The following is a 72,072-nucleotide window of genomic DNA, read 5'->3' as shown; positions in this document are numbered from 1 at the left end:
CATGGTCTCACCCGGACCCAGGGACGCTTGGCCTCTCCCAGACCCAGGGCCACTTGGACTCACCCGGGCCTAGGTGCACGAGGCCTCACCCGGATCCAGGGACACATGGTCTCACCCGGACCCAGGGACGCTTGGCCTCTCCCCGACCCAGGGCCACTTGTGCTCACCCGGGCCTAGGTGCACGAGGCCTCACCCGGATCCAGGGACACATGGTCTCACCCGGACCCAGGGACGCTTGGCCTCTCCCCGACCCAGGGCCACTTGGGCTCACCCGGGCCTAGGTGCACGAGGCCTCACCCGGATCCAGGGACACATGGTCTCACCCGGACCCAGGGACGCTTGGCCTCTCCCAGACCCAGGGCCACTTGGGCTCACCCGGGCCTAGGTGCACGAGGCCTCACCCGGATCCAGGGACACATGGTCTCACCCGGACCCAGGGACGCTTGGCCTCTCCCCGACCCAGGGCCACTTGGGCTCACCCGGGCCTAGGTGCACGAGGCCTCACCCGGATCCAGGGACACATGGTCTCACCCGGACCCAGGGACGCTTGGCCTCTCCCAGACCCAGGGCCACTTGGGCTCACCCGGGCCTAGGTGCACGAGGCCTCATCCGGATCCAGGGACGCATGGTCTCGCCCGGACCCAGGGACGCTTGGCCTCTCCCAGACCCAGGGGCACGTGGCCTCACCCGGGCCTAGGTGCCCGAGGCCTCACCCGGATCCAGGGACACATGGTCTCACCCGGACCCAGGGACGCTTGGCCTCTCCCAGACCCAGGGCCACTTGGGCTCACCCGGGCCTAGGTGCACGCGGCCTCACCCGGATCCAGGGACACATGGTCTCGCCTGGACCCAGGGTTGTGTGGGCTCTCCCTGACCCAGGGGCGCTTGGCCTCGTCCGGGCACGGGATCCAGCGTCATCCGGGTCCAGGGGCACTTGGCCTCACCCGGACCCGGAGTCCGGCCTCACCTGGACCCAGGGGCATGTGGCCTCACCTAGACCCAGGGACGTGAGGCCTCACTTATACCCAGAGGCGTGTGACCACACCCGAGCCCAGAGGCGCGCAACCCCACCCGCACCCGGGTCTCAGCGGGGCCCCGTCTTCCCGATCCCAATTCCTGCCGGTCAATCCCCCCTCAGCAATTCCCCTGGCCATCCTTCCGGAGCTCCAGTATGGCTGCTGCAGAACTAGTATTATGATTTTGGGTCAAATAATTCTTTGCTATGGGGTCTGTCCTGTGCATTGTAGTATATTTCATAGCACCTCTGTCTTCTACCCATTGAATATGGATAGCACCCCTATCCCACCCAGATTGTAATGGAAAAATGTCCCCAGATAACTGCCAAAATTACTCTCTGTTGAGAACCACTCATCTATACCCTCACCATACCAAAGGCAAGGGGAGGTGCTATCAGTTTTCTGACTCTTGTGGCCCATATTCCTTGGGCCCATCCTTAGAATGGTATCATTTCATGTAAAGCCCCCTGACTGAGTTCATGATGAGCAGGAGCTATCTAATCGACCTCTGAACTGCAGAGAGCCCCATCCAGAATAGGTGCCCTGTAAACATTGGAATTTAAAAAAAATTTCTTTATTGATTAAGGGATTACATATGTGTTCTTATCCCCCCATTAACCCCCCCAACTCCCCCACTCATGCCCTCACCCCCCTGTTGTCTGTGTCCATTGGTTAGGCTTATATGCATGCATACAAGTCCTTTGGTTGATCTCTCCCCCTAACCCCCACCCTCCCCCACCTTCCCGCTAAGCCTTAGAGTCTAAGGTTTGATGGTCTGATCAATGTTTCTCTGTCTCTGGATCTGTTTTTGTTAATGAGTTTATGTTGTTCATTATATTCCATAAATGAGTGAGATCATGTGATATTTATCTTTCTCTGACTGGCTTATTTCACTTAGCATAATGTTCTCCAGTTCCATCCATACTGTTGCAAATGGTAAGAATTCCTTCTTTTTTTTTTTACCACAGCATAGTATTCCATTGTGTAGATGTACCATAGTTTTTAAATCCACTCATCTGCTGATGGGCACTGAGGCTGTTTCCAAATCTTAGCTATGGTGAATTGTGCTGCTGTGAACATGGGGGTGCATATATCCTTTCTGACTGGTGTTTCTAGTTTCTTGGGATATATTCCTAGAAGTGGGATCACTGGGTCAAATGGGAGTTCCATTTTTAGTTTTTTTGAGGAAACTCCATACTGTTCTCCACAGTGGCTGCACCAGTCTGCATTCCCACCAGCAGTGCACGAGGGTTATTTTCCCACATTTCTTATTGATTTCTGAAGTTGTGTTGTGTTTGGGTGTGGTCCCTAGGCCTGGCCAGTGATTGAAGCACGAGTGTCTGGCATGGAAGGGCAGGTCCCAGCTGACCTCTGGGCCCTGGGTAGCACCTGGGCCCCCAGGCCCCCATGAGCCCCCCTCTGCCTGAGTCATTGGGCTCATCGGGCCCCTGCCCGGCTCCCTCAGCACCTGGGAGCCTGGCAGCAGCCCCACCCCCTGCCACTGCTGCTGGTTGCTGTCTGCGGGGCAATTGCTGGGGCGACCAATCAGGCCCCACTTGCACCTGGTGCTGCCCGCTCACCTGTTCCACCATCCTGCCGCAGTCCCACCCACTGCCAGCGCTGCATTGCCGACGCCCGCCATGTTCCCTGCTACCCCTTGGTGGTCAGTGCAAATCATAGCCAGTGATCGAACTCCTGGTTGAGGGGACAATTTGCATATTAGGCTTTTATTATATAGGATTCTCTATTACATTTTTATTTTCATTCATTGTAGTACTCAGCTGTAGAGTTTCTGTCTGATTAGTTTGGCTGTGGTAATCATTTTACAATGTAGACAATGTGAAGTATCCTTGGAATATATACTACTTTTTATTTGTCAACCATACTTCAATAAAGCTGGAAAAATTTAAAAGAAATCCAGTATTAGTTATTTTTTATTGCCTTTTTAAGAAAATGATGTTGTGTATGGGCATGTGTGTGTGTGTGGGTGTGTGTGTGTGTGTGGGTGTATGCACATGCATGCGTGTGTGTGGGTGTGAGGCAGGGAGGTGTGATGTAAGGCAGAGTGGAAGTGCACTCAGGTGAGCAGAACTGCATGCATTGTGTTTCCTCATTCTATTCCTCCAGCCTTCGTTACTCCTAGAAGTCCTTCCCAGGTTCTTGCTGTAAGCTGTCTGTTAATGATATTGTGAATATTTAAGGTTTTCTTTTTTCCCTTCTCCATGAGCGATTTTAGTGAAAAATTGAGAAAGGCTGTGCTTGTAACAGTAGCCAATGCCATTTAGTTAGAAACATACATTTAGGAGTTATTGATGTATAAATAGTAGGATATAACACAGGTTTCTTTATGTAGTGAGAATTCCTAGAGCTTGAAAAATAGAGTTTGAGTTCTTGTGGTGTTTCAGATGGATTATGGTTGGGAGGTAGAGACCACACTTGTACCATCATTTATAATTGATTTGGCCCCAAAGAGCAGGACTTTGATGAAGCAGCATACTACAAAGAGCAGAAGAAAGACCTCCATTCTGAGAAAGGGAAGCAGAACCAAGCCTTCTTCTAAAGTTCAAGTTCAAAACGTTGGGGCAAGAACTTCTTCAATGGGAGTAAAGACATGCCTCAGAAAACGTGGCTCGTCCAATCAGGGTGAACTCCCTTGAACATACAATGTTGACTCAGCCTGGCCTAAAATTTATCACCTCTTGGATGATGCGTCTTTCTATTATGATTGCAGAATGTGCCAAGAGACTTGTAGTATTCAGAGTCTTTATCACTTTAAAGAAATGTGTGGCCAGTATAGAACTGGAAGTTCTGTGCTTTAATCATTTATGTGCATAGTTAATGTCAAGAGAATTGGGTGAAAGTTATATTATTCCTAAATTATTCTGCGAATTCTAGGTGTTAAGGCTTTGTACCATCTGAGAAGTGATGTCCAGAGACTCCTTCATGGTTCCCTCTCTTATATTTGCTCAGCATCCAAACTCAGTGGCATTTCTGGGAAGCAGAGACATCAGATAGAGATATGGCTTCTCTTGGACAGGTGTGTGGTTATCATGGTGTATCTCTGGAAAAGGTGGCTTTCTTGTGGCTGAACACCTACCCTGGAGAATCATACACAGTGTTAGAGATGGCATAGTCCTGGCTATCATAGATATGGCATTATGTCATATGGGCATTGGGGAGTTGTTATGACTACTATTTTATATGGATTCAGTTAATACTCAGATAATTTTGGCTACAATCACAGAGTAGATCGGTAGAGTGAGGATTTTATCTCACAATTGTTTAATTCTGGAAGTCAGGCACTTTTTCTCACCCAACACTTGCACCATCAGGGAATCTAAGTCACATCTTCCTTTAGTGTAGAAAACTCTTTAAATATCTTTAGTGCTCCTGAAAGTCACTTAATATTCCATCTTTTATTCAATATAAATATGACCAAGGGGTGTCCCCTGAGTGGCAGCCACAAAGTGAGTGAAATGGGCACTGGAAATGTATAAATCTCCACTCGCCCCCTCCTGGTGGTGTGGAGTGGGGCAGAGGGAGAGTGTGAGAATGGCCCCACCTGCCTCTGTACCTGGAGGGAATCCCAGCAGGCCCTGCCCCTGGGAAGATGTGTTAAGATTAGTAAATGAATCCCTTTCAGGTCAGGTCTGTTAGCTTCTGCACTTGGCCATGTGTGTGTGTGTGTGGGGGGGGGGAGTGGGGGGCATGGGAGGGTGAGTCGGCATGCGAGTTCTGTGGGAGCTGATCCTTAGTTTGTTGCAGCCTTTGAGTCTCATGGACACGAGTCCCATTGGTCTTCAAAGCAACTGTGTTGGGGTCTTGTTTCTTGGTGCTGTTCTTCAAAGTTGGGGTGCCCCATGTGGGGTACAAACCCTCTCCCCCTCAGAGAATCTTTGGGTTTGTGAGTTCCCTCCCAATTGTGGGCCCCCACACTGGAGTGGGGTTTATGTCTCCTTCCTGCGCTTCGATGTGCCCTTCTTCTCGTTTGCCTGATGTGAAGAAGTTGCTCAGTTGGTTTCAGGTCTTTTTCAGAGAAAATTGTTCCATATGTAGCTGTAGCTTCAGTGTGTCCATGAGAGGAAGCGAGTTCAGGATGGTTCTGCATCTGCTATCTTGAATTACCTCTCTGATTTTTTATTTATTGATTGATGAGAGAGAGAGAGAGAGAGAGAGAGAGAGAGAGAGAGAGAGAGAGAGAGAGAGGTATTGATTTGTTGTTCCACTATTTATGCATTCATTGGTTGATTCTCTATGTGTCCTGAACGGGGATTGAACCTGCAACCTTGGCATATCTAGATGACACTCTAACCAACTGAGCTACCCAGCCAGGGATCACCCCTCTGATCTTTAATGTTAAAATAACCTTGCATTGCTGGGATAAACCCATTTGGTCATGATATATTATCCTTTGTATACATTACTGCATTTTATTTAACTATATTTTATTAAGGATTTTTGCATCTGTGTTCATGAGTGATGCTTGTTTGTGATTTTATTTTTTAAAAATGTATTTTTATCAAGGTTTTGTGGCAATTTTGCTGGTCTTATATATAACTGGGGAAGTTTTGTCTTCTCTTCTATTTTTGAAAACGTTTGTATAATTTTGGTGTTATTTCTTCTTTAAGTGTTTGATGAAACCAATGAAATCATCTCAGCTTGAGGGTGTTGGTGTGGGTAATATTTGTAAAGTGTAAATTCAATTTATTTAACAAATATAGGGCTATTCAGATTTTCTGTTTCATTTTTTAAAATTTCTTTATTGATTAAGGTATCACATATTTGTCCTCATCCCCCATTCCCATCCCAAACCCCTCCCCACGCATGTCCCCACCCCCCTGTTGTCCTGACCACTGGTTAGGCTTATATGAATGCATACAAGTCCTTTGGTTGATCTCTCTCCCTTACCCCAACCCTCCCCTACCTTCCCTCTGAGGTTTGACAGTCTGATCGATGCTTCCCTGTCTCCGGGTCATTTGACCCAGTGATCCCACTTCTAGGAATATATCCCAGGAAACTAGAAACACGAATCAGAAAGGATATATGCACCCCTATGTTCATAGCAGCATAATTCACCATAGCTAAGATTTGGAAATAGCCTAAATGCCCATCAGCAGATGAGTGGATTAAAAAACCGTGGTACATCTACACAATGGAATAATACGCTGTGGTAAAAAAGAAGGAGTTCTGTTTCATTTTGAGTTATTATGTAAGTTGCATTTTCAGAGGGATTTACACTTTTCACCTAAGTTGATAATTTTAGGTCAACAACTGACATTGATATTAAAATTTAAGGTTGTCTCATAAAAGTCTGGCCTTATTCCAAAGTTTTTCTCTGTTTTCTATGGGGTTGATTAATTTCTGTTATCTCTCTGATGTCCTTCCTTCTACTTTGATTCTTTTTAAATTTGCTATTCTTTTGTCCTCTCTCAAGGTAAAAAGTTAGTTCATAGATTTTAGAATTTTCTTGATTTCCAATATAATAATTTAAAACTGTAAAGTTTCCTTAAGCAATGCTTAAGCAGCATCTCATAAAATTTCATGTGTATTTTTATTATTATTTGGTTCATATGTATTCTGAATTTTTAAAATGATTTTTTTCTTTGACCAATTTACAAGCTTGTTGTTTATTTTTAAAATAGCTGGGGATTTCCTTGATATCTTATTGACACTATGAATGATGTCATTATTACATTTATTGCAACTTCTTTCATGGCCCGACATAAGGTCTATCTTGGTGAATGTACCGTATCTGCTTGAAAGAATATGTTCTTTAGTTGTAAAGCGTAGTGCTCTATAAATATCAGTTAGGTTAAAGTGGTTCAGATGTTGTTCAGATCTGTTTTTACGGATTTTAAAAATCCCACTTGTTGGGGGGTGTTGTTGTTAATATCTCCAACTGTTATTGCAGAATTGTATATTGACTTCTTTAAACCCGAGAAAGAAAACATTGCAGGTGAGAAAATGGTATCCCAAGTTATTAAGCCACTTGTTAAAGGTTCTGTATCTACCAGGTGGCAAAGTCAGCCTCTGTCCAGTCAGTTTGACCTCTTCACCCATGTTCTTAAGCCTCTTGTCTGTCTTACCTTCCACACTGTGGAGTGCTATGTTAACATAGGGGGGTAGGCAAAATGTAGCTTAGCTCAAACTTGTCTCTGCTACTTAAAAACAACAACAATCATATTTGACACCAGCTTATTTCCCCAAATAGATAGCCCTTTATGTAGTAGCTGCTACTTACTAACTATTGTTGAATGAGTGAGATTGGGGGGTGACTCAACGTAGAAATCCAAAGTCAGGATAAACACAGAGGCTCCCTTGTTCTCTAAAATTTGTCTGAAACACTAAGTTAGTGTGACAAGAGGGTATGGCTGTCTCCATGGCCCACTCCTTTAATTGGGATGTAATGCCCTGGGGTCTAATTAGCAAACCTCAAGGAACTTTTGCTAACCATGAATGCGCTATAGCTTCCAAAGCTGAGGTGTTCACGTTTGGCCCTGGCTTTGGCTGGGGTGATTCCACACGAGCTTCCCCAAACCCTCTGTGCTTAAAAGTTGATGGCAACCCTTCTGTTCTCCGGCCAGACTCCCTGACTTGCGCTGCTCAGCTGTGGAGGCTGCAGCTCACGAAGGTGAGTGCCCTTATAGTTTTGCTCTTTTGAGGACTCTGGCTAGAATAAACCTGCACCGAACAAGGACCCTTACAGAAAACAGGTGTTCTTACTTGCTTGCTTTCTCTCTGTTTTGTGCTCAGTGCCCAGATGAAAGTCTTGACGAACAGTGTCTGAATATTCTCTGGTTCCTGTCTTCAAATGCATCAAGTGTGAGTTGGTGCACGCATGCACGCACACACACAGATATATGGTGGGGCAAAAGTAGGTCTACAGTTGTGAGTACATGAAACATAGTGGATTCTTGTATTATTATGTATTAATTATTGCTTGGTTTTTCATATGAACACCTGTAATCTTACTTTTGCCTACCCCATATATATAATTTTTTTCCCCTTTAGATTCCCATGGCATCATTAGACTCCTCCTTCGGTCATTTTTTTGCTCATAACTTAGCTGCTGAGAACACGTCCTCTTGGATGGTCAGATGCTCACACTGCCCCGGTCAGGAGTGCGCTCTGTAGTGCCTGAGAAGACAGCTTTGAAGACAGGGGCACTGGCTTGCATTTCTGCTTCTAACCCTTACTGGTGTGAGAACTTGGCCAAGCCACTCATGTTGCTCTAATCCTCATTTTCTTCAACTGAAAAACAGGAACAGTCATACCAGCTTACGCTAAATGATGCTCAGTGGATTAAGTGAGAAGATGCATTTTAAGTGCCCTGGCATACAGCATTGCTCAACAAATGCAAGAAAATGATGCACTACTGTGGTTACCGTGCCCTCTACCTGTGGAGCTGCTCAGGCTCAGAGAGGGATTTCACACACATAGTTTATTATTCAGAGGCTTGTCCTATGAATGCCCAGATCAAGGCTGCAGGCTGCTGAGTTCCCCAGCCTTCCCCCTGGGCTGCCCATTGTGTGGGCTTCGATACCACATTAACTTTTTGGAAATTAGAGCAATTCCAGAGTGTGTTTCACTAAGGTATGGTCATGGTGCCCTTTCCCCATAACCCAGGTCCACCTGGCAAGGCATTGTTTCATATAAATGAATCCCCTGATACCTGGAGCTTGAAAAACTCTTGAAAGACTTATTTACAGTTTAACTTTTAAGGTAGAAATGTTCCTAAATTGCATTGCAAATTTCCTTTCACATTTAAGACAGAGAATGTGTATGAAAACTGGTGAGAGATCAAATTCAGTGTAAGGCATGACAAATGTAATGTAAACCTCAGTCCCCAGGATCCTCAGGCAAGGTGGTGAGAGGGATATGATGCAAAACTACTTACCTGCTTTCTTGTTATTTTAAAATTCATCGAGTATTGATTATCATTATCAGTGAAATTAGTTTTTTTTTGTAGTTCTAATTTTCCAGCCTAGAATCTATGGATGGGATAAATAGAGCACCACACAGAGGGAGGGTGTTGTTTGTGGTCACTTAGTTACCAGTGACAAAGTTGGACTAAAACCCGAGTGTTTTGGTTACCAGACCAATGCCCCCTTCATGGTGTCATCCTGCCTCCTTTGGGCATTTTCAAGTCCAATGTTAATCTCTCTGAAGTTTTCAGTAGTGGGAGACTTAAGAGCAGGTAGGAGGGTGAAGCAAAGAAGCATTGCAAGGCGAGGGGTAGGAATAGACTATCGCAACAGGGAAAAGGGACTATTGCAATGGGGGAACAATGAGACATGCCAGTGTCTCCCAGCTTTGGTTGTAACTCCTGTTGTGGCGTTTGCCATCTGTGACCTTGAGCAAGCCACTCAAACTCCAAATGTTTTTTTTTTTTTTAAATATATTTTATTGATTTTTTTACAGAGAGGAAGAGAGAGGGATAGAGAGTTAGAAACATCGATGAGAAAGAAACATCAATCAGCTGCCTCCTGCACACCCCCCACTGGGGACGTGCCCGCAACCAAGGCACATGCCCTTGACCGGAATCGAACCTGGGACCCTTGAGTCCGCAGGCCGACGCTCTATCCACTGAGCCAAACCGGTTTCGGCAAACTCCAAATGTTTTGAGCTTCCTTTTTCTCATCTATAAAGTGAGAATGTTAATAATTAAAAGATTGTGATGAGTGTGGACTAACATAAGGAGGGAAGCTCATGAACTTGCCTGACCCACAGCATCTCCACCTGGTGGCAGCAGCATGAACTGCAGGAAGTGGGAAGTCCTGTTGGTATTCTGTTATTCTTGTTCAGGTGCTCACAGACTGTGAGGTTTGAGGGTGTTCACGGCTTAAGGATGGTGTGAGGAATTTGTACAGTACAAAAGAGGGTCAAACAAGGACAGAAATGAGTCCATGGAGGAGAGGTTGCAGGTGTTTGAAGATGTTTAGGTTGGAGAAGAGTAGTCTGGGTTGAGGGTTAGTGATTGACCTTATTTAATCAGTGTCTTTCCTAATTACTGAAAGAGCGAATGACTGTTTTCATACTCATGAGCTTCTATCTGGGCCCTAAAAATATTCATGCCCTTCACCTCAGCCTTCCCATTTTGAGGAACTGATCTAAGGAAAATTGTCCAGAAATTTATAGAGGAAGGTCATGTACTATAATATAAAACAGGGAGAAACATAAAAGCTCATAAATAGAGAAATGGTCAAATAAATTATGGTATTTTTTTTTAAATAATGCACCATTTAAAATATCTTTGGAAGATGATCACCTTGGGGGAAATAAAGTGTTAAGAGAAAAAGCAGAATATAAAACTATGTATACATCTTATTCAGATTTGTAAGAAATGTTTGCTTAATTGACAGAAATTCACCATAATGTTACCGTATTTCACGGTGACCATCCTAGGAGATATGTACTACTAGTTCCATCTGACTAGGAGGAAGCTGTGTTTCCCAGAGGTTGAATAGTTGCCAAATGTCATTCAGCTGGGGAGTGGCAGAGCTGGGATTCAGCCAATGGGATCGGGCTCCAGCGCCTGGGGTCTTGAGGTGATGCTACCCCCTACCTGGACACCCGCTGTGCAGTCCCGTGCAGGCACTGGGTCTTATGGCAGAATGTCCTATTGGTTCTTTTTGGAGTGTTACAGAGGATCCTATAGAAACAATGAGCATGTTTTATACTTACTGTGAGACTGAATACAAACAAAATATGCTAAAATTTATTTATCATACAATAGGTTACCTACCTGTTCAAATTTGTTTTTGGGGTATACACATGATTATGTTATTTTCGGTTATAGCATTCTCTTTCAGGAGCAGGCATAGGGCTATCTCTCCTGTCTATCTTGTGGGTAAATGTAATCATTTGATCAAACCATTTTCAGAATTTTAGAAAAGAATAGAAGAAGAAATTTGCTGTAAAATACATATATTTCCAATGGGAAATTTCTGGGAGAGGGAGATGCTTAATAAGCCTGGGCAGAGTACTGTGGGAGATGACAATTATTTCCTTGTTCCTGCCTTGGGCTGTGTCATTGCTATTGCACTCCTCCTTTCCAGCTGCATCTAATTTCAGCTCTGAGTCAAAACCTTTGTGCCAACCTCAGTGACGCTGTGCCTCAGGCACTCTGGTTGCTCCTCTCAGACTTCTGTGAACCCTCCCCCAGGATCCTGCCTCCTAAGATGCAGAGACTGGAGCCTATCGAAGTCCCTATAATGGTGGAGGATCCTCTACTTTTCCGCTATTAACAAGGGTAATTTGACTTGATATTTTTGCAGCCACAGTAACAAGATGTGATAAGAGCAGTGCTCATAGGCAGTTCTGTGGGATTTCACTTCCTTTGTTCCCACTTTCTACCCGCCCCCCTGCTCTTGACCCTAAATATATTCATGCCATTCACCTTAGCCTTCCCATTTTAAAGAATGGATCATAAGAAAAGTTGTCCAGAAATTTATAGAGGGAGACCATGTACTATAGTATAAAGTTGTACTCATGGTAGAAGTTCTGCATTTTTCCAAGTTTATTGATTGATGTACCCAGAAGAGAAGGCCTGAAGCCCGACTTCCTAATGTCAACACATCTCTCCCCCTGACTTAAAAAAAAATCTTATTTTATCCTTAAAACAGCTGTTGAGAAAAGCATTTGATACGGTCCTAGGCATATAAGGGTCAGTGACGATCTTTGTTGGCATTTAGTGGACTCAGAATTCTCTGTTGAATTGAAACAGTTTTTAATCTTATAATCATTTATCGGCACAAATTACTTAGAATAGGAAACATTTATTTATGTATTTACTTATTCATTCATTTATTTGGTTAACATGCTTTCATCATTTTCCCAGGTCTGTCTCTGGTCTGTGTTCTGACACTATCCATGTTCCAGGCTAGACGTTAGCATGGGACCTCATAGTTTCCAGATAACAAAGTATGTTCCACATATAGTGTTTTAACTGTGGCATAAAGGAGTTGTGGGTGTTTGTTATGACAATGTATGACCTTGAGAAAATAACTACGATATTTTGATGCTGCCTATGTAAGAGGAGGGAACCAATCAAATACATTTCCAAATGTGTTTGTGTTGATTGGAGCTAATGTGTGCAAGGAGCTAATCCTGTGTCTGGCACAGGTTAGTGCCAGTAAATATTAGCTCAATATGCACAATTGTAAAGTCTTATGTATGTGTAGGTTGGTATCGTTATTTTTGACCTCTATAACTATCATTTACTTTTTCTTTAATCAAGAAATATTAATTGTGCACCTACAATATACCAGGCAGTGTTCTAAGCACTTGGAATGCATTAGAGAACCAAACAGACAATGAACCCTGCCTCATGGAGCTCATATTCTAGTGGTGGGAGCAGACAATAAAGTATAAATATAATAAATAAATTAATTATGTAATATATTTGAAAGCAATATGTGTGATGGAAAGAAGAAAAAGCAGAACAGGGTAAGGGCGATTGGGAGTGCTGAGAGGTTGCAATTTTATTTATATTTATATATTTTAAAATTTAAATTATTTATTGTTGAAAGTATTACATATGTCTCCCCCGCCCTTACCCCCCCCCCCCGGACCTCTCGCTGCCCACTCCCATCCCCAGCACATGCCCTCACCCTCCTACTGTCTTTGTCCATGCATACAAGTCCTTTGGTTGATCTCTTACCATCCCCGCCTTCCCTCTGGAGAGGTTGCAGTTTTAAATAGAGTGATCAAATGTCCTCTTGAGAAAGTGTTATTTGCACAAAGATTTCAGGAAGGCGAGGGAATTAGCCAGTAGACATCTAGGGGAAGCATGTTCTGGGTAGAAGTTACAACCAGTGCAGAGTTCCTAAGGTGGCAGCATGCCTGAGGTGTTTTGAATATCATGGAGGCCAGTGTACTTGGAAAGGAGGGAAAGGGGAGAGTAGGAGGAGACAGGTTAGAGAGGCAATGGGGATCAGATTATGAAAGGCCCCTGTGTCATGGCAGAGGTGCTGGATTTTACTCAGAATGGGATGTACATTCATTGTAGGCTTTGAGGAAGCCCTCTGATTATTGTGATGAGATTAGACTCATGGTAGGGTATGTGTTAGGAGGAGAATTAGGGACATCAGTTAGCAAGCCAGGGAGAGGTGATTGTGGCTCAGAACAGGATGGAAGCTATGGAGGTGGTGAGGGCATATTCTCATGGAGGTAAAGACAGCAGTAGTTCTTAATTGATTAGATGTGAGATGTGAGGAAAGAGGAATCAGGATAACTAAGATTTTTAGGCTGAGCATTCAGAAAGTTGGACTTGCCAACAACTGAGCTAGAAGCCTTTCAGAAAAAATATATGTTTTAGGGGAAAGATCAGGAGTTTATTTTTAGACACAGTTGGTGGACCGGGCAGGTATTTATTAATTCCTTATTTCACAAACATTTATTGAATGCATACTATGTGCTAGATAGTGAACATTATCTAGAGTCAAGTGGTCGGGAGCCTTGTGATCAAGCAACTCATAGCCTAGTGCGGAGAGTAGGCATGTAAATGAACAATTACAGAACAATGCCACTGACACCATGAAGATGGTATATACCAGGGACAATAGAACACAGAGGAAGTGACAGATATCCTTACCTTTTTACACTTTGAAAACAAGGTTCTGAAAAGTTAATTTATTTGCCAAAGTTCACAGTTAGTATAAAGCACAGCTGGAGACTTGTGATATTGTGATTTTTTAATAAGAAGTATATATTTGGTCTTTGTCCACATATGTAGCACAGAGCTTCTAAAACCCTTGGAATTTCCTGACCAGTGATTAATATAAAGGGTCAGTTGTCATGCTAATGAGGTGACCTTTGGAATGCCCGTAGATCATCTAAGGATAGGGGCCAAGGTTGACTTGATCACCAATGACCTATGTTTTAATCAATCATGACTAAGTAATGAAGCCTCTATAAACATCCAAAGGCTGGGGTTTGGAGAGCTTTCAGTGGTGAACAGGTGGAGAGTTGGAGAATGATGTGCTCAGAGAGCATTGAAGCTCTTACCACATACCTTGCTCCATGTATCTCTTCCACTTGGCCATTCCTGAATTCTACATACTTTTATAATCAACTGGCAGTCTTGTAAGCCAAATCTTTCTCTGATTTCCACACTAGCAAATTAGTGGAGGGAGGCCAAGGAGGGAGTCATTGGAGCCTCCAATCTATGGCAGTTAGGTCAGAAGCATACAGGTGTGTGTGTGTGTGTGTGTTGTGTGTGTGTGTGTGTGTGTGTGTGTGTGTGTGTGTGTGTGTTATGGGACCTGATGCTATATCTCCAGGTAATGTAAAAAATCGAGTTGAATTGTAGGACTCCCAGCTGGTGTCTGAGAATTGCTTGTATATGTGGGGAACCCCTCTCCCCAATTGAAATTGGGTGTTAGAATCATTATTAGACCGAGTACAGTTTCCTGACTCCCTGGATTTGGGAAATTTTCTTATATCACATAATTTGTGTCATTGCAGAGCTAACCACTTTGTTGATGTTCAGGGCAGAGAATCCATGGGCACCAAGAACAACGTGACTGAGTTTGTGTTGTTCGGCCTTTTCCAGAGCAGGGAATTACAGCATGTGTGCTTCGTGGTCTTCTCCCTCTTCCACGTGCTCACTATCCTGGGGAACCTCATGGTCATCATCACCGTCAATGCCAGCAAGACCCTGCATGCTCCCATGTACTTCTTCCTCAGCCACTTGTCTTTCGCCGACATGTGCTATCCGTCTGCTACTACGCCCAAGATGATCGCTGACACTTTCGTGGAGCGCAAGACCATCTCCTTCAATGGCTGCATGACCCAGCTCTTTTCTGCCCACTTCTTTGGTGGCACTGAGATCTTCCTCCTCACAGCCATGGCCTATGATCGCTATGTGGCCATCTGTAAGCCCCTGCACTACATAACCATTATGGATCGACGGAAATGTGGTTTGCTGGCAGGGGCCTCCTGGGTGGCTGGCTTCTTCCATTCCATCCTGCAGACCCTCCTCACGGTGCAGCTGCCCTTTTGTGGGCCCAATGAGATTGACAACTTTTTCTGTGATGTTCATCCCCTGCTGAAGCTGGCCTGTGCAGACACCTATGTAGTGGGACTCATTGTGATGGCCAACAGTGGCATTCTGTCTTTAGTGTGCTTCATCATCCTTATTGTGTCCTATGTGGTCATCTTACTAAACCTGAGAAGCCGGTCATCTGAGGGCCGCCGCAAAGCTCTGTCCACATGTGGCTCACACATCATCACTGTTATTTTGGTCCTTGTGCCCCCCATGTTCATGTACATTCGTCCCTCTACCACCCTGGCTGCTGACAAACTTGTCATCCTCTTTAACATTGTCATGCCACCTTTGCTGAATCCTCTGATCTACACCCTGAGGAACAATGAGGTAAAAAATGCCATGAGGAAAGTGTTTAGGGTCAAGGGGAATTCGGGAGAGAAGTGAGTGACACTCCAGGAAATCTTATCCAGCCTGGAACTTGGGAGACTTCCCATTTTGTAGCATCCAACACAGGCTTTGCATCTCCAGTTTGATGCTTGTAATGACAACTGTCCTTCTAGCTCTTTTAAAAAAATAAATATATTGGGGTGACATGAGTTAATAAGATTATATATGTTTTGAATGTATGTACATTTCTATGATACACCATCTGTATATTGCATTGTGTGCCCACTACCCAAAGTCACATCCTCTTCTGTCACTATGTATTTGACCCTCTTTAACCTTAACTACCTCCACCCACTTCCCTCTGATGACTACCATACTGCTTTCTGTGTCTATGAGTTTTTGTTTGTCTCATAAGCTCTTTTCTAATAATAATCCCATAGGTTTCTTCAATCCTCCATTCATGAAATATCTATTGAGTGTTTGCAGTGAGTGAGGTAGTGGGATACAAATAAAAGTAAGATGGCCCAGCTGGTATGGTTTAGTGGTTGAACATCGACCTATGAACCAGAAGGTTATGGTTTGATACCTGGTCAGGACACATGCCTGGGTTGTGGGCTTGATCCCCAGTGTGGGGTGTGCAGGAGGCAGCTGATCAATGATTCTCTCTCAATTGATGTTTCTATCTCTCTCTCCATCTCCATTCCTCTCTGAAATCAATAAAAATATATTTAAAAAAATTAAGATGTAATTTCTGCCCTCAAGGGGCTTACAGTGAAGTGGGCCCTTAGTGTGATAATTAATGCCTCATTCAGGAAACATACAAGAGCCTGTGAATGACAGAGCCTCTTGGAAGTTCAAGTATCTCACCTATCTATACTAATAAAAGAGTAATATGCTAATTAGACTGGGTGATCTTTCAGAGATCTTCTGACATCCTTCCGGACAAAGCCATGGTGGTGGGGCCAAGGCAGAGGCGGTTAGGGGTGATCAGGCCAGCAGGGGAGGGCAGTTGGGGGCAAGCAGGTTGGCGGGGGTGGGGGGCAGTTGGGGATGATCAGGCCAGCACGGTGGGGGGCAGTTGGGGGCAATCAAACTGGCAAGGGGGGGGGGAAGTTAGGGGTGATCAGGCCAGAAGGGAGGGGCAGTTGGGGTTGATTAGGCCACCAGGCAGAATGGTTAGGGGTGATCAGGCAGGCAGGCAGGTGAACGGTTAGGAGCCAGTAGTCCTGGCAGTTGGACATCCCCCGAGGGGTCCCAGATTGGAGAGGGTGCAGGCCAGGTTGAGGGACTGTACCCCCCCCATGCATGAATTTTGTGCACCGGGCCACTAGTACAATATATAATAGCACTAGGTAATTGCTTTACGTGGCTAACATGTGCCTAATGAAATTAATTTGGTCTCTTATGATATTAGAGGCACTTTACTCTTATTCCTTCATTTCATGCTCTCTCAGCAGGCAGATGAATCAACAAATGTAGAGAGGTTAAAGGATTTACTTAAAGTCGCACAGTAAATCCAGAGCAAGATAGCGACCAAAATCCAGGTTCCTTAAATCTGCTTTCAGGACTTTTCCCACCTCAGGATTTCTTGACAAAGGCTGAATGAATGGACATTAAGCAGTACAGACAAGGATATTTTGAAGGACCATGGATTGATGGTGGCCTGGGATGATGGTGAACAGAGCCAGGAGAACAAGCTTCAGCACCTCACCCAGCAGTACCGATTCCTCTCCAGCTGAGCAAGGACTGCCGCCCACACTCATCCCCTTTGCTTTATTTTGTTTCCATGTAGAGGGAGCCAATTTGTGCAAAATGGATTTAGAAGAGCAGGATTAGAATCCTTCTTAATTAATCATTTGTGGTTCATTTCATCTAGTTGGGTCTCAATTTTCACATTTACAAAAGGACACAGTGACAATGCCAGTTTCAGAAGGTTGCAGGAGGACACATAGGACCTTGCAAAATCCTATATCAAAGTCTGTTTTTCAGAGGTAGCTACTACCTCTGTTGATAATGTCTTCTGTTCTCTTCGACCCTGCCCTTTCTCCTAAAGCCCTTGTAACTCCAGATTGATTATTCATTCCTCAGATGTTTACCGATCACCTCGCATTAACTTCTTTAATCGTTACAACAGCCTCATAAAATAGGCATAATCCTCAGGGGAAGTGTGATCAGGATTGGGTGAGGATGGTAGTGTAGAAAAAACTTTTTGTTTCATCAGATGCCTAACACAAATGCAAATGTTGATCTTGACTATGAGAATAACGGCAATAAAATAGCCACTGGTATCTTGAAAGCAATATTCTCAGAAGTATTTGTACATCAGCTTAATTAATCTGTGTTGAATAAATCACCTCTTTTAAAAGTCCTTGGAAAAACGTGGGATCATGGCCCTGGCCAATGTGGCTAAGTTGGTTGGAGTGTCATCCGGTACACCAAAAGGTGGTGGGTTCAATTCCCAGTTGGGGCACATACCTAGGTTGTGCGGTAACCGATGTATGTTTCTCACATCGTTGTTTCTCCCCCCTCCTCTGTCCCCCTTTTCTCTTTTTCTAAAATCAATAAAATAATTTCATTGGGTGAGGTTAAAAAAAAGACTGCTGTTGTACTTTATATGAGCCATGGTGTCAATCATAGCCCTTTCAAAGCTCTCTGTACTTAGGAGAATGTTGAAAATTGAGCTCATTTCCTTCTTTTCTTTAGTGGTTCAGTGAAAAGTGCATAGACTTCAGGGAGGGAATCATCTGGACTGGAACTCACCCTGTCATCTTCTAGCTGTAGAACTTTGTGTTCATTAATTTTACCTCTTGGTGCTGGCATGCTGGGTATGTGGAAAGATGGTGGCACTCAGCGACAGAAGTTTGTTTATGCTTTTCCCCTACCAATGTGATCTTGTGGGGGTCCCAGGAAAGCTTTCCTACTTCATTTACTATTTGAACATCTCTGGTAGAAATGAAGGCAATAGCTCCATTTCAGCCTGAGGGTATTAGCCTACCCAGCAACCTCAATTTTATTTATTTATTATGTATGTATGTATGTATGTATGTATTTATTTATTTTTATTGTATAAAGTTTTACATAAGTCTCCTTTTTAAAAAATTTTTAAAATTTCTTTATTGATTAAGTTATCACATATTTGTCCTCATCCCCCCATTCCCATCCCACCCCCCTCCCCACACATGCCCCCACCCCCCTGTTGTCCTTAACCGCTGGTTAGGCTCATATGCTTGCACACAAGTCCTTTGGTTGATCTCTCCCCTTTACCCCCACCCTCCTCTACCCTCCCTCTGAGGCCCGACAGTCTGATCCATGCCTCTTTGTTTCTGGGTCTGTTCTTGTTCATCAGTCTATGTTGTTCTTTATTTCCCCTAGATGAGTGAGATCATATGCTATTAGAAATACACTTATAAGAACCGAAAATGAGACAAGCAATAATGGTTATGCTGACAGGCAAATGAATCAGTCTGTAGTGAGTTTCTTTCTGCGCCAACAGTTCTTTTGAGACCCAATTTCAATGTCCAACAGTTCCTTATGTGTACATGTCAGCACTGACATTACAGTTCTGGATGGTGGACAAATGGTGGTAATGCAGGTCCGACTCTCTCTGGTTTGGTCCTGGGCAACCTGCAGTGATGCACAGCTGCTAACTGCTAGTATGGGAAGGCCACGTCAGCGTCTTCCGTCTCTGGACTGCTTCTCTTCTGTCTTCATGGCTGGAGTAGTCCTTTCGATTCCTCTCTGTTGCTGGAATCCACATGGTCTCAGAGTTGTTTTCTGAAAATATAGAAACATATTCTCGACCAAAAGTTAATAAAGGAATTTTTTCTATAAATTTGACTTGGGATCCTATTTCATTTTTTGCCCAAATGATTTTCCTCTGGCTTGTTTTGTTACCTTGTGTGTTTTTCATGGGTGTCTTGCTTTTAGCCTTACAATTAATTTTCTAAAGTATTAATTTTCTAGGTGTAATTTACTTACAGGATATTTTTCCTTACATGATATTCCTCTACTATCCCCTCCTTTTTTGATTTAAATGTTAGGAGGCTTTTGAAAATTTTATAATGTAGTCTTGATGGCTTTTAAATTTTAATTTTTTGCACTATAATATTACTGTTTTAGGTTCATTACATGGTGCACAATTTTATCATGAGATGAAGTACCAATAAAAATTTTAGTTAACACTTTAGGAACACCTTTTTGTCCAGTACAGTTAATTTTTCTAGAATATTCGCTTGTTTCAACTAGCCAATTTAAATTTGCCTGAAAACTTGACTACTATTTTACTGTCAAATTTATTACTCTAACAACAATCTTATTTTACCCTGTAAATATTGGTGGAAGGGATTATTTGCCTTCTTGAGTAGGTCCTGAGCATTCCTGGTGGTAGGCTGGATTTAGATATCGTAAACCCACTTCCCCACACCATGGGTACAAGACAACTCAAACAATTCTTGTTGGAGTGAGAGGGCAGCTACTGTCGGCCAAGTCTCTGTCGGTCACCTGGGTCCTGATCTGAGCTGGGCATGGGAAGCACGAAGCAGCCATGGGGGCAGGAGACCTCCCTCAGAAGGGGCTAGGGTTCAGGCCCCTGCAATGTTGGGGGGGTGAGGGTCTGTGCCCCACCTCTGTTGATCCCCAAATTCTCTCCTGATGGCCCCTCTGCGACTGTGCCTGTCTTAGGGTGTTCCTTCCTTGAGGAATCTTACCTGTCTCTGGCTAACCAGCCATCCTCCGGGGCCAAGCAGGGTGACGTGAGGTTCAAAAAAAAATCACAGCAACCTCAATTTTGCTGAGGAACAGTTTGAACCAAGATTTGCACATTTAGAAGAGTAAACATAGTCTTTATATCCTTTGATTACTTTACATTTAGACTTCGTTAATGAAACGAAACTCCATTTGACTGTGGTGACTTGTGCAAGTGAGTCAGTTTTCTGACTGCAAAATATTTAGAAAATAGCGTTAAGAATTGAGGCAACCAGGTAGGTCATTCTTGATTTCTACGGGGGCATGCTTTGGAGTTATTTGGAAATACCAATCAGAAAGAATATACGTACTCCTATGTTCATAGCAGCATTATTTACAACTAGAGGCCTGGTTCATGAGATTCGTGGGGGTGAGGTGGGGGAGGGGCGGTCCCTCAGCCGGGCCTGCACCCTCTCACAGTCTGGGAGCCCTCAGGGGATGTCTGACTGACAGCTTAGGCGGGGAGCAGGCCTAAGCTGTCAGTTGGACATCCTTAGCACTGCTGCCACTGCCGCTGCGCTCACCAGCTGTGAGCCATGAGTCCAGTTTCTGGCTGAGTGGTGCTCCCTCTGTGGGAGCACACTGACTACCAGGGGGCAGCTCCTGCGTTGAGCGTCTTCCCCCTGATGGTCAGTGCGCATCGTAGCGACCAGTCATTCTGCCATTCGGTCAATTTGCATATTACCCATTTATTATATAGGATAGTCAAGATCTGGAAACAGCCCAAGTGCCCATCAGTAGATGAGTGGATAAAAAGGCTGTGATACCTCTACACAATGGAATACTGCATGGCCGTAAAAAAAGGAGGAAATCTTACCATTTGTGACAGCATGTATGAATATAGAGAGTATTATACTAAGTGAAATAAGTGAGACAGATAAAGACAAATACCATTGATTTCACTTATATGTTGGAATCAGACGAGCAAAATAAACAAACAAAATAGAAACAGACTAATAGATACAGAGAACAGACTGTTGCCAGAGGGGAGAGAGGTTAGGAGACTGGGTGAAAAAGGTGAAGGGATTGAGAAGTACCTATTTGTAGTTACAGAATAGTTATGGGGCTGTAACATAGAGCACAGGGAATATAGTCAATAATATTGTAATAACCATGTATTGCGCCAGGTGGGTACTTGACATATCGGGGGAACCACTTTGTAAATTATGATTGTCTAACCACTATGCTGTATACATGAAACTAATACAAAATAATGTTGAATGTAAACTATAATTGAAAAATAAAGTTAAAAAAACAAGTGAAGAGTAGAGATTTGTGGTTGGGGAACAGAATTTTGAAGAAATTTTTAAATGGTCCTTGAGGAGAAGTGGAAAAATGTGTTGATATAATAGGATTGCTGGGCAATGTTGATGGGCCTTTTGAAGTTGGTGACAAATTGATAGCAGACAAAATCCTATTTTGTGACTTTTTCTGGAAGCTTTCAGGGAACACGTTGGAGAAGGCTAAGAGTACGATTCATTCAGTTTTGGGAATTACACATGCTGAATAGGTAAGAATACTGAAAATGTAAATGGTTACAATTTTTATGGAGAAAAACGGCTGCACATGTCAATAATTATTAAACATGTATCAATATCATCAAGATTAAAATATATTTATATATTAATACATTCCATGTTTTTGCATTTGTAATTATTTTGCTTATGCCCTGCTTTGGTTTGGAGGCAGCTCTCCCCCTTTTGGAGTAGAAGCTGCCAGGAGCATGCCCATTTTATTCTCTCTGATATTCCTGGCATTTAACGAAGTGCCTGAAAAAGTACTTATTAATGGTTGAAATGGTGGAGGTGCAATTTCAATTCAGGTCCTTCTGGCCCTCCTTTCTCTGATCTTTCAGCACACCACCCAGTAGCAGTGTGGATAAAGGGGAGTGATACTTTTTTCACAGCCTTATGGGGGAAGATGAAAGAGATGATGTATGTGAAAAGGGCTAGTACCCATGCTTAGAACATGGAAGATGCTCAATAAATGCTGTTGATTTTTACTTTTGTCCAGTTAGCAATTTTCCTTAAGATAGCCCTTAATACCAGTTTCTGAAATACCATAATTCCCTTTTCCTCCTGACAATTTGTGGACTAGCCGTGTAGACACTAGAAGGACAAAGGGTACTTCTAGGAGGCAGAATGTAGAGGTCACTCCTTGTGAGACCAAAACTGTATTCGAAGGGAATAATTAAATGATGGCATCAACATGGTTTGGACCTGTGAACAAGGCAAAAGCTAGTTCTAAAGCTGCTTCCGCAATGGTCCTGGGAGGGGAGAAGTCTCCCTCAGAGAGGCGGGAAGCACACACATAGGAAACCCCAATGTTATCACTCTCACCTTATAAATAACCCTGTTCAGGGGAAGGAGAAAGATTTCTCTCACAGGGTGCTGATGAGTATTAGCAGAAAGCAGAGCTGAGAAGCTGGCTACTCCTGGGAACTTCCTCCCTCATTTTAGCAGCAGGGTTTTATTTGGCATTTCAAAGACAAAATAGAGAACGGAAGGGGGTGGTTATATTGGAAAGGGCACCTGAGTGACCTGGAGCCACGAGTGACCTGGGAGCCAGGCGTGCCTCTGCCACGAATCACCCATGTGACCTTGGACCAGCTGCACCTAAACTCTGAGTCTTCAATCCACTGTCTCTAAAATGGAGACAATCGGAAAAGATGATTTTAAATGTCATAGGGTTCTTCAGCAAATAAGAGGGAAATGGATCACAAAACGAATTCCTAGCTGCTTGTAAGTGAATGACAACCTTTTGGGTTTCACCTACTGCTGTTCTAAGAAAGGTTCAGTTCAGATTAGTTTCCACAATCGATAGCAGTGGCCTCAGCTATGCTTTGTTTCAATTTAAAACACAATTCAGATTTCATTCAGGAGTTTAGTTATGTGGAACAGAAAAATTTGGGATGCTATGCTTGGAGCTGGCTTAGATGACCAGTCTCACCATAAATGCTGTTGATTTTTACTTTTGTCCAGTTAGCAATTTTCCTTAAGATAGCCCTTAATACCAGTTTCTGTTAGGGTATAAATCAAACCAATCCTGGTGACCTGTTGATGTCCTCAGATCCAGTCAATGTAAGTTTTCTATAATCTATTTTTAAAATAAAATAAAATAAAATGCAACTCAAATAAAAATGTGGTGGAATAATTTTACTAAAATTCGCGTTATTTTCCACGAAATAATTTTGCTTCTTCTGGATAACTCAAACAGGAGCCTTTTATTCTTTGCTAGTTTTTAACAAATAATTTATTTTGTACTTCCATAAATTTGAATCACAGCAATGAACCAGCTGAACATTTTTATTTTGGGGCATATAAATGTATTATTTAGCTAAACTATCTACTATTCATATTGATTCTATTTTTCTACTCTTGTATTCTCTATGGAGATAAGGATTAGGAATTTTTTCTTATTTACTAGTATAATAAAATTGTACCCATATCAATACCTGCTTGGTCTCAAGTACATGCATTTAGGTCCTTGGTTCCTAAGCCACATGCCAATGGTGTTGATGATGGTGATATCAGATGTGCCCTTTATTAAATATTTGTCATATCCAGGCTTGGTACAAACACTCAACATGCACTATTGTCATTTACTTTTCTCTGCAACCCCAGGGTAGAGCAGTATTCCCAGTTTATACAGACAGTCAACAGCAGCAGAGGAAGGAGTCAAACGGATGAGCTTAGGTGACAGTATAGTACAAAAAGCCCACAGACTCCTTAGCTAGAGTGCTTGCTAGCTCTGTCAATTATTAGCTGAATATGCGTCTGTAAGTTGCTGAATGTGTGCCTGACTCTCTTCTGCAATATAAGGATAAAGACAGTGACTTACCTCCTGGGCATGAAGTGAGGATTATATGAACTGATATATGTAGGGCAGTTAGGACAGTGCTTGGCAAAGACTAAGCATTACACAGGCGTTGGCTTTTGTTACTGTTATCTGTGCTCTTGGCCATAAAGTTCTACTCTGAAAAGGTCCCCATCCAGCTTGTCACTTGCAGAAGCTGTATTTGCCTTCTTGCAACAAAGCTTGGAGAGAGAAAAAGGAGGCAGCTTCCTCATCAACACAGAGCTCTTCTCTCCAGTGTTTCTTATATCTGGGTGTGTCTCTCTCTTCCTCTGACACTTAATGATTTCCCTTTAATTCCCACCAAACTGAGCATCAGATCTTCATCAAGTTGAGAGATTTTGCTACCTTAAGAAGGTCTGTGTTTTCAGGAGAATGATAGAGTATGTGTCTCTCAAAACTAAAACAGGCACAGGCATTTTTCCTTCATTTTGTTAGGAGAATAAAGGGTCAGTAGGAATATTCTGCTGGATGAGATTGTAATTTGCAGCTGAGTAAGACAGGCCATCTCTTCTCCCTGCCCGCATAGCTTCATTTATGTAGAGAATGCACAGATAATAATTTAATAGAACCCTTCACTGATGCTCACCAAACTTTTTTTATTTTTGTAACCTTTGACTCCTTCCTGTAAACGGCGGAAGGACTAGTAGCTTTAACCAGAAGAATTTTACCAAGCCAAAGAAAAGCGAAATGCAGAGTATGTAGAATATATAAAGCAAGGGGGAGGAGTAACTTAAGTTGGCTTCCTAGACATGAGCTTGTCCATAGTCGGTGCACGGAGTGGGAGTAAATGAGCAGGGAGAGAAATGGAGAAGTTGGGCAAGTCTCCAGCAACAGTCTCATCAGTTTCTCCAACTCCTTGCTTTAGTTGGTTTTGCTTCACTTTGTGTTACTATTGGAAATTCCTGCAACAGAAAGTGTAGCAAACCTCACTGCACAGTCCAAGAAGAAAGATTTAACATGTGGACTGTTCATGCAGAAGTTTCAGGAGATGTGGAATGTTCATAGTTTTCTCAAGTGCCATTGTGTCTAGGTGGAGCCTTGCTGAAAATGGTCAGAGAGGGACTCTCATTGAATTGGAAAACCAATATCTGACAAAAGTTCAATAGTAACAAAATAAACTAAAATATGGCTAATTAAATTATTATTTTAATGTAGTAACTTAGATATTTAGTACCCACTGATGCTGAAGTTAGCAGATAGACAGATGCTGACATTTTGTGATTAACACACTAAGTTTGTATAAGAATTTTGGAACAGAAAGAGTTAAAAGGGGCAAAGGGAATTGGGTGTAGATAAAAGAAACCTTGCAATATTTCCTTCTGGAATTAGTAATGTTATGATTATGTTTCTCTGTTGATTTATAGGCAAATCTGTACCTGCATTCTCTGTGTCCTTGGACTATGGAAATATCACACAATACCACAGAATTTTTCATGCTGGGACTGTCACAGAACCCAGGAATACAGAGAGTTCTTTTTGTGGTCTTCTTGATCATTTATGTGGCCACAGTCGGTGGCAACATGCTCATTGTGGTCACCATCACTTCCAGTCCCACCCTGAATTCCCCCATGTATTTTTTCTTGGCCAACCTGTCCTTTATAGACACCTGCTATTCTTCTTCGATGGCCCCTAAACTCGTCGCTGACTCCTTGTATGAGGGGAGAACCATCTCTTATGAGGGTTGCATGGCTCAGCTCTTTGGAGCCCATTTTTTGGGAGGTGCTGAGATCATTCTGCTCACTGTGATGGCCTATGATCGTTACGTGGCCATCTGCAAGCCCCTGCACTACCCAGTTATCATGACCAGGCATCTCTGTGCCCTGCTGGTAGGAGTAACCTGGCTTGGGGGCTTCCTGCATTCATTGGTTCAGCTCCTCCTGGTCCTTCAGTTGCCCTTCTGTGGGCCCAACATAATTAATCACTTTGTCTGTGACTTGTACCCCTTGCTGGAACTCGCCTGCACCAACACATATGTCACCAGTCTGCTGGTGGTTGCCAACAGTGGTGCGATCTGCCTGTTGAACTTTCTCATGCTGGCCGCCTCCTATATTGTCATCCTGCACTCCTTGAGGTCCCACAGTGCAGAGGGGAGACGCAAGGCCCTCTCCACCTGTGGGGCCCACTTCACTGTTGTTGCCCTGTTCTTTGTGCCCTGTGTGTTTACTTATGTGCGCCCTTCATTTACTTTACCGATAGACAAGAGCATGGCAGTGTTTTACGGTATTCTGACACCTATGTTGAATCCGCTCATTTATACCCTGAGAAATGACGAGGTAAAAAGTGCCATGAAGAAGCTTTTCAGATAGTAAAAAATTGCAGGTGGATCACGAGTGGCAAAGCAGGAAATAGAAATGATTTTATTGCTGTGAGTGGAGCAAACCAAAACTGTTTTGTTACCGTATATCAACTTATTTAATCTTATCCATCCATTCATCATCATACACTTCTGTGGTTTATTCCTTTCACTTGAACTGCATACTTTGATTATAAAATAACTATATGAAATATATAGGGCACGAATGATTATTATCCCTGTTTCAGAAATGAGAAAAATGTCTCCTGATGTGGTTAATTGATTAATCAAGTGTCTCTAGCTTTGACATGCCTAAACTCAAAATCAGTTATTTGCGATTCATCATCCAGATCTTTCAGTAGCAATCCATGTTAATATCATAAGACTCTGTGCAATAATTGCGTCGTATAAATGTGAGCAAAATACAACTTAAGGCAAAAAACTTCACGCTTCACTACATATAGGAGTCTGTGTGCATCTAGGTCTGGCTTCCATTTCTTCTTCCACCTTTTTGTGACATCAGCAGGCTGCTACCCTACAGCAGAGATGGTAAGATCTTGGCTCTGCAGCAAGGTCAACCTGCATCTGATTCTTATTTCCTATGTATAAGGAAATGTCATGACCTTGAGCAAGTGACCAAACCTCTGTAGTGTCTGACGCTTGTCTTTAAAATAAATAAAGATAATAATATCTAAAGTGTTATTGTAAGAATTAAATTAGATAATCTGTGTAAAGTTCCTAATCAGATTTCTGGCACATATACTCCAACACATTTTACCTGAGATTATTATATGTACCTCAACTTTGTCCTAATCTTCCATGAGGTTAATTGATTAATCAAGTGTTCCTTTCTTTCGCTTTTCCATCTCTACTAAGTTTCAAATATGCTGTGCTAAGAACAGAGTGGTTTATGTTTTGGCCAATGATGCAAAGTGAACTTTTGGGTCTCAAAAGAACTGTTGGCCCAGAAAGAAACTCACTACAGACTGATTCATTTGCCTGTCAGCATAACCATTATTGCTTGTCTCATTTTCGGTTCTTATAAGTGTATTTCTAATAGCACATGATCTCACTCATCTAGGGGAAATAATGAACAACATAGACTGGTAAACAAGAACAGACCCAGAAACAAAGAGGCATGGATCAGACTGTCGGGCCTCAGAGGGAGGGTAGGGAGGGTGGGGGTAAAGGGGAGATCAACCAAAGGACTTGTGTGCAAGCATATGAGCCTATCCAGAGGTTAAGGACAACAGTGGGGTGGGGGCATGTGTGGGGAGGGGTGTGGGCTGGGAATGGGGGGATGAGGACAAATATGTGATAACTTAATCAATAAAGAAATTAAAAAAAAACACACAAAAAAACAAAGTGAACTTTCTTTTTGTTTCAAACTCCAAGGGATTCTAGTATCCTGGAATCTGTAACATCCATTCATGTTCATCCCATTCTTTTTCTAGTTTTACAAACTCTGACTATATCCCTTTCCAGTCTTCACCCTTTAAGATTGTAGGCTCCCATAATTTGTAATAAACTTATATTTTGTTTGACAGAAAATCTGTAATTCACCATCATATCCACTTTTTACACTATGGAAAAAACTGGAAGTACTAAAAATTAGTCTTCAATAGTCAATAAATTCAGGAGATCATCAGTAAATAATGGTTTGATCCCCCAATTCTATATCTAGCAAAAACAACTGTTGCTGAGTTCTTGGGCAAAATAAATATTGACTTCTTTCACTTTGTCACATGTTTAAGTCTAATTAATAATCACTACATATAAATAAGACCTTCAATTCTATACCTTTTCATTTCTGCTGTTAGATAGTAAAAGTATAATTAAGCTAATTTTTACGTCAGCTAAGAAATATAAAATCATGATGGGGCTTGCTTAAAAATAACATTTTTGCCAGCTTGACACAATTTTATCATGGGACTTTCTAGAAAAGCATACTTACTTTAGTTGAAATTTGGAAAGTACCTTTATTTTCAGTAGTCACAACCTCAAATAGAATAAAAGACGGATCCCATTGCACTGTGTGTGTGTGTGTATGTATTTTTTATTTTTATTATAAACATTTTTTTTGCCCTTTGTTTTTGGTTGTCAGAATCATGATTAACAATGGCCCAACTAACTTACAAATGAATTAAGGACAGAAAGAAATTAAGATCAGAAATTTGCTGCCTCAAAACATACAAAATAAGTACTTAGGTCATGATTTTATTCACAGAATGTGCTCAACAAACATTAGCAATCATCATTATATCATCATCTTTATTTTTACATTATCCTGTTTCATTCTATCTTTCTTGGGAACTACAATTAGATCTTTAAATTTGATTTTTCAAACATACAATTGCTTGCATATATTTACAAGATGGTTACTCATAAGAAGTTATGCCAGAGCATCTATTTTTCAAAGGCCTTCATATATAGTGAGATCTAGCCTGATAAAAGTCCCAAGAGCATGAGACATGTCAGCATCACATACTTTTTGAATCCCTGGGTGAGAAACCTCCTGAAAGCAAGTTTCTGAACTCTTCCCCAGAAATCACAAACTCTGTACAGATAGTTCTTTTGATCTCTGGCCTTGGGCTCCCCTTCTCCTCCTCCTGGAGGACCAGAACTGACAGGATCCAACATTCATGAGAGCTTTTCAAACAGGTTTTGTTCAGATCTCACATCACTCTAACCACTCCCCATGGGTAACTACAGAGATATTTAAGGGCATTTTAATCCCAGAATAGGGAGTTGGTGATGGGCTAGCTCTTAGTGTCCAGAGACCTGCTCACTGGCCACATGAAGTTTCCGTGTTGGACATAATAACTCACTTCTTTGCTGGCCCTCCTTGTAAATGGATGACATTTATGACACAGATTGAAGTGAAGTGAGGCTGAGGCAGACGTTTGACCCTCCTGTGATCATGGTTAGTGAATGACAGTGGCAGTGACCTTGGACTCTGCTGCCAGGCACTGCAGTCCCCAGCATACCTGGTGCTGTGGTGTTATCTCTGAAGGCTGTATAGTGTCTGAGCAATTTTCACTATCTTTCAGGTGACTCTTTTCCAATTTAAATCATTTAATTCTTACAACTTAAGGAAATTGCCATTTCCCTTTTACAGATGGAAAAAAAAAGGCAGAGAGGTAAAGCAACTTGCTTCCACTTACAAGGCTCTCTAAAGCTGGGGACAAGATGAGAAATCAAGCTTATTTGATCCAAAGCTCTTAATCTCTGACTTCAAAGCATCAGGCCATTTTCAAATCTCTTAGATTTTCATTACGTTCATGATATGGATTCTTTTCTCTAATTCAGATTTGTGGACATTATTGTCCAGTTCCATGACACATACTTGTTCTTACATGACCATATATAGCCTAATGATCATAGTCTACATGCCTCTACAATGTGAGATTAAACCAAGCACACAAAAAAGATGCAATTTTAAGAGAGGCAGTAAGCATGAGATGTATGAGGTTGCTCCTGGCATAACATGGCATACTGTTCTATAGCATTTTTTTATAAATAGAAAGAGTACATTCTAAAATAATAGTAAATGTACAAACCAGTATTATAGCCCCTTGTTATCATTATGATGTATTATGCACTAACATAATTGTGTGTGCTATACTTTTATATGGTTGGCAGCACAGTAGGTTTGTTTACACCAGACGCACCACAAACATGTGAGGAATGTGTTGCCGTACAATGTTATGTCAGCCACGATGTCATTAACTGATAGGAATTTCTCAGCTGTTATAATTTTGTGGGACCACCATTGTTCATGTGGTTCATTGTTGACCATTGTTTTCCCTCCTTTAAAATAAAACATTCTAACCGTAGTGCCGGGTATAAAGTGTGTTTAAGAATATTGCTGTTGATCTGTTTCAGATCCATAATAAGGGCAACATTATGACTTTTGTAGGCCCTTGGTACTTTTGTCCTCATGGGTCCTTTCCTCCATAAAAAAGATTAAAAATTGTATTTTATGACTGCATTATGTAAAGATGACTAAAATCTAAAGTTTTATTTGGCCCTGGCCCTTGTGGCTCAGTTGGTTGGAGCATCATCCCATGCACCAACAGGTCACAGGTTGATTTTCAGTCAGGGAACATGCCTGGGTTGCAGGCTTGATCCCCTGTAGGGGACATGCAGGAGGCAGCTGATCGATGTCTCTCTCTCATCAATGTTTCTCTCTATCTCAAATCAATAAAAACGTATTAAAAAAGCAACAAAAACCCCACCAAGGTTATATTTGATTATATTTATTTTTTAATATTATTTTAAAAGTAAAAAAACACTGTAAGAGATCAACGAAGGACTTGTACGCATGCATATAAACATAACCAATGGATACAAGACACGGGGGTGGGAGGAGGGCAGGTGAGGGAATGTACTGGGGGGTAGGGGAGGCCGGGGGGAGGTCAATGGGGGAAAAAAAGGAGACATATGTACTACTATTTGTAATACTTCAAACAATAAAAAAAATAAAAATAAAAAATAAAAGTAAAAAAACACATTTCATGAGCTCATATAATTATTTTGAGCTCATATAATTATTGTGGGTTCCTGAAGAAAAATGATCCAGATAGAATAATTGACTGTCCCAAGTTTAATCAACTAAGAAGGGGAATAAATATGTAACAAAATATCACAAGATTTCCCCCCCTATATTCCAATTACAAGATTTATTCATTACCAGTATTCATTATTTGCTCCCAGAGCTTTTTCATGACATTTTTTACTTCTGCATTTCTGAGGGTGTAGATTAAAGGGTTCAACATGGGAGTTACTATGGTGCAAAACACAGTCACAGCTTTGTCAATGGGGAAGGAGGTTAAAGGTCTTAGGTACAGGAATGAACAAGGTACAAAGAATAAGATGACAACAGTGACATGAGAGGCACATGTAGACAGGGCTTTGCGACGCCCTTTAGAGCTGTGAGTCCTGAGGGAGCACAGGATGATGACATAGGAAGTAACCAGCATAGAAAAAACAAGCAAGCACAGTGACCCACTGTTGGCAGTAATCAGGGGCCCCAAAGTGTGAGTGTCTGTGCAGGCTAGCTCCAGGAGAGGTATTAAATCACACATAAAATGGTCGATGACATTAGGGCCACAGAATGGTAACTGGACCATGAACAAAATCTGGATCCCTCCATGAAGAAGCCCTAAAACTCCAGCCATTCCCACGAGAAAACCACACATAGGTCGGCTCATGAGGGTCATATAGTGCAAGGGCTTGCAGATGGCTACATAGCGGTCATAGGCCATGGCAATTAACAAGATGTTCTCAGCTCCAGCAAAGAAATGTTCAGCAAAGAGCTGAGTCATGCAAGCATTGAAGGATATGGTGTTCTTTTCAGAGATCAAGTCAGAGATCATTTTGGGTGCTATGGAAGAAGAGTAGAAACCATCTAAAATGGACAAATAGGACAGAAAAAAGTACATGGGAGAACTCAGGGCTGGGGTGATGAAGATGGTGACCGAGATAAGCAGGTTACCTGTCAGTGTGATCAAGTAGATGATTAAAAACACAACAAATAAGACTTTCTGCAGTTCTGGATTCTGGGTCAGGCCCAGTAGGATGAATTCTGTTACATTGCTTGTCCTTTTCATTGATTCAGCTTGGCCCATCTGGAAAGATCACAGTATTTTTGAATGATGATATTTTAAATTCAGTGCTAAAATAGTCTATCACTTCTTTAGACCTGGTCTTTGGGATTGATGGTGCTACCCCTTCCACTCACCTCTGTCATTTTTGTAGATAGCTATAAAGAAGAATGGAAGTAGGTTAAACTTTCTCCTATATTAATTAAATAGTGATAACACCTTACAAACACCACAATAAAAACAAGGTGTTATTGTAAATGTTGATTTGTGGTTGACTTCCAAACTTTCTTTGTAGCTCTAAAAGTCTCATAGATGGCTTTCTTTCACTTTTGGGGACACCTCATTAGTAACAATTATTTTGAAGGTATTCTTATCTATTGGCATGAATATGTATAGGTTATGTGAACAGAATATTCTTTTACAGATTGAGGAATCTCAGGAGGAAGGAAGGAGGAGGGGCAGGAATAGATTACCCAAAGAAATGTATGCATAACCCATGGACACAGACAACAGTGCAGTGAAGGCCTGGCGTTGGGGGTGGGCAGGAGGTGGAGGGGGCCAATGGTGAAGGAAAGGGGACATCTGTAATACTTTCAACAATAAAGATAAATAAATAAAAAATCTGCATGGATTCATTCAGAAATAAGTGTACAAATAACTGATTAGGAAAAAAGTCGACTGTGTATCAGATATGAAAGTACCAAGCCTTACTATGTCTATATCAAATGTGTTGTGAGCTGTTATGACTCTGCAAAATGAATGCACATGTACATAGAGAGCCAGAGCTTCAGATGAAGTCTTTTTCCTTCAAAATACCAAGTGACTATCTTTATAACAGCTCATTGAGCAGCATTCACTCAACAGCCCCAGTTACTGTGTCTGGCTCAGCATGACTCTTTCATGCTGACTCTTTCCACACCATTAAAAATGTGGACATGTAAGTGGTACAAATTTCCCTGAAAAGTTTTCAATATTTTAATTAGTCTTTCATCAACTGTAGAATAATGCCCTGGATTAGATATATTATCCTACTTATATTTTACAAATGGATTTAAATGAGTCATGAAGTTTCCTGTTGACATGACAGAAATGATAGGCTCACTTAAAATAATACACCTTATTTATTTATTTATTTTTTGCTTTTGGCATGTGTAATTAATTAAGATGAACTTGAAGTTTTCATTGCTAACTGGTGGAAATTATTGAATACATACAAAAATACATTCTTTTTTTTGGGAATGATCTATGCATGGGTTTTCTAGAAATGAGTACATGTTGTTGATACAAAAGACCATAAAGCTATTTTATTCTTTCTCCCCCTCTCTCTCCTTTCTCCAGTCCCTGCCAAAACACATAACCACACATTTTTCCTATGTCAGCATCATAACCCCTAAGCTTCCATAAAGGAGAGGAAAGGTATGTTTAGTTTTTAGGAATGCTAAGTTGTTTCTTCTTTATACATGACTCCTACAGATGTTGACTATGTGATTAATCATTCTTAATAGATTTAATTCACAAATTCTGACTTCATTGTGTCAACAGGGGTGTCATAAAGAAGAGAAGGAATTTCAAGTCATTAAAACAGAAACCTGCGGAATCCATCAACTTTGTGAGACATAAATGTTAACCATAATGCTGTATAAATGGCTTCAGTAGTTCTCAACAGTGTCTTATCTGGCAGTAATACAGACAGTGCTTTTGATTGATAGTTTCAGGTGATTGTGTCCAAATTCATTTTTAGAGAAAAAGATTAATCTTCAAGTACAAAAACTACTTCAGTGAAAATAAACTAAGTGAAGTCAATATGCTTAAAATATGGAGAAAAGGATTTAGTTATCACTAACCTGCATCTAGTTGATTGTGAGTTCCTCCATTCGCAAATTGAGCTCCATTATTGCTTTCTTCCCCTCATGGCACGTGCCACACATCTGCAGATACACTCCATGAGCTAACCAGCCGGACACTGGAATCCTTATCTCTCTAGACAATTCTCTCAATCTTGGGCATTTTAGTTTATTTTGGTTCACATTATCAGTATGACCAAGATCACTCAGAAAATGAGCTTTTTCAGTTAGGAAACTTTAGTAGTTCAAGGATTTAACTTCTCCCCACTTTCTTGGCTTCCTATGTATGTATAAGTACATCTTCAAAGTATATAGTTTCAGATATTTAGAACTATATTCAATCTAAATTAAAAATAATGGGAGCAATAAAAATTCTTTAAATTAGGAAAAACTGGTATATGAAACTATAAAATGTTTAAGTGAATCAAATAAAATTGATTGGACAATGTTTTCTCAAATCATTTGTGCTAAATTTTGGTTTCCCAACAAGGTCATGAGAAATCTAGATAGAGAGAATTCTTTTTATTCCTGATTTAAGCCTTCCTTCTAACCCACAAAGCTTGGGACAGTGTTTCCCATACTAATTTTCAGATTGTTGGTACATGGCTCTGCTGCTGTCATTTACTTAAATGTCCTTTTTTTTCCCAATTATTTGTTCATTGACTCTAGAGAAATGTTTAAATAAGCTTGCAAGAAGTGCAGGATTTGTTGTATTGACCTCTCAGGTCCTCAGAGAATTAGTAATTGGTTCTGTTGAAATACTTCTTGAAGTTTTAAACAAAGTCTTTCATTTATTCCCACTTGGCACCCACAAATCTCATTGGAGGCCAGTTTTAGAAATGAAGTTGACCTTTGGTTAGACTTGTGTCTCTGGCTCTATTTTAGGATAGGACCTGGGTACAGGAAGTTGGAAAGCTCATTATAGGGCTTTGTTGCTCATTTTGACATTGGTGAACCTGGCATAGGATATGTGGTGTTGTTAGGCAATGGTCGGAATTCAGAAATTGGATTTCTCTCTGGAAACATGATTCTTCTGAACGATATGGTTGCTCCAAGAATGGAAATACTAGTCTCTTCAAGGTTATGTGCCAGATAAACCTGGGAAATAGTGACATTCTTCTTAGTGACTGACTGAGAAGCCTTAGATGGCAGGATTCCTAGCTACCAAAGATTGAGTAATACACAAGTCATAGATATATCTACTTCCTTTGGGATGAATACCTAGATGACAGTCTCAAGATGTATTCGGGGGAATGTGGCTTTCCTCTCTGACCCACAGGGAGAGAAGCTTGGGGAAATATAGTTAAGTACTATGTTTTCACATAGTAGCCATGGAGAAAAAAACATTCAACCAAGCACTCGTGTATAAAGACAACATATCAGAGGTAGAGAATGGAAACACTATAAAAAGGAAGCTCCACTATAATCTTCTTTCTCTCTGATTCTGAGGTGTTGAAGAGCTGGCTGCAGTCCAGCACAAAATCACCTTTCTTTGTTATCAACTTGTACCTTTAAACCAAATTGACACACTCCTGAAGTCCAGAACCAGAAACAGAAGCAATGCCTTTAGCTTTACCCTCAAGAGTTAACAATTTTGCTCCTGTTTGCTACTAACTCACTCCGTCTGTCTCTCTTCCCCAGTATTTTGTTATTGTGGTAAATAATATATAACATTAATGTACTATTTCAAACATTTTTAAGTGTGCAAATTGCTATGTGAACAACACCACCAACCATCTCCAGAATGTTTTCATTTTCCCAATGTGAAACTCTATATTCATTAAACCAGGCGTCCTCAAACTACGGCCCACGGGCCACATGCGGGTGTTTTTGCCGTTTTGTTTTTTTACTTCAAAATAAGATATGTGCAGTGTTCATAGGAATTTGTTCATAGTTTTTTTTTAAACTATAATTCGGCCCTCCAACGGTCTGAGGGACAGTGAGCTGACCCCTGTTTAAAAAGTTTGAGGACCCTTGCGAATTAAATAATTACTGCTCATTCCTCCACCTTCTTCCACCAGCCTCTGGAAACCAATATTATTACTTTCTGCTTCTATGAGCTAGATACAGCATATTAGTGGAATCATGCAATATTTGTTTTCTTTCCTTTTTTTTTTAATGGGGTAAATGATGCCTTGTCATTTTTTCCTTTTCTATTGAATTTATTATGTGACACTGGTTAACAAAATTATACAGGTTTCAGGTGTACAATTCCACACCATATCTGTATACTGTATTATGTATTCACCATCCCAAGTCAAGTCTCCGTTCATCACCATTTATCCCCCCTGTACCTTCCTCCACTTTTCCCTAACCCCAGTCTCCCCTGCCAGTCACCACACTGTTGTCTGTGTCCATGAGTTTTTTTCTCTTTAAAAAAAATATTTTTATTAATTTCAGAGAGGAAGGAGAGGGAGAGAGAGAGAGAGAAACATCAGTGATGAGAGAGAATCATTGATTGGCTGCCTCCTGCACCCTCCCCACCCCCCTGGGGATCCAGCCCACAACCTGCAACCTGGGCATGTGCCCTGACTGGGAATCGAGAATCGAATAGAACCGTGACCTACTGGTTCATAGGTCCATGCTTAATCCCTGAGCCACCCTAGCCAGGCCATGAGATTTTTCTCTTTTTTTTGCTCAATCCCTCTACCCCCTCCCCACTCAGGCCTTCAACCCCCTCACCACCCTACTCTATGAGTCTGTCTCTATTTTGCTTTTTAGTTCATTTTGTTTTTCTCTCACTGGCTTATTTTATTTAGAATGACCTCAAGGTTCATCCATGTTGTCGCAAATGGCAGGGTTTCCTTCTTTTTAAAGGCTGAATAATAGTCTATGTAAGTATGTACCACATTAAAAAAAAATCCATGCATCTGTCAATGGACTTTTAGGTTGTTTCCACATCTTGGCTATTGTGCATATGCTGAAATGAACATAGAAGTACAAATAATTCCTTGAAATACTGATTTCAGTATTTTTGGATAAATACCCAGGAGTGGGATGATAGGATCATATGGAAGCTTCATTTTTAATTTTTTGAGGAACCTCCATCCTGTTTTCCATAGTGCCTGTATCAATTTACATTCCTACTAGCAGAGCACAAGGGATCTCTTTTCTCCATATCCTTATCAACACTTATCTCTTGGTCTTTTTGATTATAGCCATTTGAACAGACGTGAGGTGACATATCATTGTGGTTTTGATTTGTATTTCCCTGTGATTAGTGATTGTGAGCATCTTTTCATTTGCTTGGTCATTTGTATATCTTCTCTGTAGTAATGTCCATTCAAGTCCTTTGCCCATTTTTTAAGTTGGGCTATTTTTGCTCTTGAGTTATATGCATTCTTTATACATTGTGGATATTAACCCCTTACCAAATGTATGGTTTGCAAATAGTTTCCCCCATTCTATAGGTAGGTTTTTCACTCTCTTAATTGTTTCCTTTGTTGTATAGAAATTTTCTATTCAAATTTGAATGTGTCTTGATTACTCAGCTATCATCAACTCTCTCATTTGTACCAGATACTTATGTTCCTATTAGCTGAGGCACAAATTCATTCAATAAAAGCTACTTTGGAGGTGAAGTGGTAAATAGGATGTCTTTGAGAAAAAAAAGGGCTACATAAATTATTATCTGCCTGACAAATTGTGTGCAAGATTGCTCTCTGAATGTGCCTGGAAGAATTTTATATCCCTCTATGGCTTTGGGCAGAAAAATAATTTATTTTGGAAAGAGCCCATATTACAATGTAAATGGTGCTATCTGGAATTGTGTAACACAGAAGCATTAATTTTGGAATGAGTCCTGCCTTAATGACACTCCTAATTCCTCAAAACCCATTCATTTTTGGTTGATCCTTATCTCTGACAATAATAAATCTACTTTGACTACAGTAGTTGGGATTAAAACTAAGCATTTTCAACAAAATACCCACTAGGCCTATTTGTTTAAATATTTTAATTACTTAGCCTGTTGGTTATATTATCTATACCTGAAGATTTACAGAGAATAGTTCTACAGACTATACAAATTCAGAGATTTTCTATACATGTGACATTTTTTTGTTGATTAGCAATGTCCCTTTGAGCAATAATTCATAAATACAAAGAAGTTTCCAACTGTAGGAAACTTTGGTCATCATTTAATTAAATATTGATATTTTATGAAAGAGAAACCATTGAAGATTTTAGGAAGCAAGGGGAGCAAAATCTACTTAAGTTCACATTATTTTGACTTCCAGACCATTATCCTTCCTATTAGTCACACTTGTTCTTAAAATATGAATAGATTTTATTTCGATCTTCTCTATTAGTTTTTGTCTCCAGAGCTTCCTCATGGCATTTTTCATCTCTGAGTTTCTGAGGGTGTAGATTAAAGGGTTAAACATGGGTGTTATCGTAGTATAAAACAGAGCCACCACTTTATCACTGGGGAAGGTGATCATGGGCCGAAGGTACACAAATATACAGGGTACAAAGAACAGGACAACTACAGTAACATGGGAGGTGCAGGTGGAGAGAGCCTTCTGCCGTCCTTCAGTGCTGTGAGTTCTTATGGAGCAAAGGAGGTGGACATAAGAGGTGATAAGAATAGAAAAAATTAACATACTCATCAGTCCACTGTTGGCAGCAACAAAAAGTCCGAAGATGTGAGTGTCAGAGCAGGAGAGTTTTAGCAGAGGGAAAAGATCACAGATGAAATGGTCAATGACATTGGGGCCACAGAAGGGCAACCAGACTATAAAAAGAATTTGAATCAGAGCATGAAGAAATCCTCCAGCCCAGGCCATGGCCACGAGGAGGCCACACACTTGCCTGTTCATTGTAATTGTGTAGTGCAGGGGCTTGCAGATGGCCACATAGCGGTCATAGGCCATGACTGTGAGCAGGATGATCTCAACTCCCCCGAAGAAATGTTCAGCAAAGAGCTGAGTCATGCACCCTTTGAAGGAGATAGTTTTCTTTTCAGTGAGTAAGTCAAATATCATTTTGGGGAGCATGGCAGAAGAGCAGCAGCCATCTACAAAGGACAAGAAAGAAAGAAAAAAATACATGGGGGAGCCCAAGGCTGGGCTGGTGGTGACTGTCACTACAATGAGTAGGTTGCCTGCCACGGTGAGAAAGTAGATCACTGTAAACACGGCCAACAAGAGTTTCTGCACGTCTGGGTTCTGTGTCAGGCCAAGCAGGATGAATTCTGTCACGTTGTTCCTTCGCTCCATGACTCCACTCCAGCGTTTGGATAATTGATTTATCTGTGAATAGCACAGGGATTGCAGTTGTGGCAGATACATTTTGATAAGCAAATACTTTCTGTCAGGATTGTTTTCTGTAAGACTGATGGAAACTCCAAGCAGATAAACCCAAGACTTTTGCTATGTTATTAGTCATATAATGAATACGTAGCACTTCCTTTCTTTCTCTCCCTCCCTCTCCCCTTTCCTCCTTTCTTTCTCTCATTCACCCATCCCACTTGTATACATAAACACAGTTTTATGACTGCTGGTTTTCCAGACACCTTTCCTGTAATTGTTGGGATATTCTCCCAACAATTGCCATAGTATTTTACTCCATACAAAAAAGGAATAAAGAGAAGACCCATAAAGGAGCAGAGGCTTAATTCAAGAGTCTATTTCCACATGTCTCTTTTCTTGTCAGTTGTGCTGATGAGAATAAAAGTCAGAGTTCATTATTCTTACTATTTTTAATTTGCTTCAGGGTGAATGCAGTGAATTCAATTAGATATTAGAAATGATATAGTCACATTCCAGAAAAACAGGACTGAGTGAATGTTTGAGGCTCCAGTAAGATATATCTGGCAGTTAGATTGTGAGCTTATACTATATTTAAACACAACTATCTAAGGATATAATCAAACAGGAAGGAAGAAGAATATTTTGAAGAGGATGAAGCAGACAGCATGATGCAAGTACAAAGTTCCCCAGATTTATTGGAAACTTTAGAATTCACTGTTTGGAGAACTTCTGTCATGTTTAGGTTTCAGGGTCATTTTGCAAATCAAAACTCAATTTAAGGAAGACTATGAAAAATTCTCAGGATCTCCTACAAAACAGCTACTTTTAAAGTGAAGAGGAAACACAAGCATCACAATTTGTTGGACAGAGTATATTCTTTATGGCCAGACTGTTTTACATTCTGTTTTTACTGATTAGTAGCCATATGAAGTTGTGTATAGATCTTAGTCGACTGTGCCTAAACTTTCTCATATATAAAATAGGAAAAATAAATGGCATAGAGGTACTAAAGTATATCATTATTACATAAGCCAAAGTTTTATCCTAAAGGTAAAACATAGAGCTCTCCACACACTCTAAATTCTTGATGAAAGAATAAAAACGAACCCCTCACATATCATTAATCTTATTCTTGAAATATTTTATTTTTATAATATTAAGAAACAAAGATAAACAGAGAATAAATGAACTAAATATTCAACTCAAAAATATAAAATAAAACTGATGACCATAGATAATCTCAAGGAGCAAGTATAATCAAATTGCAAAGGAACCCCATTTAAAAATAATACTTAATAGAATATCATGCATAGTTCTTAAATATTTTTTAATATTTGAATGGGAAGTTTCCAGATAAAGTCTTTTCTCCTTATGCCAGCATCAAAAGAGAGAGAAAGAAAAACCCCAAGTACTGTGTGTTAAAGCCTTCAAATAAAACATAGATCTGTTTAAAAACAGAGAAACAAAGAAGTAAATATATATCTAATCTCTTGATGGGGAAAGAGTATTTTAAGTGAAATGCAATGGTATAAACACAAGATAAAACTAATGGGATCAACTACATAAAAATATGGAACACACTGGAAAAGTACTTGCAACAAGTATAACAGATCACCATTATTGTAGAAATTATTTTTACAAAAAAGGATCTACACACACTAGTATTAAAATAGGGGAAAATAATAAAAACATAATTTTCAGATAAAACATTAGACATCTAAAAATTACTCTGTTTCATAAATCATCAAAGAAATACAATTTAAAAATAGTGACATACTTCTAACTGACAAATTGGCAAAGATTTATGACAGTTATATTACCCAGTGCTGGTGAGTGTGTATTGATACAGAATATTCTGGGAAGAAGTCTGATTGTATACAATAAGGGCTTTATAACTGGTCATGTCCTTTGGTCCGGTACTCCTTATGCTTAGGAATCTATTAGAGATAAAAATATAAACAAAAATTATGCTTACAGGTTGTATTTCACAATATATTTTTTATGATAGTGAAAAAGTGAAAGCATTTCAGATGTCTATGTAAAGAGGAACAACTAATGAATTATAGTTATGAAATATAAGATGGACATTAAATTTATTTGCAAGAATTAATGGCGTGGAATCTGCCAATATAATATTGAGTGGCAAATACAAATTATAAACAGCTTATAAGTTATGATCTAAATTGTCCAAAATAACATTTACACATAGAAAAGTATTTGAAAAAAGTACACTAAAGACTAAAGTGCTTTTTGGAATTGTGGGTTAAGGATGATTTTTGTATTCTTTTAAAAATGTTCTGATCAAGTTTTCTACAAAGAAATATATTACTTTTATAGTAAGTAAAATAACTTAATGATATAAATTTAATTTTCTTATCTTAGGTCTTGGTCCATAACATCCTGACTGATTTCTTAGTAGACCAAATATGCTAGTTTCATAAAAACCCAGGACAGTAGAATCCCCATAGGCGAGGGAGGTTGTGGGGCTGGGTGAAAAAGGTGAAGGGATTAAGCAAAAAAAACAACACAACCCTCCCCCAAACAAACAAACAAACAAACAAATCCCCCAAACAACAGACAACAGCATGATGATTGCCAGAGTGAGGATAAATGGTGATGGAAGGAGACTTGAGTTGGGATGTTGAACACATAATACAATATACAGATGATGTATTATAGGATTGTACACCTGAAACATATATAATTTTATTAACCAATGTCACCCCAATAAATTCAATATGAAAAACAAGGAATCACAGACTGTACCTACCTCTCAGAATGCATTTGGGAAGGAAGTTAACAAGGCATCTTATTTGTAGAGCACACTTTGCATGGAGGTAGCAATCACTGACCCATTGCTAATGACTGCTCTGCAGATACTCCATTTTTACCTTAAGTATCATGTTCCCCCCCCCCCCCATTCCCTCAGTTATTGACCTGAAAGTAATTGCTGAGACTTTGTAAATGATGCTGAGTTCATGGGCCCGGGTTTAGTTTTGCTTTATAGGGTCACACCATCCTGTGAGTGTGAGACACAGTATCCTAGCTCAGGTAATGAATGTCTTTAGTCAGACAGCTTCCAAAGTTTAGGTTTCAAAAGAAGTTGATGGGAAAAATACCTAACCATTAGAGGACATCTCTCCAAGCCACCTTCTACTCACATGCCAGTTTTTCTTGGTGATCAGATATTATAATAGGCATTCAATTTGAGATCTAACCTGATGTAAAGCCCCAGAAATAGCAGACTATGTTATAGCAGAAAAGTTAGGGATTGTAAGCACCAGAAAATCAAGCAACAGATGAAAGTTGCCTTGAGTAGCAGGTCCCTGAACTCAGCTCTTTTAAGCCTCATGTTAAAGCCTGCACTCAGCCAGAAGATAACTCCTTGGACCCGGAAGACTGGACCTAAATGGGTTGGAAACTAAGAACCAAACAGCTTCTGTGATCTGTGGCTGGTTATGCTTCTGTGGTCTTCCTGCGTTTTCCTTATCAACATGGTCACGTGTGGTTTCAGGGAAATATTTAAATGGGTATTACTCAAGTGCAAGGAGTTAAGGTGGCTTTTACCTCTCAACTCCCAGAGGACTAGAATTAGCAGCTTCAACCAAATGGCAGCCAAATCAGTTTATACTTTCTCTCTTGTGGCCATGCTATGTGTGACCACCGGGGCAGGGAGAGCCAGCCGGGCTGTGTTAGCAGCTCTCTATGGTTGTGTTTAGGAAGTGATTCTAGAATCTGGGACCTAAAGCACAGAATGTTCTAGTCATCAATGGTTGCTTGAGCCAGCCAGGGTATCTAAAACAGTGTCAATAATACCTGTCTCAGAGTTATAGGGAAGATTGTTCAAAGTAACATGTGAAAACCTCGTAGGCAGTGCAAAACTGCTATTCTATGGTCAATGTCCTGAGGCTAGAAAACATGGAGGCAAGAGAAACTGCTCTTTAATAATAAATTTTGAATAGAGCTAAAGAGTAAGAGTTTTGCTGACACTTTTATTTTTATATTATCTTGGGCAATTCCTCAAACTCTTTATACTTGAATTCCCACATCTATAAAAAGTGCGTGATAAGGGTACCTAATGGGGATTCTGTGAGATAAAGCATATAACGTGCTTAGATTAGTGGCTGGCATAGAGTAAAAGCTCATGGTTTGTTGTCATTTCTGTTACAGGAAATCATAGCTCATGGTGTGACCAATTCAGATTTTTGGCAGGAATTGTCTCAATCTCTCTCTCTCTCTCTCTCTCTCTCTCTCTCTCTCTCTCTGTACATATACCTATACATATACCTATACCTATATCTACACCTATACCTATCTATATCTATCTCTATCACTATATCTATATTTATGTCTATATTGATAAAGTATTGGTAGAATCTGGGCAAATACAGAAATTAGGAGAAAAGAAAGACCAAGTTTTAAAGTACTGAATACTGATTCATAAGTCATTATAATTCTGAAATCTTTCTGCAAGTGTTTGATCTTCTTTTTACTAAAAAGTCTGACTAAAGTTGAGAATCCTTGAAAAGTTGTAAGAGATAAAGGAAAGGTGGTTACAGTGAGAACTAACATATAATGAGCATTCTGTGTTTATGTCATTCTGGTAAGTATTTTATCTAATGTTCACATTATCCCCTTGAGAGAGAAATTAATAATTCTCTTTTATGTTTAAAGAAATAGATGTTCACTGTGAGCCTCACTTGATCAAGGCCAAAGAAAGCTAATATTTGGTAGAGATTTGATTTAAATACAAACTGATCTAATTTCTAGGCTGAGATCTAACAATTATGTTATTGTGGTGCATTGGACACTGATTCATGATGTCTCATGCACAGGGAATGAAGGGGGAGGAGATGCTGATTCAGACCAAATGTGCATTATTTAGAGGCTTTAGTTCTACCATCTGTGGTAGACAGGACACATTCCTCAGGCAGATGCCATGTGCAGCAGTGACCATATAGGAGAGCCATTTCAATGGTCAAAAGGAAGTCATGTGGAAAATGGGAAAACACTTTAAAATGAATAAAAATGAAAACAGAGCATACTATAACTGATGGGATACATCTAAGTTTATAGCTATAAATACCTATGTAAATAAAAGAAGAAAGATCTCAAATTAATAATCTAACTTTCCTTGTTAAGATACCAGAAAAAAGAGCCCTAATGTTTTGCTCAGTGGGTAGAGCGTCAGCCCATGGACTGAAGGGTCAAGGGTTTGATTCTAGTCAAGGGCATGTACCTTGGTTGCAGGCTTGACCCTCAGTAGGGGGCATGCAGGAGGCAGCTGATCAATGTTTCTGTTTATTCATCTCCCTTCTTCTCTGTAAAATCAATAAAAATATAGTAAAAAAATAAAGATACTGGAAAAAAGAGCAAAATAAAACCAAGCAAACAGAAGGAAGTAGCCAAGACTCAGGCAGAAATATAAGAACTAGAGAATAGAGGACAGAAAAACAATAAAACTAATAGTAGATTCTTTGAAAAGATCACCAAAGTGACAACATTTTATCTAGACTGACTAAGAAATGAGATGGAGCCCTGCTAGTGTGGCTCAGTTGGTTGGTCGTCCCATGCACTGAAAGGCTGCTATTTTGATTCCTGCTCTGGGCACATGCCTGGGTTCCAGGCTTGATCCTCAGGAGGCAGCCAATGGATGTTTTGCTCTCACATAGATGTTTCTCTCTCTCTCAAAATCAATAAAAAATATTTCAAAAAATAAAAAAAGAGATGTAAGATTCCAGTTAGTAAGATCAGGAATGAAAGAGGGGGAATTACTACCAATCTTATAGAAATAAAAAAAGATTATAAGGTGATACTATGAACAGTTGTATACCAATAATTTATATACCATAGAAGAAATAGACAAATTCTTAGTAATACCCAAACTACTGAAACTGATGCAAATGAAATAGGTAATCTTAATATCCTTATAACAAGTTAAGGTATTGAATTAGTAATTAAAAAAACTTCTCAGACCGGAAAACCCAGGCCATGATGACTTCACTTTGAAGTGAATTTTTTCAAACTTGTTAAAAAATTGTTTAAAGTGAATTTTATCCAACTTTTAAGGAAGAATTCACACCAATCCTTCACAAACTCTTCCAAAAAATAGAAGAGAAAGGAACACTTTCCAACTCATTATGTAATTTGTATTACCCTTTTATCCAAATTAGACAAAGATATCACAAGAAAAGAAAACTACAACCAACATCTCATAAATATAGGCACAAAAATCCTTAATAAAATACCAGTAAACTGAATCCAGTAGCCTATAAAAAAGAGTTATATACCAAGACTAAGTGGGATTCCTAGGGATACAAGGTTGATTTAATATATGAAAACTAATCAGTGTAAGAGCTGCTTCAACTCTTATGATAGGTTACTTAAACCCCACTCTCTCCTAAGGCTGCAGAGTACTTGCTTCAGTATGCATTTGCAAGTTGACAAAACATATTTGGCTTTTCAAATCTCTACTGTCCTGAGGATATTATGTGTGAAGAAAATATGAAGAAATCTGTTTGGTTAGGTAAGGCTTTTTTTTTTTTTTTCATTCAATGGCCAGTGGAGTTCCTAGACTCTCCCCAAAAAGGTATAAAAATAAATCTTTTTATATTTTTATACTATACAAGTTGGCACTAGGATTTTAGCCTTCTCTTGGTCTCCAACTCTAGATGTCATTCTGCCTGAAAATATATCAAGTTGAAAGTTGGGAGATTGACTCAGTATCTCAACCTCCTCTGGTGCCCTCAGCCAGTGAGGAAATTTCCCCAGGGATATGCAACCTGCATGAAACCCCATGTTGTTGTTTACACAGCTCTTAGTTCTTCATGTTCCAGTTCATGATATCCAAGGGCTTATAAGAGGGATGCTTTGTCACATAATCGTCTAGACCAGAATATAGGCAATTATTACATAGGTTTAAGTGCAGGGAAAAGAACCAGTCAGGTGGGGCTATGTTGTTTGTAGAGGAATTCTCCCATATACCTGTTTCCAAGGCAAAATCTTTAAAAAACACCAGAGAGATAATTAATTCCCGGGAGGGCCAAACCTTGGATAGAAAGATAGGTTCTTTAACATTCTCAGTATTCTCTCTATACACTCAAGAAGCAGCTCTTTTCCTATTTGAAGAGCAGAGTAAAAGTCAGTTGGTTAAGAAGAGATAGACATATTTGTGTCTCTTGTTCTGTAACTGTAGAGCTAGGTGCTGAAGATCAGAAGTTCCCTTAGTACTTGAGGACTTTGGGTTTCAAATTCAACACCTCATTTTCTTATCTTTTGACTTGAGTTTCTAAGGCATTGGAGTTTTGAAAATGCTTGGATGAATCCATTTGAATAAATTTTTGCCATTTTCATATTCTCTGCTTCCTATAACATTTTGCAATCCGTAGGGTCCTGAAAAATATCTATTATATAATATTATATTTGAACAGCTTTATATAATGGTTACTTCTTATTCCTGAATACACTGGACATTCTCCTTAACTACAAAGGCAACTACGGTAAGTTAACCAGAATTGCAGATTTTTAATCCAGTTTTTACATTTCCATTTTCTACCACGGTGTTTATAATTAAAATCATTGAAGCATTACTTTCTGATATTTGATGGGGATCACTTTAAGATGTCTTAGGGTATTTTGCAGGAATACTTGTTATCCTCACTGAATATGGGTATATTTCTATTATCAGGAATAGGTTTACATTCTATGGATCCCTGAGTCAATTTCTAGGCTTTGGAGTGGGAGACACCACAGTAGAGCAGCAGGTTGGAGCTAGATGGGCCACTGAGGGTTTCCTCCAGGGGTAGGGCCTATGGTGTGATGTATGGATAGTCAGAGATTGGCTTATGTACAGTCACTTTTTTACTTGAAATAGTGCTCTGACTGATAATTTACAGGGATGAAAGGGGGGAAAAAACCATACCTTATACTGACAGGAGATATAGTATGAGAAGCAAGTGAGAATAAAGAAGGAAAATTTGAGGTGAAGCTGAGACAGGGTGTGTGACATTCACTGTGGTCAAGACAGGTTAGCATAGGACAGAGGAAAAGGATAACATTTGGATTCTGTTTCTTAAAGGAAACCTTCAGTCCTAAAACTGAGATCCATAAGAAGAATGCATTAATTTATAGGATCTGTAAGGAAAGAATGTACTTCCATTGTGGTTGGGAATCTATATTAAATACCAGGCTCAGGGGCACTTTTTATTCTGACTCTTCAAACTTTCTTGGATCTTGTTCCAACCAGGTAAGATTTTATTTCTCTTATAGTGGATTGTAGTTTCAATAATATAACTGAATTTCTGCATCCCTGAACTTAGCCTTTTTTAGAGAGGAGTCAAGATAGGTATTGCTAAAGATAAGAGATGAAAGTTAATTCCCTTTGTCACTGTAGGGTGATTTCCCCCCTTGTATCCAGCTTGTCTTAAGGCATCATAAGAAAGGCAACATGTGTTGGTGGGGAAAAATTACCTTGTTGGACATTAGAAGACTAGAGGCCCGGTGCACGAAATTCGTGCATGTGTGTGTGTGTGGGTGGGGGGGGGGAGGTGTCCCTCAGCCCAGCCTGCACCCTCTCCAATCTGGGACATCCCTCTCACAATCCAGGACTGCTGGCTCCCAACCGTTCACCTGCCTCTGCCTGTTTGCCTCTAACCGCTTCTGCCTGCCAGTCTGATCACCCCTAATAACTCCTCTGCCAGCCTGGTCAATGCCTAACTGCACCCCGGCCAGCCCGATTGCCCCTAACTGCCCTCCCCTGCAGGCCTGCCCCTGACCCCAACTGTCCTCCCCTGTTGGCCTGGTCTCCCCCAACTGCCCTCCCCTGCAGACCTGGTCTCCCCCAACCGCCCTCCTCTGCCAGCCCAGTCACCCCTAGCTGCCCTCCCTGTTGGCCAGATTGCTCCCAACTGCCCTCCCCTTCAGGCCTGGTCCCTCCCAACTGCCCTCCCTGCTGACCTGGTCTCCCCCAACTGCCCTCCTCTGCTGGCCCAGTGACCCCTAACTCCCCCCCTGCTGGCCTGATTGCCCACAACTGCCCTCCCCTGCAGGCCTGGTCTCCCCCAACTGCCCTCCTCTGCTGGCCCAATCTCCCCTAACTGCCCTCCCTGCTGGCCTGATTGCCCACAACTTCCCTCCCCTGCTGGCCTGATTGCCCACAACTGCCCTCCCCTGCTGACCTGGTCACCCCTAACTGCCCACAACTGCCCTCCCCTGCAGGCCATCTTGTGGCAGCCATCTTGTGTCCACATGGGGGCAGCCATATTTGACCACATGGGGGCAACCTTCTTGTGTCTTGGAGTGATGGTCAACTTGCATATTACTCTTTTATTAGATAGGATTTGTATTCTTATTGTGATCTGAGACTAATCAATTATCTGTGTTTCATTGGACTTCACATCTCTGGACCTCAGTTTCCTTATCTTTAAAGAGTGTATTAGTTGATAAAATTTAAAGTTCTGAAGGATTTCTAATGTACAGCAATTCTAGGGTCTTTTCCAGTGAACCCTCAAATTCATTAACATTTTTTTTTCTTTTTTTTTCCAATTTTTTTTATTAAGGTATTATATGTGTACATATCTTACCATTGCCCTCCCCACCCCACTCCCATATATGCCCTCACCCCCCAGAGTTTTGCGTCCATTGGTTATGCTTTATGCATACATACAAGTCCTTTGATTGATCTCTTATCCTCCCCACCTCTCCCTAACCTTCCTGCTGTAATTTGACAGACTGTTTGATGCTTTACTGCCTCTGTATCTATCTTTTTGTTCAAGTTTCTAATGTTCTTTATTATCCATAAATGAGTGAGATCATGTGGTATTTTTCTTTCATTGACTGGCTTATTTCACTCAGCATAATGTTCTCCAATTCCATCCAGGTTGCTGCAAATGGTAAGAATTCCTTCTTTTTTATGGCAGCATAATATTCCATTGTGTAGATGTACCATAGTTTTCTGATCCAGTCATCTGCTGATGGGCACCTAGGCTGTTTCCAGATCTTAGCTATTGTAAATTGTGCTGCTATGAACATAGGGGTGCATATATCCTTTCTTATTGGTGTTCCCAGTTTCTTAGGATATATTCCTAGGAGTGGGATTACTGGGTCAAATGGGAGTTCCATTTTCAGTTTTTTGAGGAAACTCCATACTGTTCTCCATAGTGGCTGCACCAGTCTGCATTCCCACCAGCAGTGTACGAGGGTTCCTTTTTCTCTGCATCCTCGCCAACACTTGTCGTTTGTTGATTTGTTGATGATAGCCATTCTGACAGGTGTGAGATGGTACTGCATTGTTGTTTTGATTTGCATCTCTTGGATAATTAGTGACATTGAGCATGTTTTCATGTGTCTCTTGGCCTTCCTTCTGTCTTCTTTTGAAAAGATTCTATTTAGGTCCGTTGCCCATTTTTTTATTGGATCATTTATCTTCCTTTTATTAAGTTGTATAAGCTGCCTGTAGATGTTGGAGATTAAACCTTTATCAGTGATGCCATTTGCAAATATGTTCTCCCATGCATTTTATAAGTTAACAAAAGCACTGCCACAGATTTCATATGGTCACAGGTAATGGTGTTAGCTACCAACCCACTGTCAAACTCTGGCATTGCTGATTCCTAGAAGTAAATTGGATTTATGCTGGAGAAATACTAATATTAAAGATAGAGATAGACATCCTGGATTTGAATACAGGTTCCTTTGCTTTTTTAACCATTATGACTTTGGGCAAATCATTTATCTTCTCCTAACCACAGTTTTCTTTTCCTCAAAATATAGGTAATTGTGTACCAACCTCAAAGCATTGTTGTGAAGATTAAATGAGATAATGCATGTAAAGTACTTAGTATAATGCCTAGCACATGGCAAACACTCCACAAAAATTAACTACCATTATAGGAACTACATGGTGTGAAAATAAATCTCTTCATGCTATTTAGAGTTATAATAAAAGTTTGCATTTCAAAATGTTTGAACATGTGGAAGAAGTTTGTCTGCTTAGTTCTTTGCCTTTTAATTGCAGCCCATGGGCCCTTTTATGAAAGATCAGGGTCATTCTGCTAGATCAACACTTTTCTCTACTCCTTGTTTCTTTAAAAATATGGGTATTAGAGAGTTTGAGTGGTAACAGGCACACTATTGGTTTTTGAACTAGGATAGAAAAGGAACTGATCCTATGCTTGAATCTGCCAATTAACAGAGGACATCAAATACATCAATTTTGACATAAGTCCAAGCTATTTCTGTGTGGTGTGGGACAAAAGGAGACAGATGAAATTGTAAAAGAGAAGTGTTTCAAAAAATATATTTGAACTACTTTAAGGTTTGAATAAACTGAAGTAATAAATCAAATAATGATGATGAATGACTCAAGTTTATCTGATTTTGATAATGAAATCTAATCTTTGACACAGACTTCCAGAAATTTATTAAAACATAGCAGTAGTCGGTTGTTGATTCTCCCAAGGGCCATCTTCTCTAGAGAAGAGTTGGCAATTACTAGGTAGACGTGTATTCAACTTTCTTCTCAAGGGTTCTTGTCCTTGGAAGGATTCTCCAATGCAGCGGGTGATGTCGAAGGGAGACCACTATTCTGGGGCTTGGAACTCTAAGGCTAGCTTCTCAATGAAACATTTGTGGAATCATCTGAAAAAGGTTTCCCTCCCATTAACTTCATTATGTACTTTGTCCATGTGTAACATAGACAGTTTGTCTTACCCTTCACTGCCTCCATGCTTTAGGAATACATTAATATACTAGAGGCCTGGTGCATGAAATTCATGCATGGGTAGGGTCCCTAGGCCTGGCCTGCGATCAGGGCCAATTGGGGCCTTTTGGCTGCTGGCCAGAGCCTTCTTTCTGGCTGCTGGTCAGGGCCTCCTTTCCCTGGCTGCTGGCTGCTGGCTGGGGCCTTCCTTCATTCCTCACTGCCCCGTGGTGGTCAGCACACATAATAGCGAGCGATTGGTCTCCTGTTCAAACTCCTGTGGGGACAATTTGCATTTTAGGCTTTTATAGATAGAGAAGAAAAAAAAAGAGAGAGAGAGAGTTCATGAACATGGATGCCAGTGTGGTAATTGAAGGCATAGAAGGGATAAAAGGTTATGGAAAAATAAAATAAAATTAAATTTAAAATAAAAAACATATAGAGAATAAAGGAATCTGAGGGCTAGCAAACAGTGACAATTAATAATTGAAAAAATTAATTTTAAGTACTATCTTGAAGTTTACTTGAATGATATGTGTATTCCTCATCAAGTAAGTGGAGATAGATTTTACATTAAACTTATCTGGTTGATTATTTATATTTGACTTAGTGACTATCATTATCACTGGTTTAAGTTCATTTTTTCCTTCTTTTCTTTGTTTTTTTTAAAGGTAAAGCATTCCTTCCTGGAGTTTTTATCACTCATACCACATAGATGGAGAATAAAAGGAATGTGACTGAATTCATTTTAAAAGGACTTACACAGAACCCCCAAATGCAGAAAGTTGTGTTTCTGTTATTTTTGGTCTTATACATGGTAACACTCTCAGGCAACCTGCTCATTGTGGTTACCATTACCACCAGCCAGGCTCTGAACTCCCCCATGTACTTCTTCCTGACCCACCTTTCCTTGATAGACCTAATCTATTGTTCATCTTCAGCTCCTAAGATGATTGTGGATTCCCTTCACGAAAAGAAAGTGATCTCTTTTAATGGTTGTATGGCTCAAGTCTATGCAGAACACATTTTTGGTGCTACTGAGATCATCCTGCTGACGGTGATGGCCTATGATCGCTATGTCGCCATTTGCAAACCTCTGCACTATGCCACCATAATGAGCCACAGGCTATGCATTCTCCTGCTGGGATTGGCGTGGGCTGGAGGATTTCTTCATGCAACCATTCAGATCCTCTTCACAGTCTGGCTGCCATTCTGTGGCCCCAATGTCATAGATCATTTCATGTGTGACTTGTACCCTTTGTTGAAACTCGTCTGCATGGACACTCACACCCTGGGTCTCTTTGTTGCTGTCAACAGTGGGTTCATCTGCTTGTTGAACTTCCTCCTTTTGATGGTCTCTTATGTGGTCATCTTGAGCTCCCTAGAGAACTACAGCTTGGAGGGGAGGCGCAAAGCCCTCTCCACCTGTCTCTCTCACATCACAGTGGTCGTCTTAGTCTTTGTGCCCTGCATATTTGTGTATCTGCGCCCAGTAACCACACTGCCTGTGGATAAAGCTGTTGCTGTCTTTTATACTATGGTGGCTCCTATGTTAAATCCCTTAATCTATACACTCAGAAATGCTGAGGTTAAAAATGCTATGAGGAAGCTCTGGAGGAAAAAAGTGACTTCAGATAAATATTAAATGGAAGCATTGAGCATTACAGATAGAAGTAATAGAGGTAATCTAGCCCAAGCCTCTTAGACCTATGGATGAAGTCATCCACCTAAGAAGAGGTTGGATGATACTTGCAGCTAACCACTGAAACACAGAGCAAAAGCTTGTGCTGGAATCCAGACTTACTGTCTCCCATTCCATACTCTTGTCATCATAAGTTATTGCTTCTTAATCAATAAATATTTATCAATTACCTGGAAATTTGAAATATCTTTAGAAGCTAAAAGGCATAAATCTAGACTATTAGATTGGTGTTTAAATAATCCTATTATGTAACATTGAGATGTTGGTTCCCCTTGGGATTCCAATCTTTTGGAGAAGGTGTAGTTGTTGCTCATTGTGGGAGAAATTCAACAGGTTGCCTTGGGCCAGAACTAGTTATAGATAATAAACTGGGTCCAGCACAGTCCCTGACTCAATAAATGGTAACTACTATGGTTATCTGATCTATCATCATTGCTTAGAAGTTAACAACAGTTAAGGACATGATCTAGGAAATAAGTCAGTTCTGGTTACTGGCTTTCTGATATATCTGTTTTGATACCTTCACCTTTCTGTCAGTTTCCACACCTGTAACCCTAAACCTTACCCTAACTCTAACCCTAACCCTAACCCTAACCTAACCCTAATCCTAACCCTAACCATAACTCTAACCCTAGGGAAAAGTATGGCTTATGAGGGAATACTTATATGTCTTTGACTCTTTTTATATGACTTAAATTAATAGAACCAATTGAATATTTTACTGGTAAATATGTCTAGTAAATTTGGAGTAATATACATGCATCTTTGTATATTTGTGAGTATGCCACATATATGTCCACATCATCGACCGACTCTTAAAACTTAAAAAATATTTTTATTGATTTAAGAGATGAGAGTAGAGGGAGAGAGAGAAACATCAATGATAAGAGAGAATCATTGATTGGCTGCTTCCTTCACACCCCACACTGAGGATCCAGCAACCCAGGTATATACCCTGACGGGGAATAGAACTGTGACCTCCTTGTTCATAGGTCAATGCTCAACCACTGAGCCATGCCAGCCAGGCTGACTCTTAAAACTTGATGCTTAGCCTTAGTCAGGTAACTCACTTGGTTAGCGAATCATCCAGCTACACTAAGATTCAGGGTTTGATCCTCAGTCAGGACACATACAAGATTCAACCAATGAATGAATGCATGAATAAATGGGACAACAGTTTCTCTCTCTCTCTCTCTCTCTCTCTCTCTCTCTCTCTCTCTCTCCCTCTCTCTCTCGTCAATATATAATATATTTTTTAAAAAATTATTTATTGATTAAGGTATTACATAAGTGTCCTTATATAATAATTTTTTAAATACCTCAATGCATAGTATTTTTCTCTTCTGATTTTATTATACAGTGTCTTGTAGAAAATCAAAACAAATCAGGAAATTATAAAGAACAAAAAAATAGCACTTATATTGTCGTCTATATTAAGTGAATGAAACAGTTGATATAGTTTTGCATTTGTTTTTGTCTTCTGTAAATCTAAGAAAATAAGACACTCCATGGATATATTTATTAATTAAGAGAGAGTATCATTATTGAGGATGAGCATGACTTTCTTTTTAGGGAAGTCACTTGTCACCTGAACTGAATTGATGGAGAAGATGAATAATGTGAGGAATTCATTCCCCTGTGACTGACTCAAAATATGGAGATTCATAAATTTTCATTTGTTGTGTTTTTAATAGTCTACTTGGCCACCTTGGCAGGCAACCTGCTCATTATGATCACCATTAGCACCAGCAGAGCCCTAGGATTCCCCATGTACTTCTTCCTGTCCCACTTATGTTAAGTGAGCTGGCCACTGTTCTTCCTCCATGAACCCTAAAATGCTAGCTGACACTCTTACTGTAAGAAAAATCATCTCTCCTAGAGGGTGTATCACTCAAGTCTTCACTGAGCTTCTTTTTGGTGCTGTTGAGATTATCCTTCTCACTGAGATGGCCTATGACCACGATGTGGCCATTGGCAAACCCCTGCACTACACCGCCATCATGAACCAACAGGTGTGTAGCTTTCTTGTGGCAGTGGCCTGGCTGGTGCCTTGGTCCATGCAAGAATTCAGATTTTCTTCACAGTCCAGCTGCCCTTCCATGCCCCAGTGTCATAGATCATTTCATGTGTGATTTGTACCCTTTGTTGAAACTTATCTGCATGCACACTCTTACTCTTGGTCTCTTTGTTGATGCCAACAGTGGGTTCATCTGCTTACTGAACTTCCTGCTTTTGATGGTCTATTATGTGGTCATCTTGTATTCTCAAAAGAACTACAGTTTGGAGGGGAGGCACAAAGCCCTCTCCACCCATGCCTCTCACATCACAGTGGTCATCTTATTCTTTGTGCCCTGCATATTAGTGTATCTGTGCCTCATGATCGCCTTTCTCAATTATAAAGCTGTGGCTGTGTTTTATACCATGATAACATCTATAATCTACATACTTAATAATGCAGAAGTGAAAAATGCTATGAAGAAGCTTTGTATCCAAAGGTGATTCCAATGGACAAATAATCACAACAGCATCAAATGACTTCATCTTTTCAGTGGCAAAGAGAAAATAATATAATTTTCATGGTTCAAGACAAACTGAACACTACACATAAAAGTATGTTGATGAAAACAGACTGTCAAATTACAGGGGGAAAGTTAGGGAGAGGTGGGGGAGATAAGAGATCAATCAAAGGATTTGTATGCATGCATATAAGCATAACCAACGGATGCAAAACTCTGGGGGGTGAGGGCATATATGGGAGTGGGGTGGGGGGTGGCAATGGTAAGATATGTACACATATAATACCTTAATAAAAAAAATTGGAAAAAAAGTATGTTGATGAAAATTTATCATTAAAATATCCCATTAAGATTTATTTATTGTCCATTTGGTTGTCAAACTTTGGTGTACTTTCAGAATCAGTTGAAATTCTTGTTAAAAATGCACACTCCTAGGATACAGCTCTAGAGATTCTAACTCAATAGGACTGCTGTTGGATTGGAATATATGCCTTTGTTTTAAACAAATTATCCAGAGGTTTCTAAGCAATAGTGCTACAGATTGTGTGTGCATCTTTAGACTATTAATAAATCACCTTTTTAAGGCATTTTCTTCTTAAGGTCTTTCAGAGCAGATTCTCTGAAAACCAATTCTTTGTAAATCATGCAGTGAAAGCTTAGTACCTTTGCAATTGCAAAACGAAAATATATTTTACCCCTTACTTTTTATCTTTTAAATGGTAATGATAATACCTATATCATAAAATTTTGGGGCCAGTTAAATGAGTTTACATATGTTAAGTGCTTATGAAAGTTCCTGGCACATAATGAACTTATAAAAGTATATTTAAAATGAAAAAATTATTGGCTGGTGCTGACCCTACTTCTAATAGGGGCAGATCTTGGCTTATATTTCTTCTTGAACTAGCAAGAGCCTCGTTCTGTTTGGATGACGACCTCTAAGTATCTTGCCTTGGTCCCTATTTCCTTAGGTGAAAAAGGTACCTCCTCATACGGCCAATACCATGTGAGGTAACTTTTCCCTTGCACTTCAGGCAAGGACGTTTATGTCTTTTGGGTTAATTCAGCCTGTTAGCAGCAGAGCTCTGGGTATGGAGTTCACACAACTAGTATTGACTTCTGTCTCATTACTTCATGAACATCGCAAGTATTTCACAAGCTCTCAAGATCTGATTTTAATCTGGGTTCATGTATATGATGAATTGGTAGTACATACTTCATAGTGCCTGTCAATCAGTGGGTACTTAATAAGTGTCACTGTCTTTGTTGCTTCCCTCACTTCTTCATCAGTTCTCCACTTCTGTTAGACTTTTGAAAAACTCTATGGTTTACATTTATTATTCAACTCTATGTAGGTATTATATTAGGAGGTCATGATGAACTTTCAGGATTCTGAGTGAAGCCCTCAGGTTAATGTGAGATTGATGAGATTCACTGCAGAAAGAGTTCACTTTAAAAGAAGCAATGTCTACAACATTAAAATCAGTTTAAGCAAGATCCCAAAATTTAATAAACTTTTTATGGCAAATAAGAAATCTATAGTACAATAATTAGTAATTGTAATAAAAGCTATTGCTATTTACTGCAATTTGGCTGGTGCTACAAAGACAAGTTATTGTTTAATCCCCATAAGAGCCTGATGAAAGCAAGTAATGCTTTCCAGAAGAATTAGCTGATGCTTAGAAAGTTTAGTTTTCTGTAGATCTTAGAACTAGAAAATGCCCGAAAGGGATTTGAGTCCATGTATTTTGGGTTTAGAAGGTGCGACCTTAAACACAGTGGTCTATGTCAGAATAATGAAATGTACCCCATAACACATTCTTCTTTTTTAAGAAAATATATTTTTTATTGATTTCAGAGAGGAAGGAAGACAGAGAGAGAGAGATAGAAACATCAGTGATGAGAGAGAATCATTGATCATCTGCCTCCTGCACACCCCATTCTGGAGATCGAGCCCACAACCTGGCCATGTGCCCTTGACTGGAATTGAATCTGGGACCCTTCAGCCCACAGGCAGACTCTCTATTCACTGAGCCAAAATGGCTAGAGATACCACATAACACTTTCTAGTGGAGGGACATAGGCACTAAGTAAGTAAGCATAAAAATCAAGCTGCTTTCAGAGTGAAAAGTGCTTAAAAAGTGATGTGATATAGAGTGACTCAGAGAGCAGGGAGCCACTGTAGAGGGTGTGTTCAAGGAAGACACAAGAAGAGGGATTGATAGCATTTATCTAACTATGTCCAGGGATGAGAGGCAATGAGCTAAAGGTCATGATTTAAATAAGAGTTTATACATACTTTGTTTCTGCCCCGACTGAACTTCCCCCTTTTGGTCATTTGACATTTTTGATTTTCCCCAAGGACGTGGTTCTATAAGTCCTGTTCTGCATGGTGATTATCCTGGTGGCATCTCTGGAGATGCAGAATCTACCCTCAATATTATGATTAAGGTCCCAGTGAATTTAATTAGAGAAGACTCACCCTTGGAGATGCACCAATTGAATGACTCAGTAACCTATGTTGTAGTTCCAATGTAGATAAAATGTTTATAGACCTTGTCCCTCACTTCAGAAAATGTCAGTATCAGTATTCACATGACTAGCTTTTTCGGGAATCGAAATGATGGAATCAAGACATAAAGAATATACATGAAATTATTCTCCATCCTTCAGGTAACCCAATGATCAACAATGCTCTATGAAGACAGGCCAGTATATTTGATTAGGAATCATGATGTTGGAAAGGATATTTCACTTTTATTGCTACAAAACACAAACTGCAAAATATTTATCTAAATAACTCATATACATTTTTTTCTCCCATCAGAATGTTGGTTTACCATTTGTTTGTTATTAAGACAAATTCTGCCAGCAATGGGTATTTTGGGTCTCTGTTCACAATCAAATTTGGAGTGAAACAGATTTCCTATTAGCCTGGACAGAGTTGGTCACATGGAAACAGTTTGAACTCCAGTGATGGTGCATGTGCTATGTTTCTCTCTCTGTCCACAGAGATGGCATCAGTGCATGAAGGACAAGGGAGAAGGCAGCACAGCCGAGAACATGAATTGAAAAGCTCTTTCATCATGCAGGTAACTCAGGAAGTAAATTTATACATATGATTCTGAACTTTGTAGGCTTTGAATGATACCTTGGTGGTGTGAAAATTCAGTCTTTTAGAAGTTCTCCTATGTAATGGACCTGGAAAGTATTATGCTAAGTGAAATAAGCCAGTCAGTGAAAGACAAATACCATGTGATTTCTCTTATATGTGGAATCTAATGAACAAAACAAATGAGCAAACAAAATAGAAACAGACTCCTAATTACAGACAACAACCTGACAACTGTCAGAAGGGCAGGGTAAGGGGGCTGGATGAAAAAGGTGAAGGGATTAAGCCAAGAGAACCTCCACCTCATAGACAACAGTATGGTGATTACCTGAGGGAAAGGGGGGGATAAATGGTGATGGAAGGAGACTTGACTTGGGGTGGTGAACAGACAATACAATATACAGATGATGTAGTATAAAATTGTAACCCTGAAATGATATAATTTTATTAACCAATATTACTTCATTAAATTTGAACCACACCTAAAACCTATATGTTCATGTTGACCAATGTTAACCAAATCAATTTAATAATTCTTATCAAAAAAAGAAAAAAAATTAGTTCTATGTAAATTCTCATACTCAGCCATGTCTTCTTGATTAGTGGAATATGTGGGGATTAATTCAATTCTGTAATACTCTTTTGTATATTTTAGTATTATAAAGATCCAGAATAAATTTACCTTTCTAGCATCAGTATTGTTTTTAAAATTTTAATTTTTTTCAATTATAGTTTACATTCAATATTATTCTGTACTAGTTTTAGATGTTCAGCAAAGTGGTTAGAATATTATATACTTCAGTATTCTTGGAAACTAATATCAAGTATAACTATTTGGGGATATTTAATAGGCAGATATTTTTAAATTTTGTGATAGGTTCAATTAATATCTTCTTTAGGAATTGTTTGTTAATCTATTAAAAATTAGAGGATGCTGTAGCATCTGCCAAACTTGATTGAATGACTTTTTAAAAAATCCAAGGTAATTCTGCAGTAAGAAAACCCTTCAATTGCTACTTTTCTGTCTACAGGTGAGTTTCAGCATCTTGTATGTTTTTTGGCCATTTCGATGTATTTTTCCTTTATTTCTCTGATTCACCCACTTTGCTATTGGTTTGCTTATCTTTCATTTGTTAAATCACTTAGAGCTCTTTGTCTATTTTATATATTAACTCTGTGTATGTCCTCTAAAATGTAAATACCCCCCAAACTACTTTTGTCTTTTGACTTTATGGTATCTATTACTAAATCCTTAAAAAATTTGAACAATGTCTATTTGGGATGTCAATGATAAGTTAAGGAGATTCTCCCATCTCTAGAGTATAGAAAGTCATCTCTTTTATTGACTAGAAAGTAAACATGAAGTAAATCTTTAGTTTTTTTAAAAATTAAACCTTTAATCAGTTTTTATTTTTGTATAAGGTATAAGCTATATGTACTTTTATTAACTTGCAGATGGAAAGCTACTTGTGGCAACTCACTTATCTTATAATGTCTCTTTTCCCCCACATATATCTCCAATTACTTGCCTCTTCATTAGTTTGTAAGATTGCTGAGGTTAGGGACCATGTTTCAATCAGCCTTGTATTTTTATGATCTCTGGAATTACTGCAACATAATAAATCATAATGCCTCTTTGTTGAATGAATGAACAGATTATCCTAAGATTTCAGGAGGTCACGAGTAATAATTGTATTTACAGGTAATTTCTCCTGAACTCTGAAATAAGACATACAGGAAGATCTATGGAACAAAGGAACAATGTGACAGAATTTATCCTCTTGGGGCTCACTGAGAGTCTTCAGGGCCAGAAAATATTATTTGTTGTGTTCTTGTTCATCTACATTGTGACAATGGTGGGCAACCTGCTCATTATTGTGACTGTCATGGTCAGCCCAAGCCTGAATGCCCCAATGTACTTCTTTCTTGGCCACTTATCATTTATGGATGCTGTTTATTCTACTACACTTACCCCAAATATGATTATAGATTTACTGTATGAGAAGAAAACCATTTCCTTCCATGGTTGCATGAGCCAGCTTTTTATAGGGCACTTATTTGGTGGTGCTGAGATTTTACTCTTGGTGGTCATGGCCTATGACCGCTACGTGGCCATCTGTAAACCCTTGCATTATTTGACAATCATGAATCAACGAGTGTGTATTGTACTGCTACTGTTGGCTGGGGTTGGAGGTTTTTTACATGCCATTGTTCAACTTCTCTTTGTTTACAACCTTCCCTTCTGTGGCCCCAATGTCATTGACCACTTCATTTGTGACATGTATCCCTTATTAAAACTTGCCTGCACTAACACCTATGTTATTGGCCTCATTGTGGTGGCCAATGACGGGTCCATCTGTGTGGTCATCTTTGTGCTGTTACTCATCTCCTATGGGATCATTCTGCACTCCCTGAAGACTCTTAGTCAGGAAGGGAGGCGCAAAGCCTTATCCACCTGTAGCTACCACATTACTGTGGTGGTCCTCTTCTTTGTCCCTTGTATTTTTATGTATGTGAGACCTCCTTCTACCTTACCCATTGATAAATCCTTGACGGTGTTTTACACCGTTATCACTCCTATGTTGAACCCCTTAATCTATACGCTAAGAAATGAAGAGATGAAAAGTGCCATGAAAAAACTCTGGATCAGAAGAAGAAAATGAGGCAGCAGAGAAATGTTTCACCTGTTTTTGTTGTTATTAATCTTCAGCAGAGAATATTTTTCCATTGGTTTTTAGAGAGAGTTAAAGAGAGAGAGAGAGAGAGAGAGAGAGAGAGAGAGAGAGAGTGAGAGAGAGAGATAAACATTGATGTGAGATAGATATAATCTACAAACACCCTGACCAGGGCCAGGGGATCAAGCCTGCAACCGAGGTACATACCCTTGACTGAAATCGAACCTGAGACCCTTCAGTCCACAGGCTGATGCTCTATCTACTGAGCCAAACCAGCTAGGATGCACCTATTTTTAATGAAGAATTGTTCCTTCCACGAAAGCCATGTGTGTAATTATTTAACTGTAGTAAATGTCTCCTCAGGTTTAATAACTGGGTCATGATGAAAAACATTTATTTTGTGAATACTTCCAGTGATAAAAATACATTTTTAATATTTTTCATGGTTTCCTAATATTTTTAAGATTTTTATAATTTGTTGGAAAAATATATGCTCAGTTTTTATGTGTAAAATGTTTCTGTTGATACTATAGATTTATGTTCTATGTGTTGAGTTTGCTATAGTTAATACTGTAAATCTATTTTAGTTAATGGAAGATTTTTTTAATGTTTCCTCTTTAATAATATAATCTTTTTCAGAGTTAATAGTGATTTTTAATAGTTTCAGAAAATAAAAGAAATAGAACATAAAAACTTAGTTCAGTTTTCCCCTCACAAAGATAGCCCATATAATATTTGAAGTACATTTCTTATTTTTGTATCTGCAAAAGATTTAAAAAATATAATTGTTTTCATATTGCTTAGCATGTGAAGTTTGAAGGAGAATGAATGATTCTTCAGAGGGCTGTTATTAATCATAAGGAGGCTAAGTATATATAAATAAATGAGCGAGGCAGATATGCAGAAAAATAAAATCTTATGTGTTTTTCTGATTGAGAAATCATATCATCTCCTTTCATGTGGATCAATTTTGTTGGTGTTATATTTTCATGAAGATAATCCACTAATATTCCTAGGTAATTTAGAATTCATGGGCTTCAAATATACAATACAGAACTTGACCAGATATTTTGGGTGATACCATTGTTAAGAAAGATGCTGACAATATATACTATTTTTACCTCTCTTATTAATAAAGATTATTAGGTAATAAAGAGGCCAGAATATATTGTTTTATTTGACAGTCCTCATTCATAACATCTTCTCCATGCATCAGGCTTGAAACAAAACACTGTTTGCCTCTAATATGGTAGGAAGCATGTCGTCAAAGAAACTTATGATTCTGCCTCTGTATTTAGTCTGGATTCATAAGGGGCTAAGGCTAGGGGGCAATGGGTCCTTCTCAAGGGTAAATCACACTATGAAAACCTGATATTCTGAGCTTTACCCCTGTTCTTATTACATAGAGGTTTCTAATATCGCCTTTAAAAAAGTTATCTTTATTGTTGAAAGTCTTATAGATATATCATCTTGAAGTCTCCCCAAACATAATACTATTCACCAAATAATAGCAAGCATTTAATTTTATCACAATTTATATAATTAATTTTCTACTCTTGCACATTGCTAATAGATCGAATGTATGTGTGCTCCCCAAGTTCATGATTTAAATTATTTATAATATGGCAGTATTTATAGATGGGGCCTTTGGGAGGTGATTAGGTCATGAAGGTTGAATCCTCATCAATGGAATTAGTGTCTTTATAAAAGAGACCCCAGCGAGCTCACCTGCCCCTTATGTCAGGTGAGGACACAGTGAAAAGATGGCTGTCTGTGAACTAGCAAGCAGTCCCTCACCAAGACACTAAATCTGCCAGCATCTTGATCATGGTCTTCCCAGCTGCTAGAGCTGTGAGACAAATATTTGATGTCTACCACCCAGTCTATGGTATTCTGTTACAGTAGCCCAAATGGACTAAGGCAGACATTTAGCTAATTGCAAAACAAAAATACAAAACAAAACAACAACAACAACAAAAAGACATCCCTCCTATCTTTTAAATCTCCAATTGCAGAAGCCTGGGAGCCCTTCCAGCTGCCATGTCTCCTGGACCAAAGCCAATGCCACATGCCTGAAATTTTTTTGAGAAAGCACCACACTTCCAGGTTCTACTTTGTGCTCTGGTTATCTTTGCTACATGGCACAAGACTCTAATTTTTGTAGCTTAAAAAAAAAAGTTTTATTTCAAAATTTTGTGTGCCAGGAATTCAGGCAGAAGTTGGCTGGGTATTTCTTCTGCTTCATGAGGCATGGACTGAAGTCCCTCTATGTTATTCCAGTGTCTTCCAGGAGTTGTCTTTCAAATGAGCTGCATCAGACCACTGTGTCAGTGTCAGGGAATTATTGAATCTTAAATCCCAGTTTTCAAAACAGGGTGTTGGGATTAGGCCTCTGACAAACCTCCAGGCATCAAAGATTCATAAAACAAACACTTCCAAGAACATGTGAGCACTAGGAATATGGAGTTCCAATGGCATTGCCTGAGTAACTTACCATTATAAGTCCCCTGGAGTCAATATCACTTCTTTCTGTTACTAGGATAGTGAAAGAGATAGTAATGAATTTGGCAGGGTTTGTGGAATTCTCTAATGGTCATGGACCATGTTATTCCCATAACTTTGCCCAGTTGGCCTAGGCTTTGTATTTTGGCTAGATTGATCAGTCATATTAGATCAGTCATATTATCCCACATCCTCCCTAGCTTCTTCCTTTAAGGAACTATTGTAATGTTATCAATGTAATAGATTAACTTATTTAGAGTATGTTCATATCTAAGTTTTATTTTAAAAATATGACAATAGAAGTGGTTTATAGAGAGTTACTGTGGATTATTGCACATTTTGAAGCAACATATGTATCAGTTAACATTTGCAGTATATCATTCTTTTTGGAGCATATAAATTCAGCTTCTGGGCTACTGCAAACATAATCTTACCTAGAAAATGTCTATCATTCAGATAAACAGAAAGCATTAGTAGTTCTTGCACTTAGCTGGAAGGGGCATAGAGAATTAAATCTATGCATATATTAGTTCTCCAGGTCTGAGTCATAGTTTAGTCCACAGTAACCTTTATCATATCAGATAGTTCTTCTAAACTAAAGATAACTTCTCCATCTTTTGCTACTTATCATTAAGAGACAAACAGTACTAAGATGTACTCTTTAAATCTTAGAAGTAATACATACAACATTTGGGGTTGCCGAATTTCATCCATATCTTTGTTGGGCTGGAAACCACCAACATTTTTGCGGGGGTCAGGAGCGGGGGCTCAGCACATCATGAAAATCTTCATCTGGTTCAGATAGGTATTTAATGCCTCTTTATCTAAGGCCCTTGTGACCTAGAAAATGCAATATACATGGATGTGAAGATGCTCAGTGGAGCCCATAGTAAGCCAAGTTAAAGAAATAACAGTGCAAGCCATCAGAGGTTTGATGTAGAGGCAGGCTCTTGTTGGAAAATAGTTTCTTGTAGAAACAGTTGCTTGATACTAGACTGAAAATAAGGAACTGAATGAATGGACTAGAAGTCATTATGGCTCCTCTGACGTAGATTCAGGCCTTTGGAAAGAAACTGCTGTGATTATTTTATCCTTTCAATAATTGAAACATCAACTTCCATAAATTCCCCAGTTCCAGGCTTCTCTGTCTCTGAGACTCAGGGCCTTTAACGTCTAGTATAGGGACCTCCTTTTCTAAGGATATGGCTGAAGAAAGGAACGGAAGACTGGTTCTCCATTTTGGCTTAAGTTTTATTTTCTTTACCTAAAGATTTCCTAATATGATAACCATAAATGCTTATTCACTTTATTTAATTTTTTCTTTTCAAATTACAGGCTTTTGATATATTTGTCTGTTTGCTACTCTTTCTTGGCAAGGCCCAAATCTTTTTTCTTTAAGGATTGTTCTAGGGGAGAAAACTGTCCAGAAGAGATTACTTCATTTGTATTTGTTCCCAATGTTCTAATAAACTAATCTATAATGACCTTACATTCTATTTCATTTAAATCAGTTATGATGTAAAAACCCAGAGAGGCTGTGTCTGCCCATGTAAGTGGGATAATTATTTTTCTGATAATAAAACTCAAATTTCTACCTAAGCTGAAGTCTCTCTTCAATTGGTATCTGGTCCTCTAGATGTTTTCTTGTTATATTTTTCTTGGCAAAGATATCTCATTGCTTGTAGAAACCTGTATACCATCCCAGTGTTCTAGGATGAAGTTGGGGAGGGGTAGAGACATACTTTTAATTAGGGAAAAAAAGTGTCTTTAGGGATAAGTTCTTTGAGTGACTGAAAGACTAAAGAGTTCTGTGAGAATACTCAGTCATTTAAGGAAGATAAATCCCAGCATTTGTCTTGTTGGCTACAAAGAGAGATTAATGACCAGAGAAATGAATGTTATCCTAAATCCTCAAAGTAAAGTGCTTTTTGGTTACCTTGTAATTGACTGAGAAGAGGTATAAATAACTAATGGTAGTGTTCTAAAATTTTTTTTTTGTATTGGCAAATAATGGATTTGGCCAAGTTAATTTCCACGAATTCAGCCAGTTTTTACCTAGCCTTGTGAACACAGCAGCTTTGTTTTTCTGTGAAGAGATTTTCCCAGCAGGTGAGAGTGTCCAAATATTTTTGCAAGGAAACATTTATGTTTTATTTAAGTGTCTTTCTATTCTAGACATCCACATTGGATACTACAACACTTGTCTAAAAGACTGAGGTGATGGGGAGTCTGTGTGGAAATATGGGAGTGTAGCCACAGGAAACAATTTCTAAATCTACTGATCAGCTATACATTATTGTGCTCTATGGTCACACATAGACGAGGTATCTACAGTTACTCCCAGTGAAAGAAGCATTGATTTTAAAGACCAAGGGAAGACCCAAGGTGAGTTTTTAAAACGACCATGGGATGCTCATTAAAAATTATACGGTATATTTAAATATTTCTCATGTCTTAAATATATATTTTCATTGGAGGAAGTCTGAGTTGAGAAAATTAAGCTAGCAAAACATGGAAATTAGCCAGAATATACAAAATATGTTTGGTTTTAGCATTAGAGCCTGCAGGTGTTTATTGTCCATTTTGTCAAATAACAAAGTAAAAAATGTGATGTATTACAAATAAACTAATGATTCATAATCTTGGTTCATAGGCTATTGTATTTTATCCAATGCTAACATTTATGATTATTTTAAGACTTTTAAATTAGAGAAGTTTTGATACATCATCTGTATATTGCATTGTGTGTTTACCACCAAAAGTCAAGTCTTCTGTCACCATATACGTATTTGACCCCCTTTACCTTTTACTACCCTCCCACCCCTCTTCCCTCTGGTAACCACCATACTGTGGTCTGTGTATAAGTTTTTGTTTTTCTTGTTTGTTCATTTGTTGCTTTTAGTTTTATATCTCTCATATGAGTGATATCATATGGTTCTTGACTTAATTCGATTAGCATGATATTCTCAAGATCTATCCACTAGTTTCAGGGGTACAACATAGTGGCCAGACAATCATATACTCCACAAAGTAGTCCCCTCAATACATCAAGTAACCACCCTGCCACATGCATAGTTATTACAATATTACTGACCACATTCCCCACTGGGGACTTTGGATTCTGATATAGAAGCTTGATATGTGTGAACCTTCTAAAATGATCACAGCAACCCTATTTGTACATACTTAAAAAGAGACCTGTGCTCAGGGAATAACTTTGCTTACTGTCATTTAGAGATACATAAAACTGTGATTTTAAAGTATTTTAGAGGGTATTTTTATTACTACGGAAGTTTAATTAATCTTTTTAAAAAGCTACCCTCTTAAGAAACTATGTTAAATTTTTTTTTTAAATATAGAGATGTGTGAACTTAATGGTTTAATTTGAAAGCCTAGTAATAGCATCAGTTTTTATAGTATCAAATCTTTGATGACTTAAACAACAGAGAAGAGTTTATATATCCAATTTTTACATCTAAGTAATTTAACTGGCTAATAGAAGATTTATTCTGTTGAAATCCAACATTGATTATTAATAAGAGTAAGGGCACTAGATAGATCCCTTATGTGTGAAGTAAGGAGTGAGAAGCAGAGAATTGTATATAGACTACCTGGTACCCTTATGTTCTTCAATAGGTGTGCCTTTATCAGTCTATAGCTTCAACAGTGATAGAACGTCTGCATAAACTGGAGGCAGCAATGTGAATGAGGCATGTAGGATGGTCCTCACTGCTGGCTTCCAAAGGAAGCTCAACCTTTTCTGCACATGTCCTCCCTCCCTCTGCCACCAAGTCTATGGGAATGGAATCACTTGTCTACCTTTCAGCTTTAGTAATTCTGTAATTTCCTCAGCAGCAAATAAGCAAAAAGTTTGGTTTGTATCTCTAGTTGTATAATTCTTCTCTCTTGTTTAATTTTGTTTTTTACCATCAGGTGTAGGGGACACCAAGGAATCAATGTGTGTTTGTGTGTTTTTCTAATTTTCTTTGCTTTTACTTATTAAGATGTGCTCTGTGTTTATTTGTTATGGCTTCTCAGGATGCCTCCCAAGAAAGCCCAGAAAGTCTGAAGGGACTTCTAGCACTTTATCAAGTAAGAAAATCTTTCTGAAGAAGATTTCTTAAAGACTACTAATATCATGTAATTATCATATTAATATTATTACTTGTGGATAGTAATTTCTTAAATATAATTTCTCCTTCCTGATTTGATCCTTTTTTCTTCCGTTTTCTATTTTTAGTTTTTCCTATGATATATGGATCCCACTTTCCCCCATTATTCTGCTTGCTTCCAGTCAAAATACGCTCTGTCACAAGTAAATATTAGTACTCATTTTACTCAAGTAAATAATCCTGAGACATACAATCTCATCTTGTGCCCAACTATAATTATTTAAAAAAGATCTTTATTGATTTCAGAGAGGAAGGAAGAGGGAGAGAGAGAGACAGAAACATCAATGATGAGAGAGAATCATGGATTGGCTGCCTCCTGCACTCCCCGCACTGGGGATTGAGCTGACAACCCTGGCATGTGCCCTTGATTGGAATCAAACCCAGGACCCTTCAGTCTGCAGGCTGGTGCTCCATCCACTGAGCCAAACAAGCTAGGGCCCAACTATAATTCTTAATACATTGACAAAGATCCAGATGATTCCTTCTGATGCAGTGCTCATAGTGAAGCATTCAAGAACATTGATGATAGATATCATTTATTTATTGCACCTTTATTGGGTGCCAACTGTATTCTAGGTACTCTACCTGTAATAAAACAACAACCTAAGAGGCAGGCCCTCTTGGTAGCCCTATTCTAAAAATTATGCAACCGAGGCACAGAGAGGTTTATTAAGTTGCCCAAGGTCACATGGTAAGTGGAAAAGCTGGGGTTCCAACACAGGCAACGCAGCTCCAGAGTCCATGTTATTCATCACTGTGCTACAACAGAGTAACTTGTAATCATTATTCAGTTTCTGTCATTATAAAATCCCATTTACCACAGGATAGCATGTTTCAGGGAACAATGATAAGCTTGTAAATTTTTATTTTATTATAAAATTATGAAAACAAGTCAGCAGAATAGCATAAAATAGGGTTACACAAAAAGTCTCATAGCATGTCTGGGAATGCTTTCTGAGATTGTCTAGTTCAAGCCCTTTATTTTCCAATGAGCAAACTGAGACAGACTTCCAATTACATTTAGAAATGATTGAAACCCAGGCCTTCTTACTCTGAGCTTGGCCTTTTCCCTTGAGTCTGCTGGTGTCTGGAATCTGGGACCGAAGCTCTAGTTTTGAGCACTCTCAGTGTCTTGGAAGCATTATAAATAAAACCATGTATCATTGTCCTTTATCTCTCTTTTCAGTGTCTGTGTTCTTCTTCTCCTCATTCATGACCTAGTTCTCCCTAAGAGCTTTGAAAAAACCCCCACAAAAACAACTAGCTGCTAATGTAATTGTTGGTGATAGTCAAGAGTCAGATAAGTTAAAAAAATATTTGCTGAAAATCTAAATTGTGTCTCTATGTTAAGAGTTGTGGGATAGACAAAGATCAAATGGAGAGAATTGCAACTCCTTCAAAAGCTGACAGTCAAAAAGAGCCAACAGGCAGAATCAAACCAAGTAATTGCTATAGAGAACAACGTGCTTAAAGAACTTTGTAGTTTGATACAGTGCAAAGTCCAGTCTCTTGAAATTTAATGAGAGATCCATGAAGACTGAACATCCTTTGAGACACAAAGGACTGAATATCTAATAGTGGATTATCATAGTATTAAGTGAGTTATTCCAAAAGAGGCATTATTTTTGGTGCGAAATAGATCATATTATAAAGGTACTCACCAAAAATACTATAAACTTGGAGGACTGACTCTATGCCAATTTGTTCAGAGCTTTTTGTTTTTTTTGATCACCACCAGACAGTAAGTCATTGCTGCCTCTGTGCCCAGGACTGACAGTTTAAGGCTCTAGTAAATAAATGACTGATGGTTGGGCCTTTGATACTCTTTTCTATAAACAATTCACTTAGAGATGGAACCTTTTCCTTGTAACCCAAATAAAATAATCTGTGGAGAAATAGAATTGTCAATGGAAGGTATAATGTGTTACGGGAAGAAGAATTCATAGATATTTACTAAATGTTTATTGTATGTAAACCTCTGTAAAGGTATAATAATGAAGATGTACTTCAAAACATAATGTACTCATAGTTGTGTTCACAATTTCATTACAGGTCCCATTCTCCTGACCTCTCATCACTGAAACAGGCTTTAGAGAAGACTAAATGGAACATAGTAACAATGTGACAGAATTTGTTTTCCTGGGCCTCACTCAGAATCTAGAGGGCCAAAAAGCATTATTTGTCATATTTTTACTCATCTACATTATGACAATGGTGGGCAACCTGCTCATTGTGGTGACTGTTCTTGCCAGCCCCTCCCTGGCCTCCCCCATGTACCTCTTCCTTGCCTATCTGTCACTCACGGATGCGGCTTATTCCAGTGCCATTTCACCCAAATTGATTATAGACTTACTCCGTAGTCATAAGACAATTTCCTTCTCAGCTTGCATGGGACAGCTCTTTCTGGAACACTTATTTGGAGGTGCTGAAGTCTTTCTTCTGGTGGTGATGGCCTATGATCGCTATGTGGCCATCTGTAAGCCATTGCACTACATAACCATCATGAATAGACGGGTTTGCATCCTGCTGTTGGTGGTGGCTGGGGTTGGAGGTTTTGTGCATTCTTTGGTCCAACTCCTCTTTGTGTACAGCCTCCCCTTTTGTGGCCCCAATATCATTGACCACTTCATCTGTGACATGTACCCTCTGTTGGAACTTGCCTGCACTGACACCTACTTTGTAGGCTTCACTGTGGTTGCCAATGGTGGAACAATCTGTATGGTCATCTTTATTTTTCTATTAGTCTCCTACGGAGTCATCCTGAATTCCCTTAAAACTCACAGCCAGGAAGGGAGGCGCAAAGCCCTGTCTACCTGCAGTTCCCACATCGCGGTGGTTGTCCTCTTTTTCGTTCCCTGTATTTTCCAGTATCTTAGACCTGCTTCTAACTTCCCCATTGATAAATCCATAGCTGTGGTCTATACTGTTGTCACTCCCATGTTGAATCCTTTGATATACACTTTGAGAAATTCAGAAGTGAAACATGCTGTGAAAAAGCTCTGGCATAAAAAGTGAGCTATAGATAGAATGAGCACGTGTCATCCATACTGAATGCATTTGTTACTAATTCTGAAGCGCAAACAGGCAGTCCATTGTAACAATGGATGACTTAGTCAACTCAATGGGTTTCTAGGGATGCTTTTCTTCATTTACACAAAGGCATGAAAAAGTAGAATAAATTGTCCTTTGAGGTTAGAATCAATCTAATAGAGAAATTGTGCAGGTTGAATAAAAGGCACAGGTATTTGTCCTATACAAGGAAAAGTACACTAAGTTCACCTTGTAACTCTTTTCTTTACTTTAAAATGGGACTTTAGAAGAAAGAGCCTTTTTTTTCCCCTTTGAAAACTGAAAAATAAGCTACCTTTGAAAATTTGCTTTTACCCTAAATAATGAGAAAACAATTCATCTAATGTTTAGAACAAATTTCTGGGGTCAGTTAGTTTGTTATCCTATCCACACAGCAGCTTTCTGTAGCTGCCTTATGCATTTTATCTTTAAGATTACTTTTGGCCTGACCAGTGTGGCTCAGTGGTTGAGCGTCCATCTATGAACCAGGAGGTCATGATTTGATTCCCAGTCAGGGAATCATGTGTGCCCAGGTTGGGGGCTTGATCCCTAGTGGGGTGTGTGTGTATGTGTAGGAGGTAGCCGATCAGTGCTTCTTTCTGTCATTGATGTTTCTTTTCTTTTTTTTTTTTTAAAATATTTATTGTTGAAAGTGTTATATATGTCCCCTATTTTCCCCCATCGATCCCCTCCAACCAACCCCAACCCCCACCCCAGGCCCTCACCACCCCACTGTCTGTGTTCAGGGGTTATGCATATATCCATATAGGGTCTTTGGTTGATTACCTCCCACCCATCCACCCTCTCCACCTTCCCTCTGAGATCCCTCACTCTGTTCCATGCTTTCATGTCTCTGGATCCACTCTGTATCATTGATGTTTCTATCTCTCCCTCTCCTTTCCTCTCTGAAATAATTAAAAAAAATATATTTAAAAAGATTACTTCTGTTCTTTAGGTAGATGTCTATGCATTTGAAGTTCAGGATGTTTAGATGGGAGATGGTCCCATATTTGGTTAAAGACACAATCAGTGAGCAGTTTTGTTAGATGGGATATTGGAGTTGTTCACAGGTTGACATGAACCTGTGTGGAATGACTGACAATGAAAACAGATTCTAGTTCTTGATTAGAGGATAGAGAACCATTTTAATTCAAGTCATAAACATATTTTCATGCCTTTCCTCACCAAATATTATGTGCATTTTTGCCATTCTTCAAAGAGTACATAAAACTTATTTTGTCTTAATGATACTGAAGATTGGGTAAAGAAATGTATTATTTTGCACAGCAATAATTGTAATCAACTTAAATAATTTAAATTATAGACTTAATAAAGATTATTTTGGTATAAACAAAATTTTGTTTTTAAATTTTATATATAAAACAACAACAACCAGGTTTTTTTCTCATCTGTAACCCATACTAGAACATCATGAACTAGGAAGAAGATGGAATTGCTTTCACTGTATTATAGGAATATCATCTATGTTTTGTAAGAGTTTTCTTTTCTAACTAAAAAAAGAGACATTTTCTTATTTTAAAATTTTACTATGCCCTGGCTGGTGTGCCTCAATTGGATGAGTGTTGTCCCATGCACCAAAAGGTTGCCAGTTCGATTCCCAGTCAGGGGAGATACCT

The 72,072-nt window shown here is 39.5% G+C and overlaps 7 protein-coding genes and 1 pseudogene across 7 annotated transcripts; 6 read left to right on the top strand and 2 right to left on the bottom strand.

The window, feature by feature from the left end:
* Nucleotides 1-14,520: 14,520 nt before the first annotated feature.
* On the top strand, nt 14,521-15,450 carry LOC103290819 (olfactory receptor 4S1). Its single transcript, XM_008146715.2, has one exon. The coding sequence runs from the start codon at nt 14,521-14,523 to the stop codon at nt 15,448-15,450; it is 930 nt and encodes a 309-aa protein (XP_008144937.2).
* A 7,397-nt stretch (nt 15,451-22,847) lies between these two features.
* Nucleotides 22,848-26,300, top strand: LOC103290816 (olfactory receptor 4C3). The gene is made up of 2 exons (XM_008146713.3): nt 22,848-22,863; nt 25,408-26,300. Exons 1-2 carry the CDS (start codon nt 22,848-22,850, stop codon nt 26,298-26,300), a joined length of 909 nt encoding a protein of 302 aa, XP_008144935.2.
* Nucleotides 26,301-30,969: 4,669 nt separating this feature from the next.
* Nucleotides 30,970-31,899, bottom strand: LOC103290818 (olfactory receptor 4C45). The gene has a single exon (XM_008146714.3). The coding sequence runs from the start codon at nt 31,897-31,899 to the stop codon at nt 30,970-30,972; it is 930 nt and encodes a 309-aa protein (XP_008144936.3).
* Nucleotides 31,900-37,954: 6,055 nt separating this feature from the next.
* LOC103291013 (olfactory receptor 4C5-like) lies at nt 37,955-39,009 on the bottom strand. Its single transcript, XM_008146978.3, has one exon. It carries the CDS (start codon nt 38,954-38,956, stop codon nt 37,955-37,957), a length of 1,002 nt encoding a protein of 333 aa, XP_008145200.3. The 5' UTR covers nt 38,957-39,009.
* Nucleotides 39,010-51,402: 12,393 nt separating this feature from the next.
* On the top strand, nt 51,403-52,332 carry LOC103290815 (olfactory receptor 4C12). Its single transcript, XM_008146712.2, has one exon. It carries the CDS (start codon nt 51,403-51,405, stop codon nt 52,330-52,332), a length of 930 nt encoding a protein of 309 aa, XP_008144934.1.
* Nucleotides 52,333-54,037: 1,705 nt separating this feature from the next.
* Nucleotides 54,038-54,888, top strand: LOC103291012 (olfactory receptor 4C12-like; annotated as a pseudogene).
* A 4,874-nt stretch (nt 54,889-59,762) lies between these two features.
* Nucleotides 59,763-60,680, top strand: LOC103290814 (olfactory receptor 4A15-like). The gene has a single exon (XM_008146711.2). It carries the CDS (start codon nt 59,763-59,765, stop codon nt 60,678-60,680), a length of 918 nt encoding a protein of 305 aa, XP_008144933.2.
* An 8,789-nt stretch (nt 60,681-69,469) lies between these two features.
* On the top strand, nt 69,470-70,381 carry LOC103291011 (olfactory receptor 4A16-like). The gene has a single exon (XM_008146977.3). It carries the CDS (start codon nt 69,470-69,472, stop codon nt 70,379-70,381), a length of 912 nt encoding a protein of 303 aa, XP_008145199.3.
* The last annotated feature ends 1,691 nt before the right edge of the window (nt 70,382-72,072 follow it).

This window comes from Eptesicus fuscus, chromosome 13, assembly GCF_027574615.1.
Source record: "Eptesicus fuscus isolate TK198812 chromosome 13, DD_ASM_mEF_20220401, whole genome shotgun sequence".
Taxonomy (NCBI): domain Eukaryota; kingdom Metazoa; phylum Chordata; class Mammalia; order Chiroptera; family Vespertilionidae; genus Eptesicus; species Eptesicus fuscus.
The sequence above is the reverse complement of the archived record's forward strand: the minus strand, read 5'-3'. Positions and strand labels throughout refer to the sequence as shown.

Bases quoted from the DNA above. Each gene is read 5' to 3' on its own strand.
- LOC103290814 (XM_008146711.2), top strand. From the start codon at position 59,763: ATGGAACAAAGGAACAATGTGACAGAATTTATCCTCTTGGGGCTCACT.
- LOC103291011 (XM_008146977.3), top strand. From the start codon at position 69,470: ATGGAACATAGTAACAATGTGACAGAATTTGTTTTCCTGGGCCTCACT.
- LOC103290819 (XM_008146715.2), top strand. From the start codon at position 14,521: ATGGGCACCAAGAACAACGTGACTGAGTTTGTGTTGTTCGGCCTTTTC.
- LOC103290818 (XM_008146714.3), bottom strand. From the start codon at position 31,899: ATGAAAAGGACAAGCAATGTAACAGAATTCATCCTACTGGGCCTGACC.
- LOC103291013 (XM_008146978.3), bottom strand. From the start codon at position 38,956: ATGGAGCGAAGGAACAACGTGACAGAATTCATCCTGCTTGGCCTGACA.
- LOC103290815 (XM_008146712.2), top strand. From the start codon at position 51,403: ATGGAGAATAAAAGGAATGTGACTGAATTCATTTTAAAAGGACTTACA.